Below are 72,089 nucleotides of genomic sequence, written 5' to 3'. Positions count from 1 at the left end.
GTACAGGGGAACTCCTCCTTTTAAAACTATCAGATCTTGTGAGACTTATTCACTATCACCAGAACAGCATGGGAAAGGCCTGCCCCCGTGATTCAATGACCTCCCACAGGGTCCTTCCCACAACACATAGGAATTCAAGATGAGATTTGCATGGGGACACAGCCAAACCATATCATAAAAGAAACAGACTATTCTTTCCCTTATCCTCACTCAACCATGATGAACATCTTATAAAGCCACACTTGAGAAGGTGGTGGGTACACATGTTGGTGCTACTGATTCAGCAGCTATGGAGCATTTCAGCTCCTAATGTGTACCAAGTGTGCTCCACATGCTGGAGATAAAGGAGTTAAAAAGGCAAATGAAGATTTGGGCCATAGGAGGGTTTACATTTATGAGAAAGAAACAGAATATACATGCAACAGAAAAACATGTAATGCATTATCTAGTTACAATTTTGCTGTAAGTAAAGGGAAATACAGCTAAATGGTGACAGAAGGGAGGCTCCTTAGAGTGGACACTCAGGAAAGACCACTTGAAGGAGGTGATACTTGAACAGAGGCCTAAATAATAGTTCCCCTGCTATGTTTTGTGGAAGCATTCAAGGGACAGACAGCTGAAGTGCAAAGACTGGATGTGAGAACCAGTTGGGATGAAACCTTCCAGGGATGGCTTGGGATGGACTGAGTAAGGAGAGATTGAAATGATTTTAGCAGATGAGATCAGAGGTGGCCAAAGACTAGATTACATGGAGTCTGGTGCCCATAGGGAAACCTTAGATTCCTTCCTGTGTGCAGGAGAGTCTAAGAGATTTAAAAAGAGAAGTGATATGCCTTGAGTTTGTGTGTGTGTGTGCGTGTTGTATGTTTTCTGGTTTGAGGTTACCATGAAACTTGCAAATACTCTATTGCCCAGGCTGGAGTGCAATGGCACAGTCTTGGCTCACTGCAACCTCTGCCTCCTGTGTTCAAGTGATTCTCCTGCCTCAGCCTCCCAAGTAGCTAGGATTACAGGCACATGTCACTATTCCCAGCTAATTTTTGTATTTTTGGTAGAGACGGGGCTTCACCATGTTGGCCAGGCTGATTTTGAACTCCTGACTCCAGGTGATCTGCCTGTCTAGACCTCCCAAAGTGCTGGGATTTCAGGCGTGAGCTACCTGGCCTGGCTCTGCCTTGAGTTTTGTTTTAAAAACATCATACTGGCTGCTTTGCAAAGACTAAGAATAGACTATATGAAAAATAGTGGAAAGCAAAGAGATTTGTAATGGTAGATAATTTGATAATTTGTCTACGTGGAGACTATACAAAATGATCAACTTATGGATAGATAGAGCCAAATGGACTTGATGGCAACTGGATATGGGATATGATATTGAGAGAAATAAAGGATATTTTCTAGTTTTTGTTTTTAACACAGTGGACAACAGTGATGCTTTCTCACTGACATCAAAACAATTAGTTGAATAGAAATCCTATGGGGAAAATCAAGAAACTCAATTTTGAAAGAGTTTATTTTGAGATGGTTATTAAACACTTAAATTGAAACAGTGAGATATGTTAAGATCTTTTGATTAAATTCTGATTAAACTCTTGATTAAAGAGTTTAGTCCATTTATATTCAGTGTTGTTACTGATAAGTAAGGACTTACTCCTGCCATTTTGTTATTTGTTTTCTGGTTGTTTTGCGGCTGTGTCTTCCTTCTTCCTTCCCTCCCTCCCTCCCTCCCTCCCTCCCTTCCTTCCTTCCTTCCTTCCTTCCTTCCTTCCTTCCTGTCTTCCTTTTAGTGAAGGTTATTTCCTCTGGTTATATGATTTAATTTCTTGCTTCTTATTTTTTGTTGTATTTGTTAAACGTTTTCTGGTTTGAGGTTACCATGAAGCTTGCAAATACCATCTTGTAACCCATTATTTTAAGCTGATAAAAACATGGTTTGCATAAATAAACAGGTAAGAAAAAAACCTAATAAAGACTCTACACTTTACCTTTTCCCCCCAAGTTTTAACTTTTTGCTACTTCTATTTATATCTTAGTGTACTGTCTATGTCTTGAAACATTGTTGGAATTATTATTTTTGATTAGTTAATTGTTTAGTCTTTCTACCTAAGAGTAGTTTACACACCACAGTTACAGTGTTATAATATTCTGGTTTTTGGTCACCTACTATTAATGATGAGTTTTGTACCTTCAGATGATTTCTCATTGCTCATCAAAGTCCTTTTCTCTCTGATTGACATACTCACTTTAGCATTTCTTGTACTACAGGTCTGATGTTAATGAAATCCCTCAGCTTTTATTTGTCTGGGAAAGTCTTTATTTTCCCTTCATATTTGAAGGATATTTTTGCTGGGTATACTATTCTAGGGTAAAATATTTTTTCCTTCAGCACTTCAAATATGTCATGCCAATATCTTTTGGGTCTGCTACCAGACATACTGGAGATCTATTGTATATTAATTTGTTTCTTTTTTCTTGCTGTTTTGGGATCCTTTCTTTATCCTTGACCTTTGGGATTTTGATTATTACATGCCTTGAGGGTAGTCATCTGTGGGTTAAATCTGCTGGGTATTCTATAACCTTCTTCTACTTGAATATTGAGATCTTTCTCTATGTTTGGAAAGTTCTTTGTTGTTATCCCTTTGAATAAACTTTCTGCTCCTATCTTTCTCTTTAATTCCAATTAACTCTTAGATTTGCCCTTTTGAGGCTATTTACTAGATCCTGTAGGTGTGCTTCATTGTTTTTTACTGTTTTTTCTTTTGTCTTCTCTATGTATTTTCAAATAGCCAGTCTTCAAGCTCACAAATTGTTTCTTCTGCTTAATCAATTCTGCTCTCAAGACTCTGATGCATTCTTCAATATGCCAATTGCATTTTTCAGTTCCAGAACTGCTTAATTCTTTTAAATTATTTCAATTTCATTGTTAAATTTCTCTGATAGAATTCTGAATTCCTTCTCTGTGTTTTCTTGAATTTCTTTGAGTTTCCTCAAAATAGCTATTTTGAATTATGTCTGAAAGGTCACATATCTTTGTTTCTCTAGGATTGGTCCCTGGTGTCTTATTTGACTCATTTAGTGAGGTCATATTATGTTGAATGGACTTGATGCTTGTGGATGTTTGTTGGTGTCTGCGCATTGAAGAGTTAGGTATTTACTGTAGTCTTCACAGTCTAGGGTTGTTTGTACTCATCCTTCTTGGGAAGTCTTTCCAGGTGTTCCAAAATACTTAAGTGTTGTGATCTATGCTGTATCTGCATTAGGGGGCACCCAAAGTCCAGTAGTGCTGTGGTTCTTGCCGACTCATAGAGGTATCACCTTGAAGGTCTTGGACAAGATCTAGAAGGAATCTCTGGATTACCAGGCAGAGTCTCTTGTTCTCTTCTGTTACTTTCTACTACACAAATGGAGTCTCTCTCTGTTCTGAGCTGCCTGGAGCTAGGGGTGTAGTGACATAAACACCCCTGTGGCCACCAGCACTAGGACTGTGTTGGGTCATACATGAAGCTAACACAGGACTGGGTCTCACTCAAGGCTTGCTGGAACCATTCTTTGGCTACCATCTATGTTCTCTCAAGGCCCTGAGGCTCTACCACCAACAAGTGGCAAAGCCAGCCAGGCCTGTGTCCTTTCCTTCAGGGTAGTGAGTTCCCTGGCCAGGTCCAGATATGCTGTCCAGGAGCCAGGGATGAGAGTTAAAAAACTTAAAAGTTTACCTTGTGTTCTATTGTACTGGAGCTGTGCTGGCACTCAAACCACAAGATGTAGTCCTTCCAACTCTTCCCTCCCATTTCCAAAGGCAGAGGAGCCTCACCCCATGGCTGTTGCACCACAGGCCCATAGAGAGTACTGCCAGGCTACTGTTAATGTTTCCTTAAGACTCAAGGGCTTTGCAGTCAGATTATGGTGAATGCTGACTGATGTGGGACTCACCGTTCAGGGCAGTGGACTCCTCTTTGGCTTAGAGCAGGTCTAGAAATACCATCTAAGAGCCAAGGTCTCGATACCTTGGCTCAGGTACCCAAAGAGCCTGTTTGACATTCTACCCCGCTGTGGCAGAGATGGTACCTAATGTGCAAGACAAAGTCTCCTTTACTTGTTCCTCCATTTTTCTCAAGGAGAAACAATCTCTCCCCATAGTCACCATAGCTGGGAAGGTTCTGAGTCTCACCTGAAGCCAACAAGTTTCAGGATCTCATCCAAAGCTCATGACATGCTACATAGGTATCAGCTGGTTATTTAGGGTGCAGGGGCTCTTCAGTTAGCCACTGATGAATCTTGCCAGGACTGGGTTCTTCTCTTCAAGGGGGTGGTTTCCCTTTTGTCCCAGAATGTGGCTAAAAATGTTGGTCAGGAGCTAAGGCCTGAAAAGGGGGCCTCATGACTCTGACCAGTGTCCTATCCTGCTGTGGCTGAGCTGATATCCCAGATGCAAGACAAATTCCTCCCCATTCTTCCATTTCCTCTCTTTAAGCAGAAGGAAGGGGTCTATATTGGAGCAACGAGCTCTGCAGCCTCAGGATAGAGGAGGGGTGGAACCAGCACTCCCTTAGCTGCCCTGACTGGTGTCTCAGTACATCATGTACCCCTCCCCGCCCCAGTCCACTAGCTCTGAACTGAGTTCAGCACTAGAACTTGCCTAGGAGTTGCAGACCTTGTGGCCTAGATGCCTTTCAAGTTTACTTAGTGCCCCAGAGCACTCCAGCCCAAGGTGGCTATGCTTGCAGGAACTCAAGTTCTGACTGACAGGATGGGTGATTCCCCTCTGGCTAGGGCTGGTTGAAAGGCTTTCTCTGTAGGTGGGCATCAGCTGAGTTTGGTCCAATTTTGCTTTCTGCTATAACAGAGCAGCACTGAATTAAATGCAATGTCTCACACTTGCTGCACTCTCCCTCTCCCAAGTGGACATATTCTCTCTCCATGCTGCAAAGCCACTGCCAAAGGATGAGGGAGGGGAGGCATAGATGATTCAAGACTGTTTTTCCTACCTCTTCAGTGCCTCTTTCAGTGATATGAAGTTAAAACCAGATACTGTGAGTGCTCACCTGATTGTTGGTTCTTATGAAGGTGTTTTTTTGTGTGTAGATAGTTGTTAAATAGGTGTCCTTGTTGGGGAGATGATAAGTGGAGCATTCTATTCTGCCACCTTGCTCCACCTCTCCCCTCATTATTCTTTTTCATGTATTCTACATCTTAGTTACACTCATTTTTTTAGACGTTCCCAAACTTTGCTGCCCCCTTTTGTTCATAGATGTTCTTGCATCCACATGGCCAAATCAAGAGACCCTTTCTCCAGAGTCTTCCATTTTCTCTTCATTAGAATTAAACATCTTTTCCTATCAACTTTTCTGGGACACAATGTGTTCATCAGGTGTTAACATGTTAGTTTCATGAGTTTGTTCCTTGAGTCACTACATCTTATTTATTGTTGTATCCTTTAAATGCATAACAGAACTGGTAGGCTCAGTGAATGTTTGCTGCATTGAATAAGCAGAAGAAAATAATGACAAGTTTGCCTTCTGTTAGAGGAAGAAGACATGTATTCATAAAATAAAGGCACTAGGAGACAGCAAAAATAACGTAGTCCTGTGGTGATAATCATGTACGAAGAACATAATGTATATCATGTACCAAGAACATAAGGTTGTGTTTTGTGTCATAAGAAAAGGGGAAGTTCATTTGACAATCATTTATTAACCATTTGTTTTGTGCCAGACATAGTGCCAGGAATAAATCAGGTATGATCCCTGCCCTCATGGAACAAGGTAGGAGATTAATCAGTTATTCACCTTATTCAGTAAATGCTCATTGAGCACCAAATGTTAAGGTAACAGCCTCTAATCTGATGGAATTTAGGAGTCCTGTGGTTTAAGTAGTCATTATATATTATTGTCAAGTCCTTCATACTAGAGGTAAGATTTTTGGTGACCTTGAGGTATTTTGAAGTTATAAAGAGGGTTGTTTCTCTTTTATGTATTTTTTTTTTTTAGACTTAGAATGAACAAACTCAGGACTTAGAATGGAGTTTGAGAGCAAGGAGAAGCATAATCCCTCACTCCCAGAAAGAATTGGAATTGGGACAGTTGAGTCAATATTGTTGCAAGTGTTATAAAGCAGAGGCATGTACTTGTGAAGAGCATGATATGACCACATGGATCATCCGGGTTATTGTGGACTTTGGAATCTAGATGAGCCATGATAAAACAGTGCCTTTGGAAACATTGGTTTTATGTTTCATAGAATGTGCTACACATAAACAGTGTTTTATGCACGAAGATCAGTTGTGAAATAATGAGCCATGAGAGAATGTTTCAGACAAATAAAATAATAGTCCTTGAAAACACATTGTAATGTATGATTATGAAATTTGAATAGTATACTATGGAGTCTTAAAAGCTGAAGACTTAAGCAGCTTAGGGACATAAGGCTCTAATCTCTATTTGTGTGAGGTTGAGGAGGATTTGAGAAGGAAGTGAAAGCTCCTAGCATGTCCCCATTACCAGTCCCCTGCCTGTCTCTCCTATCTCAACTCTCATAGCAATAGAGATCAGATTTTAAATTTTGACCATGCCCAATTAGTTTAGTTTCCCAAGGTCATCGTGTAATTTCTACCATAGATTATCTAGTCACATCTCTCCTGAGATCACTTTCCCATTTCATAACTAAAAACTCTTATTGAACATTTAGACTGTTTTGTGACTAACACTCTCTAAAGTCTTTTCTGATGTTCCAGGGAATAACTGATGATGCTGAATCTGTATTCATTTTTACCCTGTATTGAATTATATCATTAACATTCTGATACCCTATTGTAACTATTTGTTTATATATGTTCCTTGCTCAGTAGAATATAACTGTGAAGACAGGGATGTTTTCACTGGGTGAATTTTTATAATCCCAACAAACAGCATAGTGCCTGGACAACTGGAAATCTCTCCCATTTGTTGTATAAAATAATAGATGAGTCGAAGCTGGGATGACCAGTTTTGTTTTGGGAGGGTGAGTGTTGGACAGTATACAGATTTCTTGGATGAGCTTGTTTGTAGAAATTCAGGGCTCATTACAGTTACAGTCTTTTGAAGAAATTCATTGTACTTTGAAAAAAAGAATTGGGCATACCATAAGACTTTCACATCTTGATAGATAATTAGTTCACTTTAGATGAATAAACAACATTATCAAATGATATTGCTTGAATACATTGATTTCTGGAGTCACTTTTGGCTCAAGAAGATTATGGATAAGTGGATAACTTTAGGGAAAGATACAATACCCAATTTTGGGGGGAGGTTTGCTAGTGATCAGTAGAAAGAGTAGCACAAAGGAAAAAAATCATAGTTATGAGACTTCTTGCCCTGTCATAAGCATCCCAGTTGTAATGAGGTTCTATTGTTGCTTACAGAAAAGATATTCCATGGTAGGGCTGGATGCCCACGCAGGCCAATGGCCAGCACATAGGGAACAAGTTGTTCTGTTCTACTTGCTTCATGTAGCTTTTCTTACTCCAGTGGAAAAAAAAATCCAACTAGGTGAGAGTGTATAACCAGAGACAAGCTGCTTATTAGCAATACAAGGAAAAGTAATTGTGCAATAGAGTAATGACAATGAAAATTAGTGCTCATCCCCAGGATTCAAGACCATAGCCACTCAGAGATCACAGGGAGCTTCACATGCTGTCTATCACAGCCAAGCATTTACAAGCCAATATTAATATAAACAGTGCACTAAAAAAGAATGTAAAACTAGACCTATTATGTTAGATCCTGGAAAAAAGGATCTTGGGACAGAGGGCAAGTGTGGACCAATCAAAAATTCGACTTTTGGAAGAGTTATATTTTTCTTTTCTTTTTTATTGGGTTTTTAATGTTGTGTGTAACTAAATAAAATACAGAAGGACTAAAGGAGTTTTGTTCATTATTAATCTATTGAGAAAAATACATGATATGTAAAAAAGATTTAATGTGTATCTTTGATACTTCTTCCAAATCCATGTATTTATAGGAACCAATGAACCAAGAAGGCAGGCAGACTTGCAAGGCCCTCATTACTCTTTGCTATGAGAAGGCTTCAAGTGGGCAGCCTATATTTTCTGATACAATTATTCTTTTTTTAATCTCTTAAAACACATACATCACAGACACACAAGAACACACACCCACACACACACTCCTCAAAAGTAATGTGAACATTCGTTAACACAACTTTCTGTCTTCCAGTTTGTCTACACCTAGAGCATAATCCTCCCTCAATATATTTGTCTCTCTGTCATCATCCTCAGATGGACTTAATGGTGGAGGAGTTAGTACCAAAAGCCTCATGCTGCATTCTGGAAGTTTCACCATTAGCCCAAAAGGGAAAAAAGAGTAACCTCTATGTCTATCCTAGAGGCTTCCTCATTGCAGACCAGACCTATGTGTAGACCCTGAGCATGCCTGCTGCCGCTTCGCTTCACCAGTCCTAGAGGAGTGAGCCATCTGCCAAACAGCATCCTTTAAAAATGTCCCCTTTTACCCTTACCCAAACCCTGATCCCACCTACCAAGCTCCATGCAGCCAGCTGGAAGGCTGACTATGGAGTGAGAGAGAGAGAGAGAGGAAGGGCTGGCTTGGATTGAGCCTCCCTCTTGTTTACATTGCATTACAATTCTTTTAAAAATTGGGGTTTTATGGTATTTATAAATATTTTATTGATTGATTGATTTGAGGCAAAATCAACATGTCTTTCTTTCAGCAATGGTTGTGTGAAGTCAGCTGTGTCAAGGTGTATCCCCCTGTAGGGGCTCCCATAAGTTAACACTCTACTTCTTCAGAATGAAATTCTAAGTCAATTACTTAATGTCCACTTGTAGGCTTAGTTTATTTATCTCACATTCATTTTATTACAGACATGTTTTAAATGCAAGCTTATAAATGAGCATCTGAGCAACTGTGAAGCCGATTTGCTGTGCACTGGTTACCAACTTGTCTGAGTTTGGTGAGACAGAACCCTCAAGCCCAGAAAGTTACATGAAATGGATTCATTAAGTACAGATTGGCAACATGTGCCAACAGAAGCCTAGGATCCATTGTGAGCTGGTCCCCCAAAGCTTGAGAAAATTGCCCAGGGCAGATGGTGTCTCCTCTTTATGTGCCCCATTTGCACTGCAGCTTAGGGATTCTGAAAGACAGCTCACCCTGGATTGTATACTCTGGGGCCTTGTGAGCTGGGCTAAAGAATTGAAGGACATCCTACTTGGGGGAAGAGGGGCCGGAACAGAGCACAGATTGTTCTGGCCTGCTCCTTGCTAATTTTAGAATGTTGCATTCCCAGCACATACTATAGTTATTCTTGAAAACTACAAGCAAAACAAAGGGAGAACTAGGTTGGTCCAAAATCCCCAGAAAATGGTCCTGCAGCAACCACATCCCATTTTATAGACACCAATCTCATTTCTCTCCCACTGTGAGTAAGCAGGATTACAAGGTCCTAGAGCTTCAGAGCTTCTCAGTTTTAAGTATAGTATATTTTAGCATTCCTGGCCCTAGGATCCAGGCTTCCCCAGCAATTCTGTATCCATGAAGCCTTAATTCTGTGACTGTTATAGGCTACATTTACTATGTATTATGTATTTATTCATTTCCATGAAAATGAAACACAAAATAAAACAAAAATGAACAAAACTCTTTTTGTTTATTGTGAAGTGAAGCCCATATAGAGAAAATATAAAGTAAAAAAAAAATCCCCCAAACATGCTAAATATACTGATCAATAAATCATCACAGGAGAACACTCACATAACCATAACAAAGGCCAAATAATCAACACATTGCCAGAGCCTACAGTCTGCATCCCCTAGTTGTGTCCTCTGGATCACTCCTCTTTTATCCTGAGTTTTACCACAGTAGTTCAGTTTTGCTTGTTTCTAAACTTTATTTCACTTGAATAATACAGGATGCATTATTTTGTGTGTGAATTATTTTACTTAATATTATCTCTCTAAGTCCCATCTAAATTATCTTACATCAAGGCAGTTTGTTTTTGTGACCAAGTACTATCCTATTGCACAGGATAATAAATATTCCACAATGTACTTATCTATTCTATAAATGTCTTTAGATATTTGAGTTGGTTCCAAGATTGAGATGTTACAGATAACATTTGAATTAACATTTGTTTGCATGTTTCTTGATGCAAATGTGCATGCATTTCTCTAGAAGTAGATTACTGAGTCTTAGGAAATGTTTGCATTCGAATTTAGTAGTTAATGCCCAACTCTTTTCTAAAGATACTGTAATTAATTCTTCCCAAAGTTTCTTTGTCATCTTATTGAAAACCAGTTTTTCTCTAATTGATGTTTATTTACCACTTATAATTTATTTTAATTATAGAATCAAATATTTTAAGAGTTGTAAAGGAGTTTGCAAAGCAAGTAGCTGTAACTTTTAATCCTGTATGTGAGGAAACCAAAATTTGAGGACGGAAATAAAATTTCTAAGTATCCCTTTTAATGTAAGCAGCTTTCATCTTCTCTGCTAGATTTTATTATTCTTAGATTTCTAAGTACATTTTGTGAATTTGTAAGCAAGGCATTTTCTTTGTAGAACTTTACTCATTGTGATCTGACAAGGCTCATCTAGTTAGAAGCTAAGTAAAACATACATATACATTTATCAGTGTATTCCTCAGATATCATCCTAACACGTTCTTAACTTCACATTATATATGTATAACACAGTTTGAATTGCTTAATGAATAATTTTGTTAGGCTTTCTTGTGGCATTTTTATCTCACTTACCCATTGTTTGTTCTCCAATGTGAAAAACTCAAACTGTGGGAAAACCAATTATAATCATTTTCTTCAGATTTGTTTCTTTTCTGTACCTTGTTTTGTTATGTGGGCATATCACTTATGGAGAAATTGTATATATATATATAATATATATTTAAAAGTGGTTTTAGGACTTAATTAAGAGCAGTTAAAGTGTGGTTATAATGCTAAGAATATTTATTAATATAAGGGAAATTTAATTCAGCTTAACTACAAGCAAACTCTAGATTTTAGTTTCATGTTAGAATTAGATATTATAAAAAAACTATTTATATTGCAAGGAAAGCTATTTAGAAAGATTTAATTTTTGTTGTTTTCTCCTTATGGCACATTTATTTGACTTCTAATCTACTAGAACTTTTAGTTCATCTCAATTGAAGACAGCAATCATTGAGCAACCAACAGAGTGGTGACTATTGAAAATGAAATGCTATAAAGAAACTCACTATTATAAACATCAAGTCCTATAATAATGAGGGAGAAACCAAATAGCAAAAAGTTATTAACGAGGTTTCACCTTGACATACACAGAGCTTGGAAGTCATCCCTCTCATCTTTTCACAAGAAAAAGTGGAATAAAGTAAAAATCAATGACTTTATTTAGACCCATTAGAGACTCTAGGCCATAGGGTGAGCTGCCTCCTTGAAATCTAGAGAGATAGATGAATAGAGAATCAAATCTGAGATAAGCTTACCTGTGAGCCACTAGACTCATAGAATGGTATATAGATGGTAATTTTGACAAACTGCTGGAAGCTGAATGTGAACTAGTATGAGAGTGAGAAATTCCTGGTGGCCACAGTCTTAGAGGTCCTTCATACTCTCCTGGGATTCATTGTTCCTGCCTCTAAGAACGCTACCATGTTCTCATGGTGAAAAGCTAATAAAAAATTCTCTTCTGTATCTAGCAGGGGGAGAGATGAAGTAAATTACTGTGAATTACTCCCACATTCTATTCTGTGATACCTCTCTCTCCATTACAGAAAGACAAATTCTTAGCACAAAGTGCACCAAATTTTCTATAGCCTAAGACTGTCTCACAAATTCTGTTTTTTTTTTTCTATTAACCAAACACTTGCAGAGGAGACAGTGATGTTTATTATTTACCCCCCCCAACCCCACACACACATACACAACACACACACACATACACAACACACACATAGAGAGAGAGAGACCAGAAATTTGGCAGGTAAGAATTTCTTACTCTTTTTGCCAGCATACCAGGTTTCCAGATCCTCTTTCTCTCTAGCTTTTAGAAGAATGGAGCAGCTTTTGTTGACCCTGTTCACTGTGCCATAATTGTGGGAGGCCAAGCAACATTTCAAAAGAAAATCATCTTCTTCTGTTTTATGAAACCATAGACAAAAGCTTCTCAATTTTGCAAGATTCTGCCCAATGGGCTGAATAGGGACCCACATTAATATTTTCCATCCCAGCAGAAGCAAAAATACACATAACAAAAGACACTAGTCACCTCATTTAACACCCAATATCGACCTGGCAAGGCTCAAACTTTTTCCCACTGGTTCCTGTTGTCTTTGATCCATTCAAGATTGGGAGGGGGTGACCTTCAACCAGGAATTCAATGGGTGGTCTCTGGGCAAGATAAAGAGTGGTCATCCTGAATCAAGCCTGGGAAACTTCTTTCAGGGATCACTGAATGTGACCTTATAAATAAGGAAGGTTCTCTGAGTTAGGCCTCCTGGACTTCCATCAATGATTCTGTTATGCAAGTCCATGTGAAGAGACCACCAAACAGACTTTGTGTGAGCAATGAAGATTTTTAATCACCTGGGTGCAGGCAGGCTGAGTCCAAAAAAGGAGTCGGCAAAGGGAGATAGGGGTGGGACAGTTTTATAGGATTTGGGTAAGTAGTGGAAAATTACAGTTAAAGTGGGTTGTTCTCTTGTGGGCAGGGGCAGGGGTCACAAGGTGCTCGGTGGGGAGCTCCTGAGATTCATTGTCCAGGAGAAGGAATGTCACGAGGTCAATTGATCAGTTAGGGTGGGGCAGGAACAAATTATCACAATGGTGGAATGTCATCAGTTAAGGCAGGAACTGGCTATTTTCGCTTCTTTTGTGGTTCTTCAGTTGCTTCAGGCCATCTGTATGTATACGTGCAGGTCACAGATGATATGATGGCTTAGCTTGGGCCCAGAGGCCTGACAAATTCCTTCAGAGATCCCTTCCACATATAGAAACACACACACAAAGACAAGATGGACAGAAGGTGATATTGGTTAGTGGTGTCCCCACCCAAATCTCACCTAGAATTATAGTTCCCATAATCCCCACATGTTGTGGGAGGGACCCAGTGGGACATAATTGAATCATGGGGGTAATTACAGCATGCTCTTTTGATAGTGAGAGAGTTCTCATGAAATCTGATGGTTTTATAAGGGGCTTTCCCTGCTTTGCTCAGCACTTCTTCTTCCAGCTGCCATGTGAAGAAAGACATGTTTGTTTCCCCTCCTGCCATGATTATAAGTTTCCTGAGACCTCCCCAGCCCCGCAGAATTGTGAGTCAATTAAACCTCTTTCCTTTATAAATTATCCAGTTTTGGGCAGTTCTTTACAGCAGTGTGAAAACGGACTGATACAGAAGGCTTTCCATATTAAGATCCCTAACCAAGAATTCCCAGAGTATCCCTTCCAAACTCTCCTCCTATTGTCCTCCTAAGAAATCTCCCCAAAATCTTCCTGATTGAGGAGAAGTCTTCTGAACCAAGACTCTTCCTACTAATTAGGGAGGGCCAACTGAGACCCCTGAAGGAGCTGAACCAAGACAGACACTCTGCAATGAGGCTACAGACAGACACTCCACCATGGTGCTACAGAATCAATCAGGAGAAGGAAGGAGGCATTGGCAATGCCTACGATACTCACTGAAACAGACATCCCATGATAGGGCTACAGCTACAGACATTTCATGACTGGGCTACAGACAGACACCCTGGGATAGGGCTACAATTATGGGACATCTCCCCAGAACAATTTCTCTATTGGAATTAAATCCATGCACAGGGTGAGCAGCACCCCATCAGTAGATACAGTACCAGAGTCAGCCCCCAGTCCAAGAAAACTAAGCAGCCTCTTGGGCTGGCCTCTGAATCCACTACTGGAGGGAAGCTACCAAAGCACGGGCAGGCAGCCACAAGGGCAATCTTGGATGAGCTCCCCAAATTTGTAACCACCCAGTGGGTTCACCTTGTCTGCTGCTTAGACAGAGCCAATTTATAGAAACAGGAAAATTGCAATAGAGAAATAATAATTCACACAGAGCTGGTTGTGCACAAGACCAGAGTTTTATTGTTACTCGTATCAGTCTCCTCACTTGTACTTTCTAAACTTTCTTCCTATAAAGGTTTCAGAGGCTTTTCTCTAGTGTTGTAGTCACGTTTTATTCAAGAGCAAGTCATAAGAGGGCAGTGAAACTAGCTTTAAAAGAAAGGGACATTATTCCAAGCCCTTCTGAGAGCCTCAGTTGGTCTGTGTTGATATGAGGACATCAGGATGGCTTCCACTCAGCTGCAGGGTCTGCTCTGAGATCACATGACTTGTATTTTAATTCCACCTTCTGTGGTTTGTCTGATGTGGAAGCATCTGTGGAACCTGTCTGAGCCTCACTATAATTTGAAATCATAGCAGTACCTGGGTACACATCTATTGTGAAATCCATAGCATTCTCATGTCAGTGCGGCTCATCCATCCAAACCCATGTGATCATTGAGCAGTTTCTGGGTTAAACCTTAGTGTTAGGAGAGGGATGATCATGGACAGAAAAACAAATGAATGACCCCTGCTGTGATAGACACATGAGTTCATCATAATATTAATATTTATTAATATTGTTTCACTAAGTTGTATTGTTTTATCAATGTATTTATACTGTTTAATGAACATTACCCATTTGATCTAGTAATCAAATACAATTGCCATTTATTGTCTTTACTATATTGTTTGACAATGTGAAGAATATAAATACATGAACAAAATGATCTTCAGAGAGCCAAAACCTTGCTGGGTAAACACCATATTAAATAACTGGAGGCTTGTGAGTTTGAACTTTTAGGAAATTTCAGCTGCAAGGAACAGGAAATCCAAATCAAAGTGGTCTAAGGGTGATGAGCTTTATGGTTTCCCACAAGCCAGCACCCCAAGGTCAGGAGCAGAGTCTCACAGCTGCCCTTCTGCTTCAGGAGTGCCTCTGGTTGGGATTCTCTTTGCTGACTCTGTTCTTAGGCTGGGAGAAAATAACGATGGCAGCATTAGAGCCCACATCTGTGTAATGCCACTTTCAGAGAAGCTGTTTTTTATTTTTCTGTTCAGAGTCAGAAAATATTTCCCAGAGTGTTCAGAAGCTGTCCCTTATTGCCAGATCTTATCAATATGTTCTTTCCTGCATAACCCCCACCTCAGGGGGACATCCACGCAGAGTGGCTCCAGCTTGCCATGCACAGGCCTCATAGAGGCAGTCTGCATAGAGTTGCATGGCTGGGACTGTTCGAGGAGGCAGAACTCCCTAGCATGAAGGCCTAGACTTCACGGCATGCTCAGTGTAAGGACAACCCTAATTCATACAACAGCCCACAACTCATATTGGGAGACCCATCGTTCACAGATTCATGCTCCTTCTCTTCATTTCACATGTAAAATGCCCATCTCCACAAAAAACATACTGAGTTCTCTGCCAAACAGAGAAACCCAAAGCCTCATCCAATACTGCATTCAAAACCAAGTCCAGAATATCTGGCTCATGCAGCTTCTGCTCTGTCATGTTCCTCCTATCACCACAAAACTCACCCTGCAAAACCCAACATGTAGTGGTATTGAAAGGGGAGATCGCAGTAGCAAAAAGTCACTCTTACATGAAGCAATATGAAAAACACACTCTGACGACCAGTTGTTGCCAGTTCCCCTGCCTAGGTACAGAGTGGACACCTTGTTCAGCAAATCCAGCCTCCTGGTACTGTTCATTCTAAGAATCTCCACTGCCCTGAGGACCATGCAGCTCGAATCTGCCCTGGGAAGGCTCACCTCACCCACTGAATTGCAGCTAAGGTACCGGACGTCCTTCCCGATTCTACTTTAATAATGTAAATCTTATTGCTGCAAATTGAGCTGAGGAGATGCTGTGAGGGTGCTCACCTTAGAAGTACACAAGCCAAGACTTGGATTTCTTTGGCAGTTTGAATCCTTTAAATGGTTACTATCTTCTTCTAGTCAAGTAATGGTCTTGTCTGCCCCTTTCCTTTGAGTCTGGAAATTTCTGTCTCTTAGCAACATGCTGCTGCCACTGTCCCCCTAGGATCAAGCTTAACAGACTCAACTTTCTTCCAGCCACAGCTTTGGGACATTTAGATGAAAAAAAAGATCGTGGAATCAGGATACATTTGAGTTGTACCTTCTCAGAAACTGCCTTGCCCTCTGGCAGGTCAACAGTGCCTAAGGGGGTGCTCAGCAGGTGATATGTTTTGGCTGTGTGTCCCCAACAAAATTTCGAATTGTAGTAATCCCCATGTGTTGTGGGAAGGACCTGGTGGGAGGTAATTGAATCATGGTGGTGAGTTTTTCCCGTGCTGTCCTTGTGATAGTGAATAAGTCTCATGAGAGCTGATGGTTTTATAAAAAGGAGTTCTCCTGCACATGCTCTCTTGCCTGCTGCCATGTAAGATGTGCCTTTGGTATTCCTTTGGCTTCCACTATGATTGTGATGTCTCCCCAGCCATGCAGAACTGCAAGTCCATTAAACCTCTTTTTCTTCATAAATCACCCAGTCTCAGGTATGTCTTTATTAGCAGCGTGAGAACGAACTCATACAGCAGGGTTCAAATTTGTTTCATGTCTCATCTATCTCCTGCTAAACTTTGCACCTACCTACCTAGTCTCCTAACACAGATTTTTACTTGGGATCAAATGGTATCTTTTTAACTCCAAGAAATGGCTTAAGTTTCTGTCTTATTTTTGAAATGTATTCCACTGGCAAAGAGAGTTTTGGCCTTTCTTGCCATTTTACTTTCAGACAGGTCATCTTCAAGCCTTGCTGTTACTTGACTCGGGGTTTGAGGAAGACTACAAATCAACATACGCTGATGACAACGCTGAACTTCAGCTGAGCCCTTGTGCTCCTGGAAATCCCCCTAGCCTGCCCCCACATATTGCCAAATAAGAGCCATCTCTGTCCTTCCTTATGGCTCTCATAAGGCTACATTTAGCTCTCTTGTTTGGCTGCCTTAAAACGCCAGGCAGGACCCTCCTTTTTTTTTATTAATAAATATTCTCCCTTTCACAATTGCCTGAATACAGTCCTCTCCTAAATGTCTGGTTTCCTGCCATATTCCCAAATGCAGCAGTACTGTTTGGCCCATAACACAGTGCTTTAATCCATTTCCCAACCTAGCAGATGGGGGTCCTTGCTGCCCTTCCCTCAGTTAGCTTGACATTTTAGTCTATTATGTTAGCGCTCCCAATTTTAAGTTCTATGTTGACTTAAAATCAGTGATAGAAACACAAAGGGAAATTGGCACTAATAATGAAAGACATTTATGAGTTTGCCACTTGGGGATCTGAGACAGGGAGGCCTCAGGATGTGCTCAGTCAGGGCCCACTTCTGATTCTCTGGGATGCTCTCTTATGCACATCCATTTAAGCCTGTACTAGCAGAGAGATGATCTGTTTAGTATCATCTAAATGAAGATCTCCCAATGAGAACAGGCAAAGGCCATTCACCCAGAGCTGCTCTAGCAAGGGGGCCAGCCACCATCACCGCATTTGGCCAAGAATCACAGGCAGGCAGAGGAGAGGGGAAGCTTCACAGTGGGAAACAGGTGAGCCCTGTTGCAGTTCAGACAGCCTGCCTTGGAAAGCTGAGGCGGCTCACTAGAAGAGAGGCTGCCTACGTGATTGGTTAGGGAAGCATATTTGGCTTTCTCTGGTTGGTCCTTAGTTGAAAGCAGGGACAATATCAGGGAAGCTGCCAGTTATCAATCATGTCTTAGCCCTTTGGGACTAATTATTACAGGGGTTATTGTTTAGCCTCCTGAACCAGTTGTTAGAGTGGTCTGGCTTCCTATGAGTCTGACTCATAGATCTCAGGCTGGTTTCCTGGGCTGGTACTGTAGTGTATGAGTTGGCTTTCTGGGCAGTTTGCCACAGATTGTGGGTCAGAGTTTTATTTTTATGTCTGGTCTGGCCATTGCCCATTCATATCTCTGTCCTCCATTCTCAGTATTTCACATCTTTGCATTAAAACATGGAGAGAGAGAGAGGAGGAGAAGGAGAAGGAGGAGGAGGAGGAGGAGAAAGAGGAGAAGAAAAAGAACAAGAAGAACAAGAAGAGGAGGAAGAGGAGGAGGAGGAAGAGAAAAAAGAAGTGGGGGTAGAAAAGAGAGGAGAAAGAAGGGAAGAGGGAGAGAGGATGAGAACCAAAAGATAATTTTTCTAGAGGCCACAGGGAAATATCTTCATGCTTTCATTTGGCCTTAATTGTTCTACAAGCCCATTGCTAAGACCCACTGATGGGGGACAGGTTGTGACTGTAGTTAAATTCATTGTGCCCAGGGGTCTAAGAAAGAGTTTATGCTTTCCCGGAGGCAAACAGGTTGACTGGGGGAGTAGGTATCTGATTAAAATAAAGATTCTATCAGAAGAAGAAAAAAATACTGCCACAACATTTTGTCTTTCTGAAAAATGTTTTTACTTGTCCATGTTAAACAATTATACTTTAAATCTGTCACCAACTATCTGGAACAATTTAGGGAATAAAAAGTTTCCATGTCGAGTGTTCCGTTTTCAGAGAAGCGCCCCCAGCACTGTTACACATGGAAGCATTTCAACTTCCCAGTATAGCTGGTGTTATTATTTACACATGGTGTGACCTGTGGGGACTCTGGTGCCCATAGTTATTGTGAAACAATGGATGTTGCCTAAGGTTTCTGAATTTCATCCACATTTATTTTGTTGTTACAAAGTTAGAAAAAAAATTCCCTAAATAACCAAATCCTTTGCAAAGTGCTTTGGTAAATTTAAAATTCAGTTGTTAAATATTTCCTTATTTGTGCTCCAAAACTTGTAAAAGACACCATAAATTAATTTCATCGTTAATTTTTAGATGTTTTCTATAAAAATATTTTAATCATAAAAACAAGTATTTTCTCATTTATTTGTATATTTACTAGTCTAAAAAACTAGCTACTGATCAACATCAGCAATGAAAATATATTGTTTTGTCTTGAATAATATCAAAAAATACATCAACAGTTATTCTTTAGAGGGGTTGGAAAATAACTTTGAATCTGCATACCCGTTACAACTTTGAGATAAATAAAAATTTTTTTCTTGCTTTATTTTGGGGAAGAGCTGATTCCCACTATGAACACTAGGCATATGCGGAGAAAACAGGATGCAGGAATGCCATGAAGTCAAAGTATTTAGGCTGCGTATACTGATCAAAATGATTTCAAAATGATCTTCAAACTTAATGTAATTTAAAGCCAAAATATATTTGTCTTTTTTCTTCTACATGGATGTATACATTCACGATATACATAAAACAGATGGAAAAGAAAAATAAATGCTGAGTTGCTAGTCCTATGTGTTGATTAGTCCCCAGATGCATATACTTGTGTTGGTTGGTTTTCCAACCTTTCTAGTACATTAATTTGCTGTCATCAGCCACTCGCTGCTGAAGGAGCCTCCATGACATCTCCCCAGCTCTTTTTATTCATCTTGATAAGCCAAATCTCTGCCCTCCATTTTCAGGAAACACCTCTAAAATTCTTTCAAAATCTGTTATCCTAACAGAGCACTAAGTTTAATATTTATAGATCATCTATATTTTGCCAGACACTGCAGTAGCTGATGGGTTTTAATGATGAAATAAACACAGCACATGTGCTCTTGGGACCTTTAAACCAGTGAGGAAACAATGGTTGTGCACATCAGTAAGTATTATAGGAACACAGGACATGAGCAGAAGACAGAGAAGGAACACGTGGCTCATGTGTGAAAGACAAAAAGAAATAGCCCAAGTGTGTGGTGTAAAGAAATCTATTCTATATGAAAAAACGCATGTCCACAGACTGGAGACCCAGAAAACAATGCAGTTCCATGATGGAATACACAGATATTTGATGTGACCCATGTGTAGTATGGATGCAGGAAGCTGGCCAGAGGCCTGATGAATGAGGGCACACAGGCCATGGGAGGAGTCCTGGAGACAGACCCCTAAGTGAGGGGAGTTGCTGAAGAGTTCTACTGGAGAGGATATAGACATGTAGTGAGGAGCCAAATGTGTGAAGAAATGTAGAAAGTATCCACTTGTTAGTTTTCACATACATTCAACACACATTAGGTGGTAAGTACTTGTATTGTAGTTGAAAGTCATTATGAGACTGGAAGGCTCAGAGACACCCAGGGAACTCCTGAAGACACACTCTGAGGGGCATAGAGCCTTGTGTGGGAGACCTAGGGCATAAGAGGCAGACAGAGGTGAACTGTCAAAGGGCCATGCAGGTTAAGAGCCGTGCAAGATCCAAGGAGAGATAAGTAACGTGAAGTAAGAGGAAGAAGATCTTAATGGAAGGAGGGTCCATGTAGGGTTAAGTATGGAGTTAATGGGTGGGGTAGATTATGGGACTGAAATAAAATGTGCCTCCACACAACTTGATTAAACGAAATAGGTTCTAAAAGTTTTGGATTAAAAGTAAGTTGCTCAAAATAGCAAATCCCATTTGAATGCTGTTTTGGGGAAAAAATAATGACCTTCCTCAGTTACTACACGTCTGAATTTATTAATTTCTTTATTTGTCCTTTATTCAATGCCCACTATGTGCCAGACCCAGTTCTGGGCCTTGGGACACATCAGTAGATTAATAGACTACCTGCTCTCAAAGAGTGTGAATTCTGGGTAGTATCCACTGCCTAGATCATAAATATACTTTATGATCTCCTGAATGCATAAATTAGAGTTAGTGAATAAAACGTCTTTGTATTTGTTACTACATTTATTTATCTGTGAGATAGAGGAATCAAGAGAAATGAATGAATACTCATTACATGTGTAATGTATACCAAGAATTATGACTTTATACTATATATTTCAGTTAATAATCAGAAAAAAATGTAAGATGTAGATACTATATTTTCTAACTTTCTCATAGAAGAAACTAAAGTAAGGCTCAGAGAGGTGTATTAATCCAGTAACCATTAAAATTAAAATGAAAGTTAATCAGAATCGCTGGATATATGATCAAAGCACAAAATGATGACATTAGCGTAAACCAGTGAGAAGCAACCAAGAAATACAGATGCAGGAACACACCACTTGTAATGGAAATAAAACTATGGGTTCACCCGGGAATCAAGGTAACAAAGTGTTTACCAAAATATGGAGAACATATATAAAATGATATTGAATATATGAAAATATTAAAGAATATCTTAATTTAAAATTACATAGTCCATATTTAATTGTGGTAAGAATCAAAGTTATGAGGATTTTATTGATGCATAAATCAGTCTATATAACTTATTTCCAAATAACAATAAGAATTTGACACATGATTCTAGAATGCATTTGGAGTAAGAAAACTCAAGTAAGAGAGCAAAGTTTGTGAAAAAGTTTAGCAAGGAAGGTGGACATGGCCTGCTACATAAGCTATAACAAGATTAACTTAGGAATGAATACACACATCAATAGAATAGAAGAGAGAATCAAGAAAATATGTGTATATCTCAAATGAAAATTGTTAGAACATATAAAAATATACTTTATGATCTGAAAAGGAAAGTATATATTAGAAAAAATATAAAAAGAGCAACTCATACAGAAAAAGATTAGTCTACATCAATCTAAAAACCTCATTTTGAAAAAAACATGCTACAACAGAAGCTAAAAGATAGAGAGCATTTGGGAAAAATATTTATAACATCTATAATAAACTGATCAGTATCCAGAATATTAAAGTAATTTATCAAAATGAGAAAGCAAACAAACAATCTGATAGATAAGTTGCCAAAATATAAACAAGAAGTTCACACAAGAGGCATGTGTGACTCATAAACATCTAAAAGGTTCTCAGTCTCCCTAGTAATCAGAGTCACAGACATGCAGCCAACACTGAGAAACCTCTTCACACAAACCAGATTGGCAAAAATACAACAATGTCATAATACCAAATGCTGCTGAAGATGTGGAGAGATAGCTTGCTTGCTTGAGGGCCCACAGATTGGCATGACTTTAGAGAGCAATTTAGAAATATCCAGCAAATTTGAAAAGGGGCACACTCTAAGCCCAGCATTTCTGCTTGTGAACGCATCCTCTATTCCATCTTGTGCTGACAGCAACACTGTGATTAAATATGACATTGTCTGTAATAGTGCAAATGTGGGAACCATCCAAATACCCATTTATGGAGAATGGTTGCATGTCCAATATTAAGAAAACAAGGGGCTCTTTGAAGTATCCACGAGTTTCCATCATGTGACATTTGCCTCCTTGTGACCTGGGCCATGCAGTTTATAGGAAAGTGCAGCTTCCTGGGGACAGAGAGCAGGGAGGCTGCGGTGGATCAGCTGCCTGCTGTCTCTGACTGGAAGCCACTACCTTTAGGGCAGGGACTCCGACTACTTCACTCGCCACCGGATCATCTGGGTTTTGGTAGGTGGATGGTGGGCGGGTGATGGATGAGAAAGAGTGGAGACGATGGACTCAGTGTTGGGAGTGGTGCTCTAGGCAGGCCCATTCATCTCGGAGGAGACTTTCAACAGGCTCTTGGATATGTGGGTCTGGACTTTAGCAGAAGGGTCCAAGACAGAAATTACATGTGGAAGTCACTAGTATATGTGGGTATACAGTTGTTACTCCTGTTGTCAGTTTGGAAGAAAGTTGCAGGTAAGGTAACTTTCACGTATGTGTCCCACGGAGAAGGCCTTGGCAGATCTTTCAGTTTTACCCTTTTGGGCACAGACTACAAAGACTCGATTTCCTTCCACTTATTTCCTTCCCACCATCCCTTGTAAATGCCTAACCACGGGAAGGCCAACGGCTGTGACATGTCAAGATATGCAAAATGCAAAGAGCAGGGCTTTCAGAAACCAATCACAGAACTGTACTCCCTCAAGTTCTCCTCCTTCCCCAGATCCATGTACCCCTCAGACTCAATTCCAGAGAAAGGTGTTTGATGATTTCAAGGATTGATAAGAAAGGATATAAAGGGAAATTCAACTGGTTATGAATATATTTCAAGTTAGATTTTAAGTTTTAAGCAGGTACATTTATTAGGGAAAAGAAAGAAAATATTAACATGCAATTTTATTCAAAACACAAACCAGGAAGATTCAAAATTTTAGGCTTCTGAAGATGAGGGAAAATGCAAGATATTAATTTATCAACCTGCATATTGGTGCCTGTGTGTGAATGTGTAAGGCAGTGTGTGATAAGATTCATATAAGTGAGGGTGCCAACTTGAAGCGTATGTTAAGCAGTGCATGGCTGTACTCCCCACCACTTATGAAGCCTCCTAAGGTTCTCGAAGTATCACCTGCTGACAGCTTCCATTGGACAGAATGTCTTGAAAATCTTTCTGTCAAAGCACATCACATATACAAATTATTATCACATGACTTGATAGTCCTCAAATTGTGAACACAGTTGTCTCAAAAAGTTCATTTATCACTTGCTTAGGTCTCAAATATCAATTTTGTAGAAAAATATTTCAAATAATAGTTAGATGCTAGAAGAAGCCTAGCTCAATACTTCATTGATTGTAATTTGGGAAAGAGGAAAGTTTCCATAGTGGTAAAAAGAAGTGAAATTCAAGAACTCCCTGGTTGAGAGCTGAAGCCAGACTCATCAGAACAGGAAGACTTGACCAATGTAATACAAAGAAGCTTCTTCACCCAGACCCAAGGGCTCTGTCTGCAGGATACCTGGAGAGGACTTGGGAAGTAGAAAGAGCCCAGGTTTGGGGACCAGGAGGAGATTCATCTCTCAAGCTTAGCCCTGCTACCAACTGGCCAGGTGTCCATGGGTAAATACCTTTCTCTCTCTAGATATTTTTAGTTTGTTGTTAGTCCATAAGATCCATAAGATCAAGAGTTCAAATTATATAAATCATAAGATCTGGATCTCTTGTATCTGCCTTTTTTCTTTTCAGCAAATAGTGTTGTGCCTACCATGGGGGGGATGAAAACTTAACACAGCTGTGGGCTGAGTATTTACTGGATGTGTTTATTCATGATTTAACTTAATATCTTCTCTTTCCCTCCCTTCCTCTCTTTCTTTCTCCTCTCTTTGTCTCTGTCTCTGTTTTGAAAACTTAAAAATCTTATACGGAATACGTACCCCATCCATAATGCTTACATGTTGGGCTATGTGGGCTTCCAGAAGGCAACTCATAGGACAAATACCAACAACCTGATTCCAGGTGTCAGGCTTGTCTGAGGATGGCAAACTGAAACAAACCACAGGGCTGGGCTCCTCCTTTCCTGTCACTGCAGGAATCAGAGTAAGGAGATATTAAGGTTAAATATTCTAAAATAATTACTTTTAAAACTGTTCAAGTTTTTAGAGGTTTTTTTTGAGGTATAATTGATATACAAAAATTGCACATATTTCATGCATACATTTTGATGAGTTTAGACATCTGCATACACCCATGATACTGTCACCTCAATCAAGGTACTACATTTCCTTGTACTTTTTTCTTTTTTCAATAAGAAAACAACATGAGATCTACCATCTTAACATATTTTAAAGTACACAATACAGTATTATTAACTATAGGCATTATGTTGTAGACTAGATATCTAGAACTTATTCATTTTTCCTCATTTTTTACCCCTGAGTGACCATGTGATCTAGCAATCCCACTTCTGCATATAAATCCAAAAGAATTGAAATGAGGATCTTGAAGAGATATCTGTACTTCTATGTTTATTGCAGCATTAGTCACAATAGTCAAGATATGGAAACAACCCAAATATCCAACGACAGATGAATGAATAAAGAAAATGTGGCACATACATGCAATTGAATATTATTCAGTCTTAAAAAGAAAGAAATCCTGACATTTGAGATAACATGGATGAGTCTGGAGGACATTGTGCTAAGCTATTCAAGTTCACTACCATTAAAATCACGTCATGAAATAAGGGCATTATGAGGGAAACACATTCGAGCTCAGCCTCTGAATGTGCCCTGGAGGCAGGCACACCCTGGGACATTCAAGTGCCCATTCTTTGTTCTTCATCTTCTTCATTGTATTGCATGAGGCGTGCATTCACACATGCAGATTTTCATGGGAAGGCCCAGGATGCAGCACACTTTGATGACCCTAAAGAGCAAACTTAGTTCATTGGTAAAGGCGGGCAAATTATATGATATGCATTTAGTTTGTATATATGTATTTTATTTACTTATACTTCTTATGAACTTTTCAGCAAGTTTCCTTATGAAATTGTCTCTGATTTTGCTTCATTTTTTGGTTGATACTTCTGTTTTTTCAAAAATAGTTTTAATTTTTTCTTCTTTTCAACTTTTATTTTCAAATCAAGGGTACATGTGAGGTTTGGAGCATGGATGAATCCGTTACCCAGGTAGTGAGCATTGTACCCAATAAGTACTATTTTAGCCCTTACCTTCCTCCTTCTCTCCCTTCTCTAGTAGTCCCAGTGTCTGTTGTTCCTGTCTTTATGTCCATATGGACCCAACGTTTAGCCCCAACTTGTAAGTGAGAACATGTGATATTTGGTTTTCTGTTTCTGCATTAATTCACTTAGGATTATGGCTTCCAGCTGCCACCATGTTGTTGCAAGAGACATATTTTTTTATGGCTGCATAGTATGCCATGGTGTGTACATATCACATTTTCTTTATCAATTCATCTTTGATGGACCCCAAGGATGATTCATGTCTTTGCTATTGTGAATAGTGCCGTGATGAACACAAGGGTGCATGTGTCTTTTGGGTAGAATGATGTATTTTCCTTTGAGTATATACCCAGTAATGGGAATACTGGGTTGAATGGTCATTCTTCTCTTAGTTCTTTGATGAATCTCCAAACTGCTCTCCACAGTGGCTAGACAAATTCACATTCCCACTAGCAGTGTATAAACATTCCCTTTCCTCTACTATGAAATTTTTTCACCTCACATTTAATAAAAATGAATCCAAATAAAGCATGCACTGAAATGGGGATATCCAGCTTTATAACACATGATTCTTATTCAGGATGAAATTAAAGTAAAAGTATTAAATGGTTACTGCTTGGAGTATTTCCTACATGTCAGGCCCTCTGCTACATGATTTATCTCTATCACTATTAATCTCCAAATGACAGTGCAGGTCAATAGTTTTATTCCTACTGTCGAAGATGAGTGTCACTAGATGTACAAATAAAAATAGAGACTGCCTGGTTAAATTTGAATTTTAGGTAAACAATAAATAATTCTTATATAAGAATGGGGACATCCTTATACTAAAACATTATTTGTTGCTTGTCTGAGATCTGGGTGCCCTGTATTTTATCTGGCAATCTTACACTCAAGGCCACAATTAGAACCACTTTGCCTGATACCATCCAGCTTATTTCAGTGAAAACTCAGAATCTGACCTGTGTTTGTCTGGTTCTAAAGCTTATTTTAAAATTTTTTTTCAGCCCATTTTCCTCTAAAAAGGAAATAGGTCAATGCAAATCAGAAACGGTGGTGGATAAAAAGGCCTGATTTTTAGAGAACACATTTTTTCTTTTTTTTTCTTTTTGCACCTCAGTGATTAAAATAATGTATGTTTTCAGTGTTCTGTCCTCAATGTTGAATACTGCCCAGGGGGCTTTACTCCCTTTTTTTCTCCATGTAGCCTATGAGATAAGTATCTTTCTCATTCAAAGTTAATTCCAGATGTCTCTTTCTTTACTCTTAAACTATGAAATAATATTATTCTTTTCCATTAGCCTTTGATGATTACATCAAAACAGTAGACTTTCTCAAGGTGAGGGATTCAGTATGAGGGTTGGCTGGCCTGGCTGTGACAGGATTGGTGTGCTGGGAATGTTTGCCCTTAAGGGGGTTGCGAGACTCTTGGCATGAGTCTGTGGGACCCACTTCCTTCCTGTCTTGCGCATGAAGTCATCCCATCCAGCGACTCTGGTTCTGTCTTCTGGATGAAGAAAAAGCAACAACAACACAACAACAATCTAGCCTTCTTCTAAATTTGAGTTTTGAATCCTTTATTTATTTATTTATTTTTAAATTTTAGTGTAATTTTATTTAACTAGATAAAGCCTTCTCAAGTGTAATTTCTTTCTTTTTTGCTATGTTTCTTCCGTGGCTCCGCATAGATTTCAGATGTTTCCAAGAAACTTTCTTTACTGAGGACAGGGTGGTGGGGACATAGGGATTTTGCCTTGTGTGTTTTGTGTAGTCCTGTCCTTTCAGCTGGCCTTGGTTTACCAGTGAAAACAGGGGCTTGGCATTTGTCTTATCCATGGCCTATATCCTTGCCTTACAGTCTTATCTTTAGGATGTGTCTCTATTTAAGCCCAAATTGATGTACTTTATTCATTTGGTTTATTCATGTTTCTTTTCTTCTCCAATAAATGTTTATTGAGCCTCTATTTGCCATTCCGTGCTATGTTTGATTATGGCTCAAGCTATGTCAAGGATTAGAAAGTGTCTTTTATGAAGCACAATCTGAGTAATGTGTTCCACAAGAGTTTATCCCTCCCAGTAACCCAGAAAGAGATATGTATTGTTATTTCCCTTTAAAGGTGATAAAAGCAAGGTCCACTGTCTCATGAGTAGCATTTACCAGTGCCAGAATGAAAGCCTGAGGGGAATGACTCAAAATCCTACTGTGTCTGTGGACTGAACTCACAGCCAGACACAAAGCAATGCTCCCAAAAGGAGAGAGAAGAAAAACAAACACCAAAAGAAGATTGATTGTTGTAATTCCTTTTTATCTTGCCAACAGAATCTTCACTGAGAAACCCAAGAGGCAGGAGGGGAGACAAAAGGGTTTGTTGTGTCTTTCTCCCTACACTGTCATGTTTCCTGCCTGAGTCCTATGAGGGGACACCACCATAGAGGCCCGGTGAGGCCAGCACCATGGTGTCAAAGTCTGCCTTGTGTACCTTTGCTCATGTCACCTCTTCTTTTCTCCACTTCCAAATTCTCTCTATCCACTTCTTGAACTCTTCTTTTTAGCCCAGTTTAGCCTCTCGTATGCAAGTCCCTTCCTCTGTCCCCATTGCCCCAAGGATCCATTGCCTTGACTTGCAAGCATCTTCTTGAATTTCCTGCTAATTTGAACTGAAGAGATGGAAATGCACCTTAAAGATTGGGTGGGAAGCCAGCCATGGCAATGTCTGATGCCCAGACTTGGGAGAGTGGTTGGGTGCTGTAGGAAAGAGGTGGTTCTCGGTCCCAGTGTCAGCTTGTGTTTGGAAATGTCTGCATCTTTTATGGTTTCACTACACTGGCCAGATTCTGACATCTGATCAGCACTCCTGTCTCTGACATCTGATCAGCACTCCTGTCTCTGTTAGTTCTGGTAGCGTCAGGGCTCCCAAGGGACTCTGACTTTTCATCTTCTGCTGGACAGTTAGTGTTCCCAGTTGTTGATCTATAATCCCACTCTTGACAAGAGAAATAATAAATAATTTCTGTATCACTAAACTGTGTAAAGAATATCAAATACTAGGTAAAATTTCCTTTAATAATTTTTTATCACCTGTGCTTTATCCTCACATAATTCTTTCCATTATTTTGCCATATTATTATATCTACATTTTTAAAGGTACTACGCAATTCCTATTTTTCAGGTGAAGAAACTGGAACTTAGAGAAAATGGGTAAGGCAGCAGCACTGGGTTTTGAATCCAGACTGTCTGATTTCAGAACCTTATATCCTAACTACAAGAAAATGTATTTACTTTGTCTCGTTTGCCTATCCCAGAAGCTTCCAACTTGGAAATTTTTGGAAACTATCGTATTATAGCATTCACTGCCCTTCTCACCCAAGCAATAATTGTTTCATTGTCACGTGTGTGTAAACCAATGTGAGGCTCATTTTCCTAATTTGCAAAGTGGGATAAGAATACAGATTCTGCAGGGTTACTTTGAGTCAGAAGTTAAAAGTAAGTGAACGTGCTGTTGGAACTGTGAGTACAGACAGAGCTATGCACCCATAAATAGTGAAATACCAGATCTTTCTGCACTCAAACATTACCCATGTTGATTTATAAAAAAGAAACAATGATTTCACCCTGCTCGATCACTGCCAGGCTTGATGGGATGGTAGATAAAAAGAAAAAATAATGAAGTGTAGGAAATATGCACTTCCTCTTTATGGTTATTAATTTGTTTTTGTTTTTTTTTTCTTTCTGTGCAGACTCTTCAATTGTGAGTCAGATCATAAATCATTGCTTCACTTGTGGGTTTTGGTGGAGTCAGAGTAGATGACTTGAGAGTCTATTTGCAACATCTTTTCCCTTTACCTGGCTCTGCTGGACTTCAAAAGCCTATTTTTATGTGCAGGGTAGAATATGGAGCTGGAACACTAGGTATTCCCGGCTTATTTTTGACATCAAGCCTCTCGTTGGAAAAACCAGCAATTATTAAGAGGTTTCAGTACATTTTAAAAGCATATAAAATCAAAGTTATTCAATACTGAATCTAGGGACAACAATGTATTTGGAGATTTATTACCTCCCAACACATATCTTTTAGTTTACCTTTTTTATCCCAAATGAATTTAATTTAAAATATAATCATTATAATTATACTATATAAGAATATGAACCATGCTGCCTTGGATCAAGCAAGGTTTCAGCATTGGACATCTTCCAAGAGACTCTGAGTCAGGCACGTTCAAGATGTTCTGCAGATGCATCTCACAGGTTGATCCAGCATGCAGAGGTGCTTTAAAAAGATAACTGAGTCAGCTGGGCACAGTGGCTCACACCTGTAATCCCAGCACTTTGGGGAGGCCGAGGCAGGCGGATCACGAGGTCAAGAGATCGAGACCATCCTGACCAACATGATGAAACCCCCATCTCTACTAAAAACACAAAAATTAGCTGGGCGTGGTGGCACATGCCTGTAGTCCCAGCTACTCAGGATGCTGAGACAGGAGAATCGCTTGAACCCGGAGGCGGAGGTTGCAGTGAGCTGAGCTCGTGCCACTGCCCTCCAGCCTGGCGACAGAGTGAGACTCCATCTAAAAAAAAAAAAAACAGATAACTGAGTCATGGTGCTGTACAGCCAACATAATCAAAATGTGGGCCTTCAGCACTGAATCCATTTGGCCTTACTCAAGCCTCAGCTTTCAACCCCTTGTCTTCACCACATGTTTCCCACATACCAATTCACTCTCAAAACTTACTTCACCAGGCATGACTGACCTCTTTGGGACTTAGCATCTCAACAGTGTATTCCATTTCCTCTCTGTGATTTCTGTCATCATTCAGGCTTGAGTGACTTCTCATTACAAAATCTACTGTAGGCCATGGCCTTCACTCCTGCGTGGATGTCTCTCTGTTAGATGACCAGGGTCTTAAGCAGATGACCCACACTGACTTAGGGAGCCTGTGATTCTAAAATCAGCTGCATGATTAACTCCCGTGCTTTGACTTAGATGCAGGAGACTTTTCTTTCCAAGAGAAAGAGCAATTGCTCTAGGGAGAGTGGGAAGCCTACCTCTTCCACGGGCTAGCTGAGTGACATTGGTAACTTACTTGACATTTCTGGGACATGATTACCTAATCTGCAAAATAATATTCATTACACCTATAATCTAAGGTTGCGTAAAGATTAAATTAACTTGCTCATACTAAGTGACAGCTCTAACAGATGCTTAACAAATTTCAACACGTCTTCCTCCTTTGTAGAATATTTTGTATCACTTTTTTGGCATTTTACATGCAATGCATCATGGTTAATTATTGGGGTTGTAAATCCTTTGCAAAAAAGAATCAGGTTTTATATTTTTTAATGTACTCTTGAGTGTATTCCAACCTCTTTCTCATATATTATAAATACTCAATGATTTCCAAATAGACATGTAAAGGAAATTACTGTTCTCTTTTTCTGTGCTCAGTGGAAATATGCTCCACCTGTGTCTCCTTTTCATCCCCTTTAAAACTCTTCATCGTGTGGCTGCAGATTCACTACCGTCTTCCAATTTATCCAGTTTACCTGGTGCTGCGTGGCCTGTGCTGTCTTCCCATGACAGCTCTGGTTCCCATCCTGACTCCTCCTTCCCTTGTGCCCACAGCCAAGTCTGATGGGCATGGGAGAAAGCACAAGGGAGGACGTGTTCTGGGGTGGTATTCCAGAGAGCAGGAGAATCCTGTGGACTCTCTCTGCATTATGCTACACGGATTGCCATTTTGCTCCTCAGGTACCTGAGTAAAGATTGCCATTTGTAAGGGAACAAGCTTCCTGAGTGTTCCCAGCTGCAGTAATATTTAGCCTCAGCAATCTCCAGAACAGTACACAGAGCGAGGCCCCAGCTGCGGGAGCCCTGAAGACGCCTGAGTGAAGGGGCTCTCTTCTCAGCAACATCAGTCAAGGCCAAAGGGAGACCAGCGAGCCTCCTCTTGTTCCACAGGGCCCCTGCACTCCCTTGGACACATTCCTCCTCAGGAGTAGGAGTCTGTGTCTTAAAGCATGAGCCAGGCGACAGTAACACAGACCATGCCCCACTGCATCGTGCATGAATGTTTTGTCTCATGCCATGTGACACAGGGAAGGGTGCAGGCCTTAGTGTCAGCTCTGTAGAGTTCTGCTTTCACTCTAAAGACTGTTATTTCCCTCCTATTTTATCTCCTCATCTGCTAAAATGAGGCCAATTGCAGTCTGTCTAATCTTCCTTCGCCTCCTCCACAAGCTACAGTCCCCTTTCTCATGTGACTTCCATTGCATTAAGTGTTGTTTACATATCTTTCTCCCTAAGAAGGCCTTATGCTCCTCTATGGTAGAAATAGTCCTCATTCCCCTCATGGTCCCTGGGCCCAGGCTAGCTCCAGATCCACAGCAGGCAGGCAGTGTGCTAGCCCCATGTCTTTTTCCTTTCCTTGCCTCTACCCACCAAGGGAAAAACACAGCCTTTGCACGCTTATTAAAGGCTGGCTTTCCAGAATATTACCACCACAGCTGGGGATAAGAAGAAGCTGATTTTTTTTTACCATAGGAAGGAAAACCCACTGATACAGTTTGGTATTTGTCCCCACCCAAGTCTCATGTTGAATTATAATCCTCAGTATTGGAGGTGGGGCCCGGTAGGAGGTATTTGGCTCATGGGGGTGATCCCTCATGGTCTGGTGCTGTCCTCAGATAGTGAGTGAGTTACCATGAGATCTGATTGCTGTAAAGTGTGGTGCCTCCCCTGTGAGCGATGCCTGCTCTTACTTTGCCTTCCACCATCAGTATAAGCTCCTGGAGGCCTCCCCAGAAGCTGACCAGATGTCGGTGCCATGCTTCCTACACAACCTGCAGAACTATGAGCCAACTGAACCTGTTATTTATAAATTACCCAGTCTCAGGTATTTATTTATAGCAAGAATGGCCTAACACTCCCACTTCAACAGAGTCTTGTTACATCTCAGAGGGAGAGGGCAAAGTCAGGATATTTATTGAGACTTTACAGTCTCGTCACATTTTTGTTGGTGTCTCCTGTTCCTTCTGCAGGGATGTCCTTCTCAACTGGATCCTCACCCTTCTCTGTGGAGTGTGGGATACACCCTGCTCCCACCATATTCTCCCATTTGTTTATGTTTGGGTTGAAAAATAGGCATGAGAAATATGAGTTCTTCTTGTAGTTCAATTAAGAAAAGAAGTCTTCCCTAGATGTAAACTCCTGATGGAGGGCTCCTGCCTCATCCCTGCCATCCCTATGCCTCAAAGACACTACAGTTAACCACTCAGTCATGACTTAATGTGGTTAAAAGCCCCTAAAGACACAGATTTCAAATTGGGATGGTCAAAGAAGAGTCAGTTCTAAAACATCTTTTCCCAAAGGATGGTTCTGATTGGTTTGGCCAGCACTATCTCCCTAATGAGACTTGATTCTTTTCTTTGAGACAGATGTATTCTCACTCAAGGAGGTAAAATACAATAGTCACTGCCTTCAAAGATATAATATTCCTTCATGTGATGAATTCATATTACCTGGGCAGCCCTTATGCCACTTTTAAACTTTTAGCTTGGATTGAAATTGCAGGAAAGGCACAAGTCAATTTGAGAAACTATGACTCTGTTAGGGTTCAGAATACTGAGGACCCCATCATCTTCACTTATTTAGTCATTCAAAAGACATTTGATGAATGTCAGTAATGTGCCAGGAACTATTCTTGGGTGTAGAGATGCAGCAAAGAACAAAGAGAGTCAGATAATACATTTTAAACATGGAAATGTATATATTTTTTCAGATAACAGTGAAAGCTTTGGCAAAAAGAAAAACAGGCTTAAGTGCAGGAAGTGCTGAGCCTGAGGTGGTGGCTGTTTTTTCAGGGTGGTTAGAGGTGTTTTTATTTCTAGGTTGACATTTGAGCAGCCATCTGGGAGGAGAAGTAAACGTGATTCAGGAGAAGATAGAAGTGAGGGCAAAGACCCTGAAGCAGGGGGCTCTTAAGGGGGTGCTGGTACACCAACAGCCAAGAGGGGGTGTCTGGATGAGATGGAGTTGCAGAGGAAATTAGATAGTGCAGGGGGGTCTTTAGGTGATCTGGGCCCCAAATGCCAAGAATGCAAGGTAAGTAGGAGACCATAAGTTCCTCTCCATCTCTGAAATTCTAACATGCTTTATTTTTATTCATTCCTGATCATACAAAATCAACACAGTTAAACACACCAGCTCCTTTGGGATTATCCACATGGATATTAGCTTTCCAGGTTCAGTACTAAGTGTGAAAAACAAAAGCTTTCTTTAGTAGAAAAGATGTCATGTGGGCATAAATTTTCATGCAAATTCACAAAGGCTGATTGTCAATTTAGGCCTTAAAACCACAATACTGCAACACAGTTCTATTCACTTTTTCCACGGAAACCATACAAAATTGTATACAAGTACTTCTCGTCTAAATGAATGCTCTTTGTAATAAACTCCACTTCGGGAATTCAGGAAGAATCAAGCAATATTTACAAGAAAAAGATAAGAAGAGGATGGGTTACTGGTTTAATTTAAATCTTCTTAGAATTGTTTTGTTTTTCACTGGGTATGTGGGTTAACAATGTGGTTCAGACCTTTCGGGAACCATTTCTTTAAAATGATGTGTGATTGGGAAGGGTGGGATTCCAGAAAGCCACAGATGCTAACAGTAAATCACCTTGACCTTGACCTAACCAGGAAAAAAGCAAAACAAAAACTTACATAGAAAAGGAACTTTGGCAAGCCCCAACATTTCCAGCTTTTAAAGTGTCTAGATACTCACTGAGGTAACGTAGGTCCTGGTGTGAATAAGAGGTTTCTCCACAGGCCAAGTGTGAACACATTGCTTTTCTGTCCTTTCTCTTGGACAGAGAATCCTCCGCTAAGACTGGTGTGTGTGTGTGTGTGTGTGTGTGTGTGTGTGTGTGTGTGTGTGACAGAATCCCACTCTTGTCACTCAGGCTGGAGGGCAGTGGCGCGATCTCAGCTCACTGCAATCTACGCCTCCCAGGTTCAAGCGATTCTCCTGCCTCAGCCTCCTGAGTAGCTGGTATTACAGGTTCGTGCCACCACACTCGACTAATTTTTGTATTTTTATTAGAGATAGGGTTTCACCATGTTGGCAGGCTGGTCTTGAACTCCTGACCTCAAGTGATCTGCCTGCCTTGGCCTCACAAACTGCTGGGATTACAGGTGTGAGTCACTGCACCCAACCAAGACCGATTTTTATTGTGGTTTTCCTGGGGAGCCAGAACGGAGTTGTGAAAACAGCAGAGATAGCACAGACCCTGACCTGGCCCTGCAGGGGTGAGCGCATCTGTAAACACTGACCCTCCAGAGAGTCACAGGAAGTATATGCACCACCACAAACACACACACATCGATTCCACTCACCTCTGTGTGTAGTTCACAGCACATACTCGACAAGTGCCAGTTGTCAAAGAATTTTGCAGGCCAGGTGATTTTTACCCTCACTGGTGTCTAGAGGGAGGAAGGAGGGTACAGCATGCAGTAGAGGGAGGCTCGTGTGCTCTGACACATCTGCCTGGGGGAGCGACACTTCCTATATATTTTGCACCTAGTCTAGTGCGCCTCCTCACATATCACTGCTTTCTTGATAAGCTGAGTGGTAGACATCCTTAAACACCACCACAAAGTAGTGAGAGTTAAGGCTGAGACTACATCCCCGAATTCAGATATGCCCTATCCTCAATCTCATTCTGTGATGGCAAAAGGAGAGCATCTCCTTTGTGGCCAAAGGATTTTAGTTTCTGGAAATGACTGAGTGACTACACATAGAGGTCAGTGCCACTGAAAGAAAATTTATTGCTTCTATTTCCCAGGAGGAGGGGGCACACCACATCACGCAGGGCCATGCAGAAAGCTCAGGGAGGCTAGGAGACAGAAGGAAGGGCCCAGCCAGAGCCTGTATTGAGGCTTCTGTGGAGAAGTAAAGGCAGGGATGGGTACACAGCGTAGGGTGGTCTCTGGTTGCCTGGTACTTGGCCCTGGGATGATTTAGGGTAGGGGCAATGTTGGCTTGCTGTGCGAGTTAGGGAAGAAGGTGGGGGCTCAGACTTGAATCAGCAGATCTGCATGTGAGAAGTGAATACAAGGCATTGGACTTAAAAGGAGAGAAGTGGACACTTTGGCTGAGAGTTGGGCCTTGTGAGGAATGGATGGCAAATATACATACAGAATCTAAGAAAACACAGAACAGAGGGGGCGGGTTTGGGGGAGATGATGTTTCCATTTTGGAACTTTTCAGTGCGGAGCTGTAGGTATCTGGTGGCCACCCAGAGGGCAATCGGCAGGTGTTTGGACGTGTCTGTCTGAAGGTCAGAGCCAGTCCCCGCTGAAAAATCGGATGGGGAAGGAGTCTGCATGCAGCTTTGCCCCTGGATGGGTGGGCTCCAGAACATATGGGCAGGAGGAGCTGCTGCTCCTGCAGGACTTGGCCATATGGGGCTTCTCTCCATGTCCTCTGCCTTTACTGCAGCTCTGCTGTGAAATGTTGGGAAGCTGGAAAAGTTATTGTTGGTGTTTATTGTCCTTGTTTAGCATAAATCCGGTCAGAAAATGTCTGTTAAAACTAAAGGGAGAACATTGAGGAAACTTGGGAAAATGTGCTGGAATAAGGAGAACATCCCTCAAAATGCTTATTCCTCACTTAGGACAAACTGGGCACATGCTGTTTTGGACTAACTTTCAAGATAAAATTATTAACGTTGCCACTGAGGAAATTCAGATGGGAGGAAACTAAAGGGAACTGCAAAGGTGGTCTGGTACAGTAGCACGTGCAAGGTCCAATCCAGAGTCAGCTTGTACCACATTCTGGCAGCCAGAGGTGCTGTAGGATCAGGGCTCTGCTGCCTTAGACTGGACACATCCTGCCTCTTTCTTATTCTGTTGTTCTCTCTGGACTTAAGGCTGATTCTCTTTCCTGTTTGTAGATTATGTTTCCCAAAGTTTTGATGACCAGTTATACATGATGTTTTATATCATGCTTGCCAGACCACGCTTCCCACTGAAAAGGTGTAACAAAAAAAGCTGTGAGCTCCACCTCCATTTTCCAATTTCTTGTGAATTTTCTTTCCATTTTCCTTTAGAAATAGTTGTGAGTGTCAGCCTGTTCCATACCCTCCCTTGCAAGCTGTTAAATCCTACATGGATTTTATTTACTATTCAATCCTCTGCCTCATATATGCAGCAATTATTCCGTATCTGGTGACTCACTAGGAAATTCACTGAAAATTTATCACCACAATTCATTTAAGGCCACACTCTCTGTCAACCTCTGACTATAACCCATTCTTTTCTTTTACTCAACAGAATAATCGTAAAGTATTTCTTTATATTCCTTGTCGAGGTGAGTTTTTTTTCCCTGTAGATTATTCAGTTTATCCATCAGGTTTTGACTTTTTAAAACCACTTTCAATTTTAAGAAGACAATTTTTCAACATATAACCTCTAGTTTTATACTATCTCTCAGCTAAGCATGCAATCGTCTTCTGTTTACTGACTTTAGGTGCTATTTTTAGCAGTAAATATTATTCTGAACAACCCTCAGTAACGCTGAGATTATGGGTTTGAGGAATGCCAACATCAACAGAATCAGGTGTGGGAACTACCTGACAAGGGTTTTTAAAACAGCTGTCAAACATTCTATGACAGTCTATTACAGGCAAATGTAATACAGATAATTTCAGCAAGGAAATAGATTCATAAAAAAGAACAGGATCAAATTATAAAACTGATAAATACGATAACAGAAAAAAAAATTGCTGGATGGATTCAATAGTAGAGTGCAAATGAAAGAGATAAAATATGTGAAATTGAGTACAGAAAATTAGAATTCACCCAATCTGAACAACAGATAGAAACAGACTGAAAAAAATGATATAGAATGGAATAATTAATGGCCGAAGACTTGACAAATTTTGCAAAAGATACACACTTAAAAATTCAAGGCACTGAAAAAAAGCCCCATGAATAGATACTAAGACATATCATAATTGAAGTTCTAAAACAAATAAAAAAAATTAAAAGAAGCCAGAGAGGATCGACATGTTACCTACAACGGAACGCCAATTAAAATGACATCAGATTTCTCATTAGAACCAAGGAAAAGAGAGGGACATGGCACAATACCCTTTAAAGGCTGAAAGAAAAGAGCTGTGAACTGTGTTTCTATACCCAATATAAGTATTTTTCAGGAAAGAAAGAGAAATAAAAACAATCTCAGATGTAGAGAAAATATGGGAATCTGTCAATGGCAGACTTATTCTTAAAGATTGCCTAAAGGATGTTCTTCCAACAGAAAAAAAAAAAGATGAAAGACGGGAACTAAAAGCATCAGGAAGGAACATGGAACAATGGAAAGAGCAAAATATAGGTTCAGTCACATGCTGTATAAAGACATTTCTGTCAATGACAAACTGCTTATGTGACAGTGGTCCAATAAGATTAGAATGGAGCTGAAAAATTCCTATTGCTTAGTGATGTTATAGCTGTTGTAACACTGTAGCAAAATTACTTTATTTTTCATGAAATGCAGTGCAGCTTAAGTGTACAGTGTTTGCAAAGTCTACAGTAGTGTGCAGTAATGTCCTAGATTTTCACATTCACTTAACCGCTCACTGACTAACTCACCCAGAGTAACTTCCACCCTGCAGATGCCATTCATGGTAAGTGCCCTATACAAGTGTACCATTTCTTTTTATCATTTATATTGTATTTTTTCTGTACCTTGTCAATGTTTAGATATGTTTAGATACATAAATACTTGCCATTGTGTTATAAATTGCCTGCAGAATTCAGTACAGTAACATGCTGTACAGGTCTGTAACCTAGGAGCAATCGGCTCTACAATACAGCCCAGGTGTGTAGTAGGCTGTACCATCTAGCTTTGTGTAAGTGCACTCTGTGATGTTCACACAACAATGAAATTGCCTAATAATGCATTTCTTAGAATGTGTTTTTATCATTGACATATGACTGTACATACAATTATCCCTTTTATTATAACTTTTATTAATTGTATTTAATTATTTAAGCAAAAGTTTTAACACCATCTGATACCCAAAAAAGAAATAGCAGAATAATTTTTTTTAATGCATGAGGCTGAATAAAAACAAGTCTGCAACAGACCATAATTGTGGGATGGAACTAAAGCAGTACTGACAGAAAAGTGTATACCAGTAGATGCTTACATTAGAAATGAGAAAAATCTTAAATCAATGGCCTAAATATCTACCTTGAGAAAAAAGAACAAAATACAAGGTAAGCAAAGGGAAGGAAATAACGAAGATAAGAGCAGAAATTAATACAAATTAAAACAGTCAAACAATAGAGAAAAATCAATGAAACAGAGCTGGTTCTATAATAGGATTAATAAAACTGATAAACCTCTAGCAAGACTGACAAATTTTTAAATAAGATAATTACTGATAGCAGGAATGAAAGAGGGGTTATTACCAGATACTCTGCAGACATTAAAACAATAATAAAGAAATAGCATGAAGCTGACTATGATACTTCAGGTACACTTGGGCACACAAAATAGCAAAACTCACATAAGGAGAAATAGGTAAACTGAATATGTTTGTATCCATTAAAATTAAATCAATAATTTCTATATATTTTTAAAAAACACCGGTCCCAGATGGTTTCACTGGTGAATCTTACAATATTAAATTACAAAATTAAATATAATTAAAAATAACATGAGTTCTACACAATTTCTTCCAAAATGTAGACATAAACACTTTTTAACTATTCTATAAGATCAACATTGTCTTTTTACCAACACAAGATAGTGACATTATAAAAACAAAACTACACACCGAAATCTCTCATGAACATCGATGCAAAGTGCTATCATCATCAGTGTCTGGGAAATCCCAGTGCCTGGTTCTCAAGCCTTTGTCTCGAGCACAAGCTCATTACTTCCAAGGCCAATTCCTCTAGCTGTGGGGGACTTATTACGCATCTTGCCTTCCTGTAAAATCTTACGAAGTCTTCCACTGGGTTCTGGGTTTTCTCTCTGGATCTACACAGCTCTAGCATCGCTCTTTGGTATCCTATAAGCTATTAAAAAAACAACAATATACCTGTTCAGAGGTTTTTTTTGTTTTGTTTTGTTTTCTCTCAGGTTATACTCCCTTAAGTTCATAATCATTGTATGGACAAAACAAAAACAAAATAAAACAAAAATTAAAAAGTCAGGCCTTCAGGTTTTTGACATTTATCCAAATACTACAAAATACATTGGATCGCTTCTCACTGCTCTGGGTCCATTTCCAAGGAATTCCTGCTAAGTTACAGGAATGTCACCTTAAAGCGACCTCCTTAGTGGTTAAGTAATTAAACCTTCTTTCACAAAGTCAATACAGTTTTATATTTTCCTACTTTTTTACAGCATAACCTTGAGTTCCCAGTGTTGACGTAAAGGACCATTCCTTATTCTTGTCCCTATTATGTTTTAAAAAAGCCAAACAAAACATTAAAGATAGCATAGCCTCATTTTCTTATTTTACAAATGAGAAGTATAATTCCAGGAAGGTTAAGCGTCTTGAAGTAATTAAGCCAGGGCTCTGTTAATAATTATACTGCATGTGGTCCATATCTTTCCCATCTCACTACTGAACCTCCATGAAACTAGGGAGTCACCCTCTGTTTCATATAAATATCTGAAAACAAAGTACCTCTGTACACTCACATGACATCAAAAAATCATCAAAATGCCATTTTAAAACATCTTTGATATGTTGAGTCAGGAAATTTATAGATATATGATATGACATCTTTAGATAAAAAGCAATGTAAAAAGCTATATAAATTATCTAATTTTTGGAGATTTGCAAAGGCTGTTGAACTACATTGCTATTTGCACTACCGCCCTTTTCATTTTAAGGTACCCTAGTGTCAGTCAAGCCAAACTGAGTTTTTATATATCTCTTCATCCTGAAGTGAAACACACTGGGTCGTGAACATGACTTGCCTCTTTTTGTTTGTTTTAGTTTATTTCTTCTTAAAAGAATTGCATAGTTTGTGCCTACCTTTAAAACTCAAGCTAGGCTTGTGCTTTAATGATAAAATGTGTATCTGATTGAAAGGTATTGATACTGAAATTCATACTGACAAATAAAGCCACCCAATGGAGAATATCATGTTAACATGCAAACGCGTAGAGAAATGAGCCATTCCGAATGGTTCCATCTCCGGGGTTCACCTCTTCACCAGTGGCTGGAAGAAATCACTGAGTCATGCCAACATTTATCTGTGAAACAACCTGAGTGCCTCTTGTGATTTCTCAGGGTTCTCACCCAGCTCAGATATCCACATTCTCTTGGCAATCCCGAGTCTTCTCGCTCCATAGTCCAGGGCTGATTTGCGTGTGATGAACACTGCTTCTGCTGGCTGCTCCAGCCATCTCTAGATGCCTGTGAGTAAGAGTGTGATCGAGGTCTCTCCTCATTCCCCAAGCTATGACCAACTCAAAATTGGTGAGTATAACAAATGTGGAGATAGCACAGATGTTACTAAAAAATACAGTAAAAGGAACGTAATTGTCTTAACCTTGAGGTCAGAGGCCACAGTTGCTACGTTCCATAGCCTCCCTGTCTGTAGGAAACCATTTCGACAATGTCCCTCTGTATCTGGGGTGTGTACATGCTCACCCTCTGCCAACAGAGAACTCTCCCCTTTTTCTTCTCTTTACCTGCTTTCAAATATGCTTAAAATTTCTCTCTGGATGCAGCCAGATGGAATCCTCAGTTGGTTCACATGATTTCTCTCAGTCTGTATCCAAAAAAGTTCTACTTTGACTTTAATATACATAGCATCTCAGCTTCCTGTTAGAGCAGCTAAGCTTTCTTCTATCAATTAAGTTTTTCTTTTTTCTAAGTAAAGAATATTTGTCAATAAAGCTGCTATTAAAACAATAGGCAGTTTTGGAATATCTAATGTCTGCTAGATAGAGCCAGAGGCTTCGTGACTAGCAATCATTGAATGTTTAGAACTGTATGCCGAAATGCCATTATCTCTTTCTAAATTATAGAGAAAAGTGACTAAAGGGTGGTCACCCAAGATGGCAGAATAATGCTAGTATATTTTAAAAGAAAGTGTCATTCATTTTGTTTGTTTCTGCACCAGATGAACCCTTTTGGAACCTACATCTTGCTGAGGGAGGCAGAGGGGTCCGAACAGGAGAGAGGAGTCCCTTAGGGAGGTGTAAGGTGTCCTGAGCCAGCTCTGGCTTGTATAGTATAGTGTGACCCTAAACAGTGAAGAATAACTTATTAGTCTTTGATTCTCCACTGATGAGATGTGAGCATTGAGCTAAATATTCTCTGGAGTCCCTTCAAACTATTAAAGTTGTGGATCGATATAATAATTTATAAAAGATACCTACTACTTTTCCAAGAATTCACATCCCAAATTTCCAGTCCATTGTGCACTGTTAGCACTTTCTGTAGCAGTGTGACATGGCATTAATATTTTGCTGTTGACTTTTTGGTGTTCATTTTACCAAAATGTGTGGTTATAAAGCTAAACATTGCCATGCGAATCTCATGGTTAATTCCTCCTTTTATTTTACTCTGTTAGAAAACAAAAAAGGCAAGCTTCCTGTTCCCTTTCTTTTCCATGACCCAAATTCATTCTATATCAGACAGCAGTGAAGAGCAGCTTTGCAGTCTCATGACTTGGCCTCCTAAGAGCCAAATAGCTTGGTAAAAGATAAACAGATTTCCATACATAGGTATCACGTTTGTGAGGAAACTAGTGACTGTAAGTTCTTTTATGGGGCATGATGTTTTCCTTATAGTGGTGGACTCAGGAGTTCTGCTCAAATATTAACACATGGGAGATGCTGACAAAATGTTCTCTGGCTTGAAACATAGAAGGGTGACAGTTTGCTTGGCTCAAGGCTCATCTGAAAAAAGTCTGTGGAAAATGTCTCCACTGCACAGCTCAACAAACACCATCCATGTAACAGGCACTCTCCAGACCTTTCATATATGCTATCTCTGATCCTAAAACCCTGTTATTTTGGCTCTGTAACAGATGACAAAAGCAAGATTCCAAGAAGTCGAAGAGACATGTGAGTCCAGGTGCGAAGGCCCCAAAGCCAAGTCCCTACATGGAAGTTCCCTAGTCACAGAACGTTTTAGCAAATGGGGACAAAAACTAGATTTGCAAACAGTAACTTACAGTAACTGAACAACATCTGTGTCCTTGAATTGAAATTTCATAATATTCTTTGTAGAAATATCAGCAACAGAATATTTTTATACTGCTTTTCTTGGAAACCTGCAACTATAGTTTCCCGAACCTTGGGAATTCAATTCAAATCTACTGAAGCATATCAATAAATCACAAATCTTTCTTTCTTTTTTGAAAGAACAAAATATACTGTCCTGTCTTGTATTTTTAATAATCAAATCAGAAAAAATCCACATATTCTTGTTTTAAAATCATATTAAGCTCATCATATGATGTTCATTGTTCCATTTCTTTAAGATGAGAATGACATGCCAAGTTTCTTCTAGCTCTACTTTAAAATTACTCACTTTGAAGTTATGAGACAGTGAGAATAGGTTTATTTAGTTGCAATTGGAGTTTCTTTTGAATATGAATGTGCCTTTCTAGTACTGGTCTGCCCATGCGCGGGTAACCTGATGCGTAAGAATCACCTGCTGAGCTTGTCCCTGTGTGGAAGTTCCCTGGTTGGCTCCAGCTCTGGTTCCACGTGAATATAGAATGGGGATGTGGAATTCATATGGGCCCCAGGTGATGCTGATGGCTGAAGCAGGACAGTATCTGATGGCTTGGCTAGACTTAGAGTCACAGATGTGGATGAGTCATAGAAATTATGCGGTTGGTAAACTCCCATTCTTTCTGAAAACTTTAAAAAAATCATATTTAATGTATGCAATAAATATCATACCTTTGTTTCATTTAATAAACTTATACTGAATTCAACTTTATTGTGGGCAGGAGCAGTTCCCCATTCACAGCAGCCTTTGCACTTCATTTTGTAATTACTTGGTTTTAGTTGTTTTTTCATGTTTTCTGAATAGGAGATTGGGTTTTTTTTTTTTGTGGTCCTATCATGATCCACACCTACGAGTGTGGTCCATATCAGTTTAGTACCTTTATTAATATGACAGATAGGCTTATTCTTACTACTCAAGACATATTTTTCCTCCTCTTCCCTTTTCTTTTCCTCAACATTCTTTTATGCTAAGGCCATTATTAATGTTTTAGTTTAATGTGATTTGGAAGGTCTGAGTTTTTTCAATGATGATTTGGAAGGTCTGAGTTTTGTTTTCTTTTTTTCTAATGGTTAACTGACCGCCTAGTTCTTTGTATATATTATACTACTGAGTCTATATTGACTCACCAGTATTAGCAATGACAGAATAAGGATATTTTCTCTATATTTTCTCATTCTCTCCCTTATATCATCCAAACTTGAGTTTTAACTTTATACCTTGAAATCTACGTATATCGATGTGGCTCGACCGACTTGTTTTAACTGATATATTGAGACTATCACAAAAAAGAATTCATTTTACTACCTCTTTTCTTTCATTTACCATACTCAATTTTTATTAAACATGGTATTGCTACATATTCAGGTCCTATAGTACTTCCTTTCTGTTCTTCAGCCATAATTCTTATGTTTATTTTAGCCCTGGCCTCATGGCTAAGAACTGAACGCTCTTGTTCAATTATTTTGTTGTGGTTTCTGCCTTTGTTACTTGGATGGCTACAGTTTATAATCTTCCATTTTCTTCAAGAAGGGCTCAGAAGTGCTGGAGTCCCTGAATTCTCTCATGTGTAAAGGCCAGTCAAAATACTCAACTCCATTTATCAAGTACTTCCTAAGTATTGTTTCTCTGCCTTCCAAAGTTGAATGTATCTGTAAGGAAATCTATGGCCAGTGCTACTTTCTCCTTACAAATGTCTTTACCTTTAGAATGGTTAAATTATTTCCTTATATTTGAACAATAATTCAAGTATATATTTGGATGTTAGTAAATGTAAGAGATTCTGAGAAGTGGCAGGAGATCAGATCCTGTTAGTTATTATACATCAGTTTAGAATAACGGTTTTCACTAAGAAAATCATAGGAAGCCCCTGAAGTGTTTTGAGCTGAGCTGTGACATCATTCAGCTCTGAAGTTTGACACCAGTTCAGCATCCCAAGGGCACATTTATTTAGGTCTTGATTCACATTAAGCTCAAATCCAGGGACTCTATTCTACAATCCCTAGCACAACAGTAGGAAGCTACTCATTATTGTCTTAAATATACCTAAAGAGCAGAGATGGAGAATGTAAGGCGCAGTGACCACCATCTGCATAGAACTTGCTTTTTAAAAATAATATTATTTAAAAATTATTTGAGAGGATTATAGATTCAGAAGAAATTGTTAAAAATGTACGAGGAGGTCTTGTGTACCCTTCACCTGGTTTCTATCAATAGTGTCATCTTGAATAGCTACAACACAGTATCAATAATACAAAATTCGTTTCATTTTCATCCAAGCTGTTGTGTGTCCTCTTTGTTGTGGGAGTATTCCAGGGAATGAATGTACCACCACAGTGTCCACAGTTTCTTTAACCAGTCACTTGTTGAAAGACATTTGGGTTACCTCCCATTTTTGTCTATTTTGAATAAAGCTTCTGTGAACATTTGTGTAGAGGTTTTAGTGTGAACGTAAGTTTTCTTTTCTCTGGAATAGACCACTGGATTTTGTGATAGTTGCATGTCTAGTTTTACAAAAAAAACTGCCAAACTCTTTTCCAGGTATTTGTTTGTCTGCAGTTTTCAAATAATTGATCCATTTCTTTCAAAGTTGTAGCGTTAATGAATGCACAGATGCAGATAGTATTCTCATGCTATCTGTTTTTTTGCTGTGGGATCTTTATTTCTGTTTTTGTGATTTGTGTCTGTTCTCTTTTTATTATTTTCAGTCTTTCTAGAGATGTTTTAATTTTACCTTTTTTTTAGTAACTGTTTTTTTCCTTTCACTGATTTTCTCTATTTTTTCCAATTTTCAATTTTGTTGATATTTGCCCTTTTCCTTATTATTTCCTCCCTTCTGCTAGGTTGGGTTTATTTGATATTCTCTTTCTAGTTTCCTAAGACAGAAACTTAGGTTACTGACTTGGATTCTTTCCTTATTTCTATTGTTAGTATTTAATAAAATTAATTTGTCTTTTCAGTACTGCTATTTTCTGTGTGTACCATCGATTGTTTTTCTATACGATAGTTTCATTTTTACTCGCTTCTATTTAGTTTTAAAGTTTCCTTGAGATTTCTTTGATCTGTAAGTTATTTAGAAGTGTGCTATTTCATTTACAGGTTTTTAGAGGTTTTCCTTTATCCTTGTGTTGTTGATTTATAGTTTGAATTTATTGTCATGAGAGAATGCGCTATGTATTGTTTCAGTTCTTTTAAATTTGTTGAAGTTTGTTACATGGCCCAGGATATGGGCTATTTTAGTGAATGTTCCAGGAGCACTTAAATTGTATTTTGCTGTTGTTAAATGCTGATGTGTTCTGTGTATGTCAATCAGTTCTCTTTGATTGATTGTGTTGTCCAGATCTTCTGTATGCTTGTTAATGTTATATTTAGCAATTTCATCAGTTACAGAGAAGGATGTGTTGAAGTTCACAACTATAATTGCAGATTTGTCTATTTTATTCCTTAAGGATAGTTTTGCCAGATTTTAAATATGTGGTCCAGAGGCTTTTTTTTTCCTTCTGAAACTTGAAAAATATTTTGCCATTTTCTTCTAATATTCCTGGTTTCAGATGAGATATCTACTGCCAATAGAATTAGTGCATTTTTCATTTCTGTTGAGACTTCCTTTTTGACCCATGGGTTATTTAGAACTGTGCTATTTAATTGCAAGTGTTGGAACATTGCTGATTTTCTGTCTATTCATTATTTGAATTGCTAAGGGTGGTGTGAAGTCCCCAAAGATAATTTCGGTTTTCTCTATATTTTTAGCTCTATCAATTTTTCATTATATATTTTGAAGCTCTTGGCCAGAGCTCTTTTCTGGAGAATGGGGAAAGATCATCAGTCAAAATAACTTGGTTTGGATGTTTCTTCCACAATACTATCAACCATAGAAGTCAGGGGATTTTGAAATTTCAAAGCAAGGATCCTGCACATTTGCCGTTTCATTTTTGTTCTCTACATTTAAAAAAATGTATATGATGAGAATCATTACCAGAATAAATACTATATACTAGTCAATTAAATCTGACTCAACAGAAATATAAAATTTACTCAAGAATAAATGGGGAAGATATGAATAAACATGGAATTATATTTTAAAATAGATATTTAACTGTCAACAATTTTAATTTGTATTAAATAGTGACTGAAGATTCAAATCAATTTTGATTTTTCTCTTTCATAAAGTCAGTTTCGGTAATCGGCAGCTATACCAAATTTCTAAAATCTCTTTCTGAAAATAGAAACAGAAGGAATACTTTCTAACTCATTCGATGAGGCCAGCATTACCCTATTACCCAAACCATTTGAGTTTGGAACATTATAAGACATTATAAGAAAAGCAAACAAAAGACCAATATCTGTTATCAACATAGATGCAAATATTTCCAATAAAATATTAGCAAATCAAATCCAATAATGTATAAAATGAATTATATTCCAGTTATGCAAGGCTAACTCAACACTCAAAAATCAATTAATGTGACACATCACATCAATACCCTAATGAAGAAAAATCACCTAATATCAGTAGAAGCATAAAAAGCATTTGACAAAATGTAACACTGTTTCATAATAAAAACGCTCCACAAACTAGGAATAGAGTAGGACTTCATCAACCTGATAAATAATATCTGTAAGTATCTTTCAGCTAACATCACACATAACCATCACACATTGGAAACTTGATGCTTTCCCACTAAGATCAGGAACAAGGCAAGGGCCGCACATGCTGGCTCATGCCTGTAATGCCAGCACTTTGGGAGGCCAAAATGGGCTGACTGCAACATGGTGAAACCCTGTCTCTACAAAAGATACAAAAAATTAGCAGGACATGGTAGTGCACACCTGTAGTCCCAGCTACTCGGGAGGCTGAGGCAGGAGGATCATTTGAGCCCAGGAGGTGGTGGTTGGAGTGAACCAATATGGCACCACTACACTCTAGCCTGGGTGACAGGGTGAGCCTGTCTTAAAAAGTAAAAAAAAAAAAAAAAAAAAGGGCAAAGATGCCCCCTTTCAATAATCATTTTTCAGATATCACTTACAGATATCATTTTTTGTATCATACTGGAAGGCCTGGCTAATGGAATAAGACAAGAAAAAGAAAGAAAACATATGCAAATCGGGAAGGAGGAAATAAAACCGTTTTTGTTTGCAGATGACAGGATTGACTAGAGAATCCAAAAGAACTGACACAAAAAATCCTTGAAACTAATAAAAGATTACAGTACAGTTGCAGAATACAAGATTAATACCCACAAGTCAATTGGTTTTCTATATACCAGGAATTAACAAGTGGACTTTTAAATTAAAAACACAATGCTATTTACATTAGCACACAAAATGAAGTACTTAGGTATAAACCTAACAAAATATGTATAAGCTCAATATGAGGAGGAATACAAAAGTCTGGTGAAAGAAATCACAAAAGAACTAAATAGATTTGTTTCGTTTTTTAGACAGGGTCTCACTCTGTCACTCAGGATGGAGGGCAGTGGCACAATCAGAGCTCCTGGGCTCAGGTGATCCTCCCACCTCAGCTTCCTTAGTAGCTGGGACTACAGGCACACACCACCATGTCTGGATATATGTGTGTGTGTGTGTGTGTGTGTGTGTATAATTTTTTTTTGTAGAGATGGATATATATATATATATATATATATATATATATACATATATATATATGTTTGTAGAGATGGAGTTTCACCACGTTGCCCAGGCTGATCTTGAACTCCTGGGCTCAAGCCATCTGCCCACTTCAGCCTCTCAAAGTCTCAGGATTATAGGCCTGAGCTACTGCACCTGGCTGAGAGATATTTCATGTTAATTGATAAGAAGACTCAATATAGTCAGTATATTAGTTCTTCTCAAACTGATCTGTTTATTCAGAGCAATATCAGTTAAAATACCAGCAACTTATTTTATGGATATCAACAGACTAATTTTAAAGTTTATATAGAGAGGCAAAAGACCCAGAATAGCCAACATAATATTGAAGAACAACAAAATCTTAGGACTGACCCTACCCAATTTCAATAATTAGCATAGTACTATTATAATGAAGGTAGTGTGATATTGGTAAAAGAATAGACAAATAGATCAATGAAACAAAATAATGAGCCCAGAAACTGATTTTTGATAGAGGAGCAAAGGTAATACAATGGAGAAAAAATAGCTTTTTCAGTAAGTGATACTGGAACAAATGGACAGCCATAAGCAAAAATATAAATCTGGACATAGACATTATACTCTTAATAAAATTAACTACAAATAAATGATAGGCTGGGCATGGTGGCTTACGGCCTGTAATCCCAGCACTTTGGGAGGCTGAGGTGGCTGGGAGGCTAAGGTCAGGAGTTTGAGACCAGCCTGGCCAATATGGTAAAACTCCGTCTCTACCAAAAATGTAAAAATTAGCCAGGTGTGGTGGCGCATGCCTGTGGTCTCAGCTGCTTGGGAGGCTGAGGCAGGAGAATTGCTTGAACCGGAGAGGTAGAGGTAGCAGTGACTCGAGATCATGTCACTGCACTCCAGTGTGGGTGACAGAGCGAGACTCCGCCTCTAAATAAATAAATAAATGACCTAAATGTAAAACACAAAACTCTAAAGCTCCTAGAACATTATGTAGGATAAAATCCAGCCAATTTGGGGTTTGGTGATGACTTTTTAGATACAACAACAAAGGTATAATCCATAAAAGAAAGAACTGATAAGCTGGACTTCATTAAAATTAAGAACTTTTTTTACCTCACAAAAGATACTGTTAAGAGAGTGAAAACACAAGCCACAGACCAGGAAGAAATATTTGCAAAAGACATATCTGATAAAGGACTGTTATCCAAAATATATAAAGAACACTTAATACTTAACAGTAAGAAAACAAACAACTCAATTGAAAAAAACGGGTCAAAAACATTAACAGTCATCTCACTAACAAAGATACACAGGAGATAAATAAGCATATAGAAAGATGCTCAATGTCATATGTCATCAGGGAAATATATAAAGTAAAAGAGCAGTGAAATGCCACTACACTCCTATTAGAAAGGCTCAAATCCAGAACACTGACAACACCAAATGCTGATGAAGGTGTAGAGCAAAAAATCTTGTTCATTGCTAGTGGGAATGAATAATGGCACAGCCACTTTGGAAGGCAATTTGGCAGTTTCTTACAAAACTCACCATACTCTTACCATACGATCCAGCAATCACACCTCTTGGTGTTTACCCAAAGGAGTTGAAACCTTATGTCTATACAAAAACCGACACACTGATGTTTGTAGCAGCTTTATTAGTAATTCTGAAACTTCCAACAAACAAGACACTTTTCAGTAGGTAAAAGAATAAACTGTGGCATGTCCAGACAATGGAATATTACTCAGTGCTAAAATGAAATGAACTATTAAGCCATGAAAAGTATGGGAGAAACTCTAATGCATATTGCTAAGTTAAAGAAGCCAATTTGAACTAATCTATAACTAAATCATTATGTAATTAAATGATCAGTCTGAACTAATTTATAATTAAATGTAATTAAAAGTTATTCAATAATAAAAAATGTTCTGAAGAAAATATGGAGGCATCTATATTCATACATCTTATGGTAGGAAAGATATGCCCCCAAAATGACTATAATCATAATAAAATAAGAAATGATATTCTAATTTTAAAAAACAATTAAAATATATATGATCTAGAAGTATTTACAATTGTCAGTGAAGAGCTCTTCCAAATTACTAATTTAAAAATGCTATCAGAGGAAATTGAACAAAGTCTATGAACTGACAAATCGTTTAAGGAGAAAGGGAAATGACCAATGGGGAAAAAAATCAACCCCCTAGTAATCAAAGAAAGAGAAAGTTAAGCAAATTAAGAGGACATTTTTTAATATCCTAATTGGCAGACTTCGTGCATTCGTGTGTGTGTGTGTGTGTGTGTGTGTGTGTGTGTGTTTGTGTCTAGTATTTTGCCAGGAACAAAGACGGGCAACTCGCTACCCTGCCCATAGAGATGGAAACGAATACAGATTTTCTAGAAAATAATTTAGACACACATTTCCACAACTTTAGTATCATACATGTAATAGACAGAGCCACTCAATTTTTGTGATTAGTAGAGAAGAACTAAATGAAGATTTACAGAGCATAATGACTAGGAAAATTTACTCTGTCTGTGAGAATTTGGTGCCTCAGTTTCTTCCATCTTAAAACGGGGCAGATAATCCTTTTTAAAAAAACTTTTGTTTTAAGTTTAGGAGTACATGTGCAGGTTTGTTATAAAGGTAAAGTCGTGTCTTGGGGGTTTAATGCACAGATTATTTCATCACCCAGGTGCTAAGCCTAGTACCCAATAGTTACTTTTTCTGCTCTTCTCCCTCCTCCCACCCTCCATCCTCAAGTTGGTCCCACTGTCTGTTGTTCTCTTCTTTCTGTTCATGAGTTCTCATCATTTAGCTCCCATGTATAAGTGAGAACATACAGTATTTGGCTTTCTAGTCCTGCACTAGTTTGCTAAATATAATGGCCTCCAGCTCCATCCATGTTCCCACAAAAGACATGATCTTATTCTTTTTTATGGCTGCATAGTATTCCATGGTGTACATGTACCATCTAATCTCATTGATGGGCATTTAGGTTGATTCCATGTCATTGCTATTATGAATAAAACTGCAATGAACATTTGCGTACATGTGTCTTTATGGTAGAATGATTTACATTCCTTTGGGTATACACTCAGTAATGGGATTGCTGGGTTTAATGGTAATTTTGTTATTAGCTCTTTGAGGAATTACCATACTGCTTTCCATAATGGTTAAATAAATTTACACACCAACCAACAGTGTATAAACATTCTCTTTTCTTTGCAACCGCATAGCATCTGTTGTTTTTTGACTTTTACTTTTTAAAATTTTTATTTATCTAATTTTTTTTTTTTCCTGAGACACAGTCTCACTCTGTCAGACTGGAGTGACAGTGCTGCGATCTTGGCTCATTGCAACCTCCATCTCCCGGGTTCAAGAGATTCTCCTGCCTCAGATTCCCGAGTAGCTGGTATTACACGTGCATGCCACCATGCCCAGCTATTTTTTTTTTTTTTGAGCCAGAGTCTCCTTCTGTTTCCCAGTTTGGAGTGTAATGGCACAATCTCGGCTCACTGCAACCTCTGCCTCCGAGGTTCAAGCAATTCTCCTGCCTCAGCCTCCCAAATGCCACCACGTCTGCCTGATTTTTGTATTTTTAGTAGAGATGGGGTTTTACCATGTTGGCCAGGCTGGTCTCGAACTCCTGACCTCAGGTGATCCACTTGCCTCTGCCTCCCAAAGTGCTGGGATAACAGGCATGAGCCACCGTGCCTGGCCTAATTTTTGTATTTTTAGTAGAGATAGGGTTTCGGCATGTTAGCCGGGCTGGTCTCAAACACTTGACCTCAGGTGATCCACCTGCCTTTGCCTCCCAAAGTGTTGGGATTACAAGTATCTGCCACTGTGCCCAGCCTTGACTTTTTAATAATAGCCATTCTGGCTGGTGTGAGATGGTATCTGATTGTGATTTTGATTTGTATTTCTCTAATAATAAATGATATTGAGCTTTTTTTATATGCTTGTTGACTGCATGTATGTCTTCTTCATAAAAGTGTCTGTTCATGTCCTTTGCTCACTTTTTAATGGAGTTCTTTGTTTTCTCTTGTAAATTTGTTTGTCTTAGAGATGCTGGATATTAGACCTTTGTCAGATGCATAGTTTGCAAGCAAATATTTTTTCCCATTCTGTAGGATGTCTGCTGTGCAGAAGCTCTGAAGTTTAATTAGATCCCATTTGTCAATTTTTCTTTTTGTTGCAATTGCTTTTGGTGTCTTTGTCATGAAATCTTTGCCCATTTCTATGTACAGGATGGTATTGCCTAGGTTGTCTTCCAGGCAACCGGGGTTTTTAGAGTTTTGGGTTTTACATTTAAGTCTTTAATGTATCTTGAGTTGATTTTTGTATATGGTGTAAGGAAGGGGTCCAGTTTTGATCTTCTGCATATAGCTAGCCAGTTATCCCAGCACTATTTATTTAACAGGGAGTCTTTTCCCCATTGCTTGTTTTTGTCAGCTTCATAAAAATCAGATGGTTGTAGATGTGCAGCCTTATTTCTGAGCTCTTTATTCTGTTCCATCGGTTTATGTGTCTGTTTTTATATCAGCACCATGCTGTTTTGGTCACTGTTGCCCTGTGGTATAGTTTGAAGTCAGGTAACATAATCACCGCAGCTTTGTCCTGGATTGCCTTGACTATTTGTTCTCTTTTTGGTTCCATGTGAATTTTAAAACAGTTTTTTCTAGTTCTGTGAAGAATGCCACTGGTAGTTTATAGGAATAGCATTGGATCTATAAATTGCTTTGGGCATTACAGCCATTTCAATGATATTGATTCTTCCTATCCATTACCATGGGATGTTTTTTTATTTGTATCATTTCTGATTTTTTAAGCAGTGGTTTGTAGTTCTTGTAGATATTTTTCACCTCCCTGGTTAGCTGTATGCCTAGGTATTTTATTCTCCTTTTGGCAACTGTTAATGAGATTGCATTCCTGATTTGGCATTTAGCTTGGCTGTTGTTGGTATATATGAATGCTAGTGATTTTTGTACATTGATTTTGTATTATGAGACTTTGCTAAAGTTGTTTATCAGCTGAAGGAACTTTTGTGCTGAGATTAGGGGGCTTTCTAGATATAGAATTATGTCATCGGCAAACAGGGATAGTTTGAATTCCTCCTTCCCTATTTGGATGTCCTTCTCTTTCTCCTTCCTGATTGCTGTGGCCAGGACTTTCAATACTATGTTGAATAGGAGTGATGAAAGAGGACCTCCTTGTTTTGTGCCAGTTTTCAAGGGGAATAATTCCAGCCTTTGCCCATTCACTATGATGTTGGCTGTGAGTTAGTCATGGATGGCTCTCATTATTTTGAGATATGTTTATTCAATACCTAGTTTAGTGAGAGTTTTTACCATGAAGGGATGTTGAATTTTATTTAAAATCTTTTCTGCATCTATTGAGATAATCATGTGGTTTATGTCTTTAGTTCTGTTTATGTGATGAATCACATTTATTGATTTGCATATGTTGAACCAGTCTTGCATGCTGGGGTTGAAGCCTACTTCTTCATGGTAGATTAGCTTTCTGATGTGCTACTGGACTCGATTTGTAAGTATTTTGTTGATGATTTTTGCATTGATGTTCATTAAGGATATTGGCCTGAAGTATTTTTTTGTGTGTGAGTGTCTGCCATGTTTTGATATCAGGATGATGCTGGCCTTATAGAATGAGTTGAGGAGGAGTCCCTCCTCCTCAGTTTTTTGGAATAGTATCAATAAGAATGGTACCAGAATTCAGAATGCTCTTCTTCGTACATCTAGTAGAATTCAGCTGCAATTCCCTCTCATCCTGGGCTTTTTTTGTTTGGTGGGCTATTTATTACTGATTCAATTTTGGAGCTCATTATTGTTCTGTTCAGGGAATAAATTTCTTCCTGGTTCAGTCCTGGGAAGGTGTTTGTGTGCAGGAATTAATCTATTTCTTCTAGGTTTTCTAGTTTCTGTGCATAGAGGTGTTCATAGTAGTTTGTGATGGTTATTTTTATTTCTGCAGGATCAGTGGTAACATTCCCCTTGCCATTTCTAACTGTGCTTATGCGGATCTTCTCCTTTTTCATTAGTCTAGTTAGTGGCCTATCTTATTAGTTTTTAAAAAACAAATTCTTGGATTCATTCATCTTTTGAATTGTTTTTAGTGTATTGATTTCCTTCAGTTCAGCTCTAATTTCAGTGATTTCTTGTCTTCTGCTAGCTTTGGGGTTGACTTGCTCTTGCTTCTCTTACTCTTTCTGTTGTGATGTGAGGTTGTTAATCTGAGATGTTTCTAACTTTTTGATGTGGGCATTTAGTGTGATGAATTTCCCTCTTAACATGGCCTTAGCTGCATCCCACAGATTCTGGTATGTTGTATCTTTGTTCTCATTAGTTTCAAAGACCTTCTTGGTTTCTGCCTTAATTTTATTATTTACCCAAAAGTCATTCAGGATCAGGTTGTTCAATACCCATGTAACTGCATGGATTTGAACATTTTTGTCAGTCTTGACTTCTATTTTTATTATGCTTTGGTCTGAGAGTGTGTTTGGTATAATTTCAGTTCTTTTGCATTTGCTGGGGATTGTTTTATGTCCAATTATGTGGTTGATTTTAGAGTATGTGCTATGTGACAATGAGAGGAATGTATATTCTGTTGTTTTTGAGTAGAAAGTTCCGTAGAAGTCTATCAGGTCCATTTGGTCCAATGTTGAGCTCAGGTCCTGAATGTCTTTGTTAATTTTCTGCCTTGATGATCTGTCTAATACTGTCACCAAAGGTTGAAGTCTCCCGCTATTATTGTGAGGGATTCTAAGTCTCTTTGTAAGTCTCTAAGAACTTGCTTTATGAATCGGAGTGCTCCTGTGTTGGGTGCATATATATTTAGGATAGTTAAGTCTTCTTGTTGAAGTGAACCCTTTACCATTATGTAATACTCTTCTTTGTCTTTTTTGATCTTTTAAAGTCTGTTTTGTCTGAAGTTTAAAGTCTGTTTTGTCTGAAGTTAGGATTGCAACTCCTGCTTTTTCTCATTTCCATTTGCTTGGTAGATTTTCCTCCATCCCTTTATTTTGGGCCTACTGGTATCACTACTTGTGAGATGGGTCTCGTGAAGACAGCATACCATTGAGTCTGGCTTTTTTATCTATGTTGTCACTCTGTGCTTTTTAAGTGGGGCATTTAGCCTATTTACATTCAAGGTTAGTATTGATATGTGGGGATTCGATCCTGTCATTGTGTTGTTAACTGGTTATTTTGCTGGCTTGTTTGTGTGGTTGCTTTATATTGTCACTAGTTTGTGTATTTAAGTGTATTTTTTTATTGACCATTAGTAGTCTTCCTTTTCTAGATTTAGTGCTCCTTTCAAGACCCCTTGTAAGGCAGGTCTGGTGGTAATGAATTTCCTCAACATGTGCTTATCTAAAAGGGATCTTATTTTTCCTTTGCTTAGGAAGCTTAGTTTGGCTGGATACGAAATTCTTGGCTGAAGATATTTTTCTTTAAGAATGTTGAATAAAGGTCCTCAATCTCTTCTGGCTTGTAGGAATTCAACTGAGAGGTCCACTGTTAGCCTTATGGGGCTGTCTTTTGTAGGTGACCTGCCCTTTGTCTATAGCTGCTTTTAACATTCTTTCTTTCATTTTGACTTAGAAAATCTAATGATTATGTGTCTTGGCATTGATATTCTTGTGTAAAATCTCATAGGGGTTCTCTCTATTTCTTGAATTTGGCTGCTGGCCTCTAACCAAGGTTGGAGAAGTTTTCATGGATGATATCCTGAAATATGTTTTCCAAGTTGTTTGCTTTCTCCCTGTCCCTTTCAGGGATGCCAATGATTCATAGATTTGGCCTCTTTCCATAATCCCATGCTTCTCAGAAGCTTTGTTCATTCCTCTTTATTCTTTTTTCTTTATTTTTGTCTGACTGTCTTATTTTAGAGAGTCAGTCTTCAAATTCTGAGATCCTTTCCTCAGCTTGATCTATTCTGCTGTTAATACTTGTGAATGCATTGTGAAATTTTTGTAGTGTGTTTTTCAGCTCTGTCAGATCCATTAGGTTCTTTCTTATACTGGCTGCTTTGTCTTTCACAGCTTCTGTATCATTTTGTTGTCATTCTTAGTTTCCTTGGATTAGGTTATACCATTCTCCTGAATCTTGATAATCTTCATTCCTATCCGTATTCTTAATTCTATTCCTGAATTGAATAGAATTCAGAATTCAGAATGCTTAACCAGCCAGCTCATCCTGGTTAAGAACCCTTGATGGTGAACTGGTACAGTCATTTGGAGGACATAAATAGTCTTGCCATTTGAGTTACTGGAGTTCTTGTATTGGTTCTTTCTCGCCTCTGTATCTGGGTGTTCCTTTAACTGCAGTTAGATTTAGTAGTCAACAGACTTATTTTCTGGATGTTTTCACAGGGCCAAGTCTTTGTGCCAGGGTCATTATTCGTAGCTGACTTCTTGTGTTTGTTTCACAGGAGGTATTTTTGGTGTCAAAGCTTTGGGGTGTGGTCTAGTAGGTGGTACTTAGGCATACTGGTCAGTTGCTAGGCTCTTGCTTGGTCATGGGGCTCTCCTATATTTCCTAATAGTTGCAGCTGTGCTCTCTCTCAATGCTTGGAAAGTGTGGACTCCTCTCCCACTTCAGTGGTGGCTATAGATCACAACTTGGCATTCCTGGGGTGCCCACCACAGCTCTGGGGTGATGTCAGGGTTTATGTTCCTTCCCCAGCTTGGAGGCGGCTGAGAAAAAGGGACCTAGTAGTGGTGTGGTAAAAGGTCTCTTGCTTTTCTTCTGGGGACTTCACCCCAGAGAGATGCAAGTCAGTAATTGCTCAGTGCAATCAGTGCTGAGGGTTCTGTGCTGTGCTCAGTGCGATCAGCACTGAGCATGGAGGGTCTGTGCTGTGGGCCCAAGCCAGGGGTTCCCTGTCTGGTGATGAGCCAGATGTGGAGTGCCTGCGGGAGATGGACAGGCCTCCTCTTCTTGGGTTGACAGCAGCTTGTTTGAGGTATAGAGAAGGCATTTAGGGTCTTTGTTCCTTCTTTAGTCTGAGGGTGGGAAGGGCAGTTCCACTGCAGAGGCAGTGGCAGAGAGGCTTTCAGTTGTCCCTAAGGGCCCCACCTCCAGGAAATGTGAAGCCACTCTTAGTTGGGGTGTTCAGGCAGTGGGGTGGGATGGCTGCACTGCTGGAGTGAGTTGGGCTTCCACTTGTTGGGGTGCAGGGGGTCTAAGGCTCACAGGGAGGAGAAATTGGTCTCCTCTTCATATGGCAGTGATGGTGTGCTATAAGCAGCATGGCTATAGCCTTCAGGCTCTTTGTTTCTTCCCCAGACCAAGGGCAGGAGGGATAGAACTGTTACCGTGGCAGTGGCATAAGGGCTGTTGTATGCCTCTGGGAATCTCTCTGTGGGGAAACTCTAGTCCATTACCAGTGGGTATGGTTAGCCATGGGTGGGGTAACTGTCCTATGTTCATGAGGCTGGTGCCCTGCCTGGTGAAGAGTGGGGCTGAGGGTTCCCAGAGGAGAGGAGCTGGACTCCTCTCTGTATGGTGGCTGCAGTGTGCTGGAAGTGCCCTTTGTTCCTTCCTAGTCTAAGGGCTGTTAGGGCTCTACCACTGCAACCGTAGTGGTGGAGGGGTGGTAGGTTGACTCTGGGATTTCCTCCTCAGAGAAATGCTGGGCTGTCTCTGATTGTGGTGATCAGGTGGGGGCAAGGTGGTTGTGCTGGAGTCCCAGGTCAGGTGATCCTGCCAAGTGAGGAGCAGCAAGTACCAGGATCTGTGTGGAGAATAGTCTGGCCATTTTTCTGTGAAGTAGTTGCTCTCTGCTGTGGGTCTGGATGAGCTCCTGGTCCCCACAGACGCTCCCAAGCCTGGAGACAGCAAGGGCAAAGGCTGAAAGGCAGCAAAGATGGCAACCCATCCCTCCCACTGAGAGAGCTCTGTCTGGGGAGTTGCAGAGCTGCTCCTGGCTTGATAGCCCTGGTGGGGGTGGCTGGAGACCCAGGCCTGGAGGACTCATCCAGTGAGGAGATATGGAAATGGGCACCTACATAAAAGTCTGGACACCTTTTTGTAGGACGGCTGCGGTATGATGGGGGCCCACTTCAGTCCCTAGTCACCTCTGATTTTCCAATACGTGGAGGTATCAACGATGAAAGCTGCAATACAGAAAAGATGGCAGCCTGTCCCTCCCCCTAGAAGCTCCATCCCAGGGAGTTAGACACCTTTTGCTGGCCCAAATGCATTGTAGAAGGTGGCTGGAGACCAAGTCAGGAGGTGCTGGCCTGTGAGGAGGAACGGGTTGGGGAGCTGCTTAAAACAGCAATCTGGCCACATTTTCATAGAGGAGCTGTTCTGTGCTAGGAGTCTGCTCAGTCCCCGGTTGCCTCAGGCTCTTCAAAGCCCAAAGGCAAGAACAGCTGAGCCAAACAGCAAAAATGGTGACCCGCCCCTGCCTCTGGTAACTCCATCCCAGGAAGGTTCAAAACCACCGTTGGCCAGAAAACCCTGGCAGGGGTAACTGGAGACCTGAGTTGGGAAATCCCACCCAGTGACGAGGAACAGGATTGGGACCCTCTTAGAACAGCAGTCTGGACATCTTTAGAACAGCAGTCTGGACATCTTTTCTTAGAGCAGCTGTGCTGTGCTGGGGAGTCCCAGTCACCTTGGACTCTCTAAAGACTGAAAGCAAGAACGACTGAGTCAGCCAAACAGCAAAGATGGCAGCCCACTACACTCTGGGAGCCCCATCCCAGGGAGGTTTGAAACCTATGTTGGCCGGAAAACACTGGCGGGATGACGGGAGACCCCGTCAGAAGATTTCACCCAGTGAGGAGAAACAGAATTCAGGATCCATGTGAATAAACAATCTGGCCACTTCTCGGCAGAGCTGCTGTACTGTGCTGGGGGACTTCTCCAGTCCCTTGTTGCCTCGGACTTGCTAGAGCCCTAAGGCAACTGTGGCTGAAGCTGTAAAACAGCAAAGATGGTGGCCCACTCCTCCCTCTGGAAACTCTGTCTCAGGGAGGTGTAATGCTGCCACTGGAAGCTGGCTAGGGTTCCAAGCCAGTGGGTTTTATCCTGCGAGGTGCCATGGAAGTGGGGCCTGCAGCTTGTCGCTGCTATCCCGCTGGATTCAATCCCTTTCCCAGGGGTATGCACAGGGTTCTAACCTCTTTCTTTGCCGGAGTTGCAGCTGCTTTTGCAAGGAAGCCCAGGTTTCCAAGGCTCCACGTCTGTCTGAGTGACTGCTCTGCTGAGACTCCACTTAGCTCTGTATGTCAGACTGAAAGCCCTAGTAGAGTGGGTTCATGAGGGGATCTCCTGATCTGAGGGTTGCAAAGACCCATGGGAGAAGCATGAGTCCTCAGAGTCGCTCATTCACTCACTGTTTCCCTGAGTGGAAGAGGTTCCCTTGGCTCCATGTTGCTTCTGGGTGGACAGTCGTCCTGCCTTGCTGTTTCTCTGTTCTCCATGGGTCAAGTTGTTTCCTTGATTAGTTCTGATGCATGTACCTGGATGTTTCAGTTGAAGGTGCTGTATTTACTTGCCTCTTCTATTCCTCTTGGTGAGAGCCACACATATTAGCTGCTCCTAGTCAGCCATCTTGACCAGCACTGTGGGTGATAATCCTAATAGCTCGTTGGATTGTTGGGGACAGTGAGCAAATTAATTCATAGAGAACAATTAGACTGCAGCCTGGCACAGACTAAATTAAATATAGGTAAGCCCTTATTCTGATTATTATAGCTCTTTTTACAAAGATGAGTGATTGTAAATAATGCAGATGTCCAACAACGAGAAGTAAAGCTAGAAACCATGCAGTGGAATACTATCCAGCAAGATTCACACATTATTGCAGAACTGCATTTAGTGACACAAAGGGATGTTGTGTTATGATTTTGAATAAAAACATGATTTTAGTTAAGAAAAAATCAAGCTTGAGAGGTTATGAATCTGTTCTTGTATTGCTATAAAGAAACATCTAAAGCTGGGTAATTTATAAATAACAGAGGGTTAACTGCTTCACAGTTCTGCAGGCTTGTACAGGAAGCATGGTGCCAGCTTCTGCTTGGTTTCTGTTGAAGCCTCAGGGAGCTTACAATCATGGCAGAAGGCAAAAGGGGAGCTGGAGTCTCACATGGCAAGAATAGAAGCAAGAGAGAGAGGTGAGGGTGGAAGGTCCCACACACTTAAACAACCAGATCTCACAGGAACTCGCTCATCACCAAGAGGATAGCACTAAGCCATTCATGAGGAATCCACCGCGTGATGCAAACACCTCCCACCAGGCCCCATCTCCAACACTGGGGATTACAGGTCAACATGAGATTTGGCAGGGACACAGATCCAAAACATATCAGGTTATATATTGAAATATATGGTATTTGGGCTAACTCAGGATTGTAGGTTTTGTGGTGGTTTGTTTTCTTCATTGGTTTCTCCGTATTTTCTACATTTTACCTGCACAAGCATAAAGATGTGCTTTATTTTTCTAAGTAAAGATCTCATTTGATAAGATATATTTTCTTCTTGAATCCTTAGCATGGCCCTATGTTTAGTTACCATTGTTATTCTTATTTTTACACACTGAGATTGAGAGTGTGGGAACATGCCTGGTGGTAGCCAAGCTGGGATGCATTAGACCCCTGAGCAGTCCTTCTCCACACTGCCCCGATTATGTAAATCCAGGGATGTGTCCAACAAGATCTGGTTATACTTGGAAAATACACACCAGGAAATGTAAAAATATTGGTGACAGATGGCAGAAGCAACGCCTCTGACTCCAGTTATCAGAAGATATGGGCCTTGTGGGTTGGGTAAGCTCAGCATTACTAATTTCCAACTACTGGAATATTGAGCCTGGAATGACAAAAAAAATTCAGAATTATTCTTTCACATACCCATGTTATGAGTGCAAAGCACAGGCTCTCCAGTCCAATTTTCTGTATCAAGACTTTCTTATGATGGTTGAGCGGGTTTGACTAACTCTTACACAGTCCATTAATCTCCTGGATATCCAGTTTCTGAAATTAATTACCATTTCATTCCATAAATGTCTATGAATTCCCTAGTCTATGTCAGGCTTTGGTGGGCCAGACACTGTATGCATAAACAGTGTTTCATTCTCTAGTCCCAAGGTGTTTGCTGTTTAGAGAGGCCCTAGGCATGTAGTGAGTTTAAATAATTACAACAGGAGGAAGGAACATATGGCAGCAATGATGTCCGTGGTGCAATGACTGCAGAGAAGGGCATGGAAGGTAGCAGATAAGATAGGTTGCATGTTCCAGGGTGATGTTTTCTCTTCCTGATCAACGCACAAGAAGACCTAGCATTTTAGTGTTTCTATTATGCACATAGTGTTATTCTCAAACTCAGCACACTCACACCTAAACTCATGATCCTCCTCACCCTCCACCCAGGGCTCGCTCCTCCCTGGGTCTTCACAAACCCAGGCATCTTCCCCTCTTGGCTGACTCCTGGACCACTGCCCTGTCTCAGGCCTCTCCTCAGTACAGCTCATCATGTGCCCACTGGCCAGAGTGAGATTCCTCAACAGGTAGCCATGGCTTATTTTCAGATGTGTCTTGCCTTCTGGGGCCATAAGGATATCGGCGGCAAACCACCATGGCACATGTATACCTATGTAACAAACCTGCACGTTCTGCACATTTATCCCAGAACTTAAAGCAAAATAAAAATAAATAAATAAATAATAAAATAAAATGAGGTATTAAAGTTTCCAAAAAAAAAAAAAGAATATTTGTAGCTTTTAGCAAGTAGGCAAAGGTGTTCATTTGTAGATTCAAATCTACCTTTCCAGCTTAGGACAGAAACTCTACAAATACTTGGACTTTTGGGATACTATATCCTGTCCCTTGGTTCTCTTGGGTTGAATACCCCATGCTGATGGGTATGCTGCTTCTTGTGAAAGGCTCCCACTATCTCTTATTGGCAAATTCCCAGTTATCCTCTAAGAAACACTCCACAATATTGTGTTGTGTTGCTCTGTAATGTAAACCACCTATATTGTTACAAATTGTTTGTGTCTCCGTTTGTCAGCTATGGTCTTCCTAAGCACAAAAGCATCATCAATCTTTATGTCTTAAGTGGTTAGCATAGTTGTGTACATTTAAAAAGCACTTAAAAATTGTTTATTGGCTGGTAATTTTAAGTACATTCCAAGACTAAAGAAAAGTGTGATTTAACAATTGGCTGTGGGGAAACTGTTTGCCATTGAAGTAAAAAAAAAAAAAAAAAGGAGGAGGGAAGGGATATGATGTGGATCCTCACACAAAACTAAATGCCAGATGGATTAAAGACTTATACACACTACTATTTTTAAAGTACAAGAACAAAGAAAACCTTAACTGACTTAAAATGAAATTCCAGCACTTTGGGAGGCCGAGGTGGGTGGATCTCCTGAGGTCAGGAGTTCAAGACCAGCCTAGCCAACATGGTGAAACCCCATCTGCACTAAAAATACAAAAATTAGCTGGGCATGGTGGTGGGTGCCTATAATACCAGCCACTTTGGAGGCTGAGGAGAATTGCTTGAACCCAGGAGGCAGAGGTTGCAGTGAGCCAAGATCGTGCCATTGTACTCCAGCCTGGGCAACAAGTGCGAAACTCTGTCTCAAAAAAAAAAAAAAAAAAAAAAAAGCTAGGGAATCTATTTATACTATTATGGAAATATGTCAAAGATATATTGTTAAGGGGAAAAAGAAAACCGTATAATAGTAAGACCATATTTGCTCAAAAAAACCCTATAATATGTATAAACCTATGTTCACATTTGCATCACAAATTCCTAAGATTCATAAGAACCTTAATAGTGGTACAGCAGAGAGGTAGGCTTTTGCTATTGACCATATACTCCTTTATGCTAGTTGATTAGTTTATGATTTTTATATGTTTTACCTGAATAAGTTAATGCTAAGAGGAGAAACATACATTTCCTAGCACCTGGTGGAAAAAGCGTTTTTTATTTTATTTTTATTTTTATTTTTTTTGGAGACAGGGTTTTGCTCTGTCACCCAGGCTGGAGTGCAGTGGTGCAAACAAGGCTCACTGTAGCCCCAAACTCCTGTGCTCAACTGATCCTCCCACCTCAGTCTCCCAAGTAGCTGGAGACCACAGGTATATAGCAACACACCCAGCTCTTTTTTTTTATTTTTTTCCAGAGACAGGGTCTTGCCATGTTGCCCAGGGTGGTCTTGAACTCCTGGGCTTGAGAAAATCCCCCACCTCAGCCTCTCAAAGTTCTAGGATTACAGGCGTGAGCCAGCACAATCTGCTGGAACGGAAATCTTTCTGCACTTGGTTACTGTACTTGTCTGTTCTGTCCATTGTCTAGAATGCTAGAACTTCTCTATCCTGTTTTCTTGATTAGTTTCAAATCATAAAACACATCTATACAATTTGTCAAAATTTTTCTCAAAACTACTTGAAGTAATGTAAAAACAACTGTTTTATCTGAACAGTTTAGAGAAAAATTTTAGCATAACAGGAAGTAGTGATAAATCAATTCCAAAACGGTGAAAAAACATAAGACATATCTATTTCTGGTAAAATCAATCATTAAAGTCACATAGAGCTGGGCATTTTTAGTTTTGCTCCTGTAAATATGTTATACCTATGACTTTTATATTTATGTATTGGAAACACATTTTAAAGAGCTATTATTGGTGGTGATGCATAATGTCCCTCAAAAATATACAAACACAATACTTTCCTTTTAGAATTCAATGCTAGGAATAGTTTACTGGTCCTAGAATTGGCTTCATTTTTTGAAAATAAGACAATGAGAAGTATTTGAACAAAACTGTTTTCCTTTTTGTTTTGGCTGTGAAGGTACCTAAAAGTGGTCAATTTGATATACAGCTATCATAAGGATATTTCAAGGTGACTGATACATTTATATCCCTTCCTTTACCAAAGTTTTTTATTTTCTCTTTTAACCATACTGCATATGTATCTTAATGTAAGCCACCTCTGATATTTTTAGAATATCTGCAGGTTATTTATGTTAAATAAATACAGATAAGATCATGAAACCTAAAAGGGCTAATTAAATCTTTTATTTCTGGAGTCTGAGATTGCAAAAGGGAAAAGGGAGCTCAATTTTATTATTCCTTTTATATGAACATGAAACATTATAAGAATCACTCTTATTCTTATCTTAGTATGTCTGCTTCACATTCTGCTACATTCTGGCTAGAACCAAAAAGAAGAAAAAAGCAAGAATATTAAAAACATTGAAAAACAATTACACAAACATTTTCAGAAGATTACAGAAAGGTACAAGTTAAGGTTCAAGTAACTTATTCCCTTCCAGATGATTAATGTATTTTTCATTTGACATAAACCCTATTATATATTTCTCAATTCAAATGTATCCAGTTGCTCTGATTTTTACTGGATTTTTATCCAGTTGCTCTGATTTTAAAATTTATATAAATATTTATATATATGTATGTGTGTGCATATGTATATATGTATATGTATATATATACACACACATATAAATATATGTAATATGTAAAAACTTAGCCAATAACTTCATAAGAGATTTATCTCAATATAGTATCCTCAAGGATAGTATCCTAAAACTTCAGCCCAAAATAAAGTTCTGCACAGGGGCTTGGCTGTGTTTACATAAACACACACACATATGTTCCTTCACACTCACATGTACATACACAGTGGGATGGGAGAGAGGAAGCAAAGTCATGTGCTCAGTTTGTCATGTGATGGAACAGGAAGGAAGGGAAGGAAGGGAGCTCAAGCCAAGTGCCAAATGCTTATCTTCTAGTATTTGAAACTCTAACAGCAGAAATAGGGCATATATTTCCTCAGAGCAGAACTAAGATGAATGTGTGACAAGTGAGAGAAAAATCTGTAACTTAAATAAAATGTAAACATCGTAATCATCAACACTAACTCAAAACATGAATGTGATTGCCTGTCCAATTGCCATGTGGATCTTCATGCTGAGCACTGCAAGACCACCCCTAAGGAGCTCTGTAGAGAAGAAAGACAATCAATAGAAAGTACATGAATTGCACGGCCTGAAGTGTCCTCACATTCTGCAATCAATTAATTTAATTGCTAATACCAGGAACATCTCCATGGCCAACATCACACCTTGTCAACTCTCCCTGGACCCAGGTCATTGTTTAACATACGAGATATATGTTAAAGGAGATGTATGAATATCACATTTGACAAAAGATGAGACTGATGTTCATAATGGTGAAGGGATTTTCTCCAAAACAACCATTAATGGCAAAAATAATACTAATAGTTGGTCTTTATTGGTCACTACTCAGGTACTGTTCTATGAGCTTTACATATCCTAAGAAAATCCTTTCAGAGATGGAAAAACTGAGGCCCTACTAATAATCTTATAGATGCCATTATTATTCCCATTTTATAGATGAGCAGGCCAAAGCCCAGAAAATAGGTAGTAGAGCCTGATGAAAGGCCAGATAGGATAGCTTGATGGCTCACACTGTGTGCCAGAATCTCAGTCCAGGTCCCATAAAGCTTCATAGGTGACTCTTCCTTGCAGCCTCCTGGGTCTGTGGACAGGCTCTGAGGATTCCCTAATGTATCCATGTTCATGGCACATTCCCACTGACAACCTACTTTCAGTTGAGCTTCTCTAATCAATCAAGGGAAAAACAATAAAATCTATTTCAATCTTTTAAATTAGGGATTTAAATTTTTGTCCATGTCTAAATATTCGGATTATTATTTATCATTTGGTCCATGGAATGGGTAAACTTCTTTTGAAAGCCAATATTTAATAATTTATAAAAGCACAAAATATTAATTTCTAACAAACACTTTGAAACCTCTAAATTTAAAGAGAGAAAAAATGAAAGGCAGGACAGCATGAAAAGCAAGGAGGAAAGAAGAAAGGAAGGAAATAAGGAAGGAAGGGAGAAAGGAAAAGGGAAAGAAAAAAGGAAGAACAGATATTCAATGACTTGATTAGATAATCGCTTACATTTTCCAAGAGAAGTTAAATAATGATGACATAAGTACTTAACAAAGTTGAGATGACAGAGGTAAAGGGACCTTTACAGGATTGTGCAATTTAGTAGTTTTCAAGTTTTGGGTTATGAAATCTCCTTCTTTAAATAAGATATAATGAGATATCCCCAACCACTGGGACTGTGGCTGAAGGTTGACAGCAGGAACATGAAAACCCTCCTTCTTGCCCTTCTCTCCTCCCCAGGGTGGCTCCTACAGCTCCTCTGAATAAAATTTATTTGGAAGGCATCTTCCTTCAGAGGAATGGTATTCTGAAACCACTACCAACTAGGTATCAAGGCCAATTGGATGAAAGTACTTGCTTGATGCCACCTGCCCAGGTGTGAGTCGGGCTCCATCAGGGAATGCAACCTGCCCTGGGTGAAGAGAAAGTTTTGAAGATCCTCTGTGCCTTCAGCTATTCCTTTTCCATAGAGAGGAGTGGGCCGCTTGAGTTCCTTAGAAGCGCATTGGCTGGGATACCTGGGTATGCAACTAACCCAGAGGGAGATCAGGAAAGAGCATGGAGCTCTCCTGGTGTCTCCAGCCCTTGTTCTCTTTCAGCTGTGTCTCCTGGCCTTGAGGTTGAGGAAGAGGAGGGAGGTGGTTTAGGGTGAGCAGACTGGAGATGTTTTCCAGCTCTGCCCTCAGGAATCATGGAGAAAAGGGAGGGATAGAGGGACTTCCAGGCACTGCCTAAGAGAGCAGCCAGCCACTGGCAAGAACTCACTGCCTGTGAGAACTCTAGAGGTCCAGACTCATGTCTCACATTTCTAGCATCACTCATTTGTTTGCTCTTGTCCACAGGCTGAATATTTTACAGCAATAGAAACCTTATTCAGAAAAAAATCCTGGGCTTTATTCAGCTATAGTAAAAATAGAGAGGTGTTGAGGTCTGCATCACCCTGGAAAGCTAGAAACCTGGACAGCAGGTCAGCCATGAGATCAGAAAACGTCGGGAGGATGAGCAGCCTGGAATGGTGCCTGATGGATAGAGAAAAGCAAGCTGCAGGAAAGCCAGGTCTGCATAGGGAGGTGACTCTGGACAGCCATCTCTGGGTATTTACTAGCTTGAACATCTGAAAATCAGATTTTTTTTCAGCCATATCTCAAAATGAGATATCCTCACAGGGAGGCCTGCCAAATCATATATGTTTGATATTTTAAAAAGAAAAGGAGGAACTAAAATAGTATTTAAAATAACATTAATTTTATATAGACTTTTAAGCTTGGTTTCTAGGAAATCTACTTCAGTACTTACAGTAAATTTAATTTGATGGTACACCTGAGAGTATTTGCAGAAATTAAAATTAGAACCACATTGTTTGCTTATCATTTATCTAGTCACCTGTGACCTTTGCACTTTAGCGTTTTGAGCTTCCATGTGTCACAGTAAAAGCAAGTCCATGAGTAGTGAGGTACACACATACAGAAACACGGGCATGCATTGTGGTATATGTAACAAGGGGACTGAGCTTAGTACCATGCAACTGCTATCAGCAGCTGAAGACCAGAGCCCACAGCACTTTGGGGAGGCCACTTGGCCTCTGCCACTACTAATGGGGTCCGGGATGGGGTTAGAAGTCTGGCTTGTCAGTTCAGAGTTCCTAGTCCATATTTTGAGGATATAAAGATATCCTCTGGGTCAAGGAAACCAGTTGCAGGATTGACTTTGTCATGTTTGACCTTGGAGTCAGAGTCCCTGGGGCCCATGGGAAACAAATACAGAGCAAGATAAGTTTTCTAGACACTTGTGATTTAGCTGCTAAGAAATGGCTGCTGGCCAAAGCTCACTAACCTTTAGCCCTCAACTGGGTAGTTGCAGTTTATGGGAAAACAGCAAACCAGCCCCTGAGCACTGAGAGGCTAAAACAAGCTAGAGTTGATTCACCTGCATTAGCCAGTCTTTAACTTGGGATTAGGGCTACTGAGGGTTGAGTGACCCCGCTTTTTAAGAAGAAATTCCTTGGTCCTGTGTTTAGATACTTTGGTTTGCTCTTTTTCTCTCTCTGTCCTCAAAGCATTTTTAATCTTTGCTTAAAAGCGGTGCCAAATTAAACGGCATCTCCTGGCCCACTGTGGGTGGACAACTCTGCCCACCAGGACAAGAGTTTTCTGAGTCCTTTGTCCTCAGGTATGTCCTAAATAAATTGTTACCAATAATCAATAAAGAGTAAAGCTCAAATTACTAGTATTTCAATCTATTGAAACACATTCAAGACGAATGTCTTGATACCTGCTCACATTCTTTTTGAGGTGCTTAAGTGCCCCCCATCCATATTGCCAAAGAGCAGAATCTTCTGTCTCTGTCATTGTGTCCCAGACTGTCTTCTGTGTAATTCTGCATGCCATGTTCTCATATCCTCTGGAGTGGGGAGAAAGCATAATCCTGGAGCTACATCCTGGGATAACGCTGTTTAATTATATCACCTTCTTAGAGGCTCACATTGCACACTGTATATGGAACCCTGGTGGAATTTGTTTATCACATAATTTCCATGGGACATTTTTTTTCTTTTTTTTTAGTAGAACATCTTCTAATACCTTGTAGCAGCGTTCCACAGGGCACACAGTAGGAAACACCATTTTCTATGAGCTACAGAAGCATCTAGGATTACATCAGTCTTGCCCAGAAATGTAGAGTGGTAAGAAGAATAACTAACATTTTTGGAAATTTACTTTGTAATGGGTACCCCACTAGGAAATTTACATGTATTCAATATCCTATTTAAGTCTGACAATGAATTTGAGAAGAAAGTAGTATTATCCTCCTTCTACTTTTTTTGTGGCTCACGATAGCAATTTAGGTGATTTAAAATCAGACCTGTCTTACTACAAAGCCACCAAGGCAAACTGGATGAAATTGATGTGTAAACTGTACCCAGTTCTCAGAAGGCAAACACATCATCAAAGTTCAGCCCTCTCCTTCCTCCAGTTTATATTTGAAGAAACAGAGGCACCTGAAGTCATACATTTCTCTGATAAATCATTTGCCAAATTGTCCTCACATTAGCACATGAGACAGATGCACCAAGGTAAGAACCAGCCCTCATGCATGAGAGGGTCTGGCGCCTGGCTGAGGCACAATGTGCTCAATGAAGAAATAGCGGAACAATCGGCAATAGATCTGTAATCCTCTGTCCCTTCACACACACCCTGAGATGAAAAGGATCATGGAGTCTCAGATTCTGAAAAGAAGGCAGTAGCTATGTAGCCATCCATTTCATCTACCACTCTGAAGTGCAGTCTCTTACCACAACATCCTTTGGACAAGGTAGCGTTCATCTCAGTGGGCACCTCTACAACGGTGGGAAATGCAGTCTCCCACAGCAGGCAGATATGTGTTCCAGTGACCTGGCCACATGGGAGAAACCAGTGCAGACTTTAGAGGTGAAAGGCCAGCATTTGCAATCTGGCTGTACCACCATTTGCCTGTGTATTTTGAGGCAAGTTTCTTAGTATGCCTGAAACATATCAGAGGAATTTTTTCTTTGATGTTCAGCTGTAACTAAAAGAAAATTATCTTTGAAATATAAATTATGGCAAGCACTTCCATGGTTTGGGGAAGATTGAATGGTATACACAGACAATAGCTCTCAACAAATCTATAAGGAATGTTGTGGAAGTAAGTTCTAATTATTAAGATGCATGGGGGGTGAGATCCTCATTAATATCCCTTCAATGTTAAGATTATTTCATTTTTAGTCATGAATGGCAGATAGGTATAATTTCATGTGCTACCTGAGACAATTCTCTAGAAGTTTCTTACTCATATCTATACTCAGTGACAAAATTGTTACGATTAGTGGAAATATGTAAAAAGATGGGAGATTTTATATTAGGAAAGTTACAAAAAACAAGGTTAAATATCTTCTGAAGTTGGTTGTCCATTTTGAGACTCTGATTCTGTGAATCCAAGTATTGCCATTAAGAAAGTTTTAAAGCAGTATCCATGTCAGAAAAAAGGCAACCTATTTCTCCTTTGCTGAAATAGATTTGCACTTATTCTTTGGTTAACTGGTTGCTTTCCTTCCCTTAAAATTCAGTGTAACTATCATCTCCATAGTTATATAGTAAGGAAACAAGCAGGACATTCAATATACTTTGAAATAGTTTCATGTTTTCCTGTGCCAGGGGTAGTCTTTCTCAAAACAATTTGATGCTGCAGCAAAAATATTATAAAAATCTGTCAAAGGAATAGTCATCTATCCTTAAAAATATGTATCAACCAACTTGTATCCAGCGTTTTAATAGTGCCTGATGGTTGCATGTTTTAGTCTGTTAACATGAGTGATCAGTAAACAAAATAAAGTTCACAAAGTTTAATATTATTAAACTGCTCTCTAAACATTCTTCCTTACAACAAATTGCTAATCTGCCAAGCATTTATTGTACAATACACAGTGTTTAAAAAGGTCTGTCACAGTGTCATTTGAAAGAAATATCTGCCTAAAATATATTAGAGGGACTTTTTTTTTTGATGTTCAACTGTAACTAAAAGAATGCTGAATCACAAATGCTTAAGAAGGTTTTAGCACAATTATAGAAATTGTCAGGACCAAAACTTAATTTTTTTCCAAACGGACCTTTTAATTTAGAAACATGATGTTTCTTCCTGTTTCTGCTTTTGTTGCTCAATTATAAATCCACAGCCCTCATTATATTATCCAATTGCACAATGAGCTTCTTTCCTTGAGGCTTCATTTCCAAAGGCAACTGACACATCAGTGGAAATTATCTTCCTGTCTCTGAATGTCATCCATAAAGTGAGAGATTTGAACAAGAAGTCTCTGCCAGTTTCAACACTTCTCAAGGTCTTTCTCAGTGATACAAATTTATAAGCATTTTAGCTTGGAATGGGTGTATATATTCTCTGCCTCCCACATTCAAAGGCTTCTTAGGATACTAACTCCAGCTCAGATTTCTTCTCATTGTACTATTTGAGGAGCCTCCAAACTAGGCTTCCTGCTTTCAAGCTTGGACCCATACATCCATCCCATGCTGAGTAGCTGAAGAAATTTATGCAAATTGTAAATCTGACCATTCCTTCCTCTAATGAAAAAAGCCCCATGGCTGCCCTGGCCCATAGGATCAAGGCCATGCTCTGGGAACTGGTCCACAGATAGAGTCACCTTCCTTCACCATGTGGTTACCTTGCTTCTGTGTGGCCTCACTGTAAGGCCATTGCTTCTTCTGCTGGATTATAAGGATAAATACAAAGAATGGTCAAAGCATGAGAATGGGAGATATGATTTTTACCAATTACCACACATTACCATTACAAAAAAGTATATGTAATAAAACCTGAATAGTTATTGCATGGTTGCAAATGAGCAGGAGGTGGTGCAGTGGAACTTGAGAATGTAGATTAAAATACAGACTTCCCCACCTACTTGCTGTGTGATTTTTGACAAATTGCTTATCAACCCTCAGTGTGAGTTTCTATACCCATACAGTGGTGATAACACCAGCAGATATCTCCAAGGATTGGTGAAAGGTTTAGATATGGGCAGTGCCTGGTACAAATTGAACGCTCAACAAATGTGGGCTCTTACTATGCTGCCATTTTTCTTCTGTGATTATGATTTTAAAATGCAAGCTAAGGAAAGCCTTTGAGACTAAACATAGAAGTGTTGACAATTCAAGCAGACAACAGACAAGCCCAAAGCAGAAGAAATAGAAATTATGTTGTTCTTGGTGTTTAGTTGAAGTTACAGGAGA

At 39.5% G+C, this 72,089-nt stretch overlaps 1 pseudogene; it reads right to left on the bottom strand.

Moving 5' to 3' along the window:
- Positions 1-218, bottom strand: part of EPS15P1 (epidermal growth factor receptor pathway substrate 15 pseudogene 1) — a 1,431-nt pseudogene extending 1,213 nt beyond the window's left edge.

This window comes from Homo sapiens, chromosome 7 (genome assembly GCF_000001405.40).
Source record: "Homo sapiens chromosome 7, GRCh38.p14 Primary Assembly".
In the NCBI taxonomy this organism is placed as follows: Eukaryota; Metazoa; Chordata; class Mammalia; order Primates; family Hominidae; genus Homo; species Homo sapiens.
The sequence above is the reverse complement of the archived record's forward strand: the minus strand, read 5'-3'. Positions and strand labels throughout refer to the sequence as shown.